The sequence below is a fragment of the Antennarius striatus genome, chromosome 13 (assembly GCF_040054535.1).
Source record: "Antennarius striatus isolate MH-2024 chromosome 13, ASM4005453v1, whole genome shotgun sequence".
Lineage (NCBI taxonomy): Eukaryota > Metazoa > Chordata > Actinopteri > Lophiiformes > Antennariidae > Antennarius > Antennarius striatus.
This window is the reverse complement of record NC_090788.1, coordinates 11,628,013-11,699,668: the sequence shown is the minus strand read 5'-3', so window position 1 is coordinate 11,699,668 and position 71,656 is coordinate 11,628,013. Positions and strand designations below refer to the sequence as shown.

Here is a 71,656-nt window from a genome sequence, read left to right as displayed (position 1 = left end):
GGTAGACTGAGGGGGCCTGGGACACACTGGGGATGCACTGTGGGATACTTTGTGGGGGTCCTTAGTGTCGGTTTACAGCTCGGTTTAAACTTCCTTTTTATATTAGGGTCCCCTGTTTTTTCTGCTGTATAACTGTCATTATGCTAAATTATGTAATTTATGCGACGTCTTTGTCGGTGCCAATTTCGTCACTTATGTGTATTTATTTGTATCTCTGTGAGCAGATGTCTCCCCGAATTTCTCTTGGGATTATTATATATCTAATCTACTGCCATCACCCACCTTAACTCCAGTCTTAAAGGGGTCCTATTATGAAAATCACACTTTTTCAGGTATCTACATAGACATAGTGGTCCTCCCTAACCCGACCAACTCCTAGAATCTGGTAAAAAAAAAAAGTTTCCTGCATCAATAGATATTGGAAGTTTTAGGAGTTCATCACCCAGACCGAATCAAAGTAATCGGATTTTGCTAGAATATTATTTGTTACGTCACAAATCTACTCTGTGATTGGACAGAGTGATAACGATATTGATTGGTTCACATACCGAAGGGTGTGTCCATCCCCAAGGGGTGAGTTCGTTCAGGCTATGGTAGCATTGTGCAGTAATATCCTAGCTCAGAGCTATACACAAAGTTCTCACAAAATGTTGAACTTAGTTAGCATTTGGCTAACTAGTTAGGTCCACTTCAGTCGTGTGTGTGTGTGTGCGTTTGTGTGTGTGCAATTCGTGATCAGGCTACGTAGCGATGTGTGGTAATGACCTGGCTCAGAGCTACACACTGAAAGTTCCTCGCAAACTGTGAATTCAGCTAGCATTTGGCTAACTAGTTAGCGCAGCTTCAGTCAGGTGTGTATTGTGTGTTTGTCCATCAGAGGCTATCCCCAGCATCACAGCGAACAAATAATCAGTTGCACATTGATTACTAATACAGAACAATTGTCTGGTTTTTGGTGAATGAAAGCAGCTTTAGCTCTTCTAAGTGATCGGAGAGCTGTGTGTATACACACACACACACACACACACACAAGAATACAAGAGAAAAACTTGGTGTTACTGGTAAAATCCCATGTTTTGTTAGTTTGCATTAGCTTAGCTCCCGCGTTCTCTACGATCTGTCATTGTCCATGAGATTTTTTGTAAAACCAGCTTTAACATCACTGCTTTGAAGCGGGATGTAATTATCTCACCGGCTGGTCTGATTTTTTACACAATGAGCCATGGGTCTTTGTTCAGCAAAGACTGGCAACGACTTTTCTCAGCAAAGACCTGCTTCCTCATGGAGAACATGTCCACGCTTAGCGCCGAAAAATCAACCTTTATATCATGAAAAACGAGTGGAAAACACAAGAAGAATTAGAGTGAAATACGTAGCAGCGAAGTTACTGAAACTTAAAGCTCTAGACAATGGCGAGCGATCGCCATTGTCTAGAGCTGTAATGCATCTGTAATGCAGGCACGTTCGAGTGGCGCAAGTAAACAAACGCATGTGGGAGGGCAGTTCTGATTGGGCGGGAGATAGGGAAGTGTAGAGGGGGGAGGGGTGGAGATAGGGAGTTGAGAGCTAAGCCCCATTAAAACAGGGTTAGGGAGCAGAGGAGAATTTATCAATATTCAATCAAAGATATTGAAGACCGTAGATCACTTTGGGGCAAGACATTTCAAATACAGTGTAGTTGGACATCTGGCAGCTGAGTGACATGAATTAAAAAAAACATAATATGGGACCTTTAAAATTTCAATTTGAGAAAAATCCAGTTCTCTGAATATATGTTCTGACTCTGAACTCTCAAACTCAATACACAATCAGACACATCACTTGAGAAATTAAGTATTTTCTGTGGAGCAGAAGTCCAATTGGAGCTTGTTGCTCATTTTTACAAATGGCACTAAGCTTCAGACCTGTATGGTTGGGTCTGTGTGTGAACAGGTGAACAAATCTACCTGATAACTTTTGTTCATGTCATATTGCTATCCATCATTCCATCATTGATGTCTCATGAAGTATAGGAGATTAATTCTCTTGAAGAGTTCCTTAAATCAGTTTTTAAATTTTTGCTTTTTTTTTTTTTTTGAGATAGTGTTGGGAAAGTTGTCTCTGCTTTTACAGGTGTGTCAGGAGCAGTATACTCTCCCAGTGACTGAAACAGCTCTGACCCCTGACCTTAACATTGACTTGTCCTCCTCTAGCTCCAGAGCCAGCAAAGCCTGTCTCTCCTCCAGCCATTGCTTCCACCCAACGTCCCTTGTCGACCACTACCACCAGCCTGAGCAGCCTTCTAGCAGCTCCACTGACCATAAGCTCAACTTCAACCATCCCCACCACCAGCCTGAGCAGCCTTCTGGCAGTTCCTCTGACCACGAGCTCCACTTCAAACATCCCAGTAATTAACCTGGACCCAGGCCCAGTCAGCAGTGCCAGTACAGTCCCAAAAGCCTCCAACCCACTACTGGATGCACTGAAAATGCAGAGCAGTATTTCTGCTAGCTTCAAATCCACTGCAAACACAACTGCAGGTATGACCATGTAACTGAGGGCGATACCAGACAGTTCAGAAGTTGTCTTGCCAGGATAAAAAAAACAAACAAACAGCAATGTTAATGGTATTTTTGTATTTTTAATGTGTAACTTAGGAAAAGAATAAACTACAGACATGGAACTTCTATTTTTTCTTTGTTGACATTTGAAAATGTAAGACTGGGGAATGTGTCATGACATCTGATGACTTTCCACTTTCTTCTCTGACATTTTTCTTCATCATTTACATCTGTCTGCAGTGTCAGCACCAACAACATCAGTTCAACCCAGTGGTTTGAACCTGAAGGTTCCAACCTCAGCGGCCCCTCTGATTCCTCATGCCACCCTGTCCCAATCCTCCTCTGCTGGTGTGGAGCAGCCCTCTGCCTTTACTCAGGTGCTGGGTCAGGTCTCTAAGGCTTCCAGCAGCATGACACCTGCAACAGGAGCAGGGCTGTTCGGACCAGCAAGCCAGAGCAGCACCCCCGCCCCCTCTTCAGTCTCCAATTCGGTCATTGCTGCTGTCTCAGACAGCAATTCAGGGTCAGTCAGTAACACCAATCCTCTGCTGGCTTCAGGATTCAAGCCCATCTTTGCCGTCGCCACCCCCTCCTCCACTTCAGCTGCGTCGACCCAAATAGAGGGCAAACCTGTCCAGAGTTTCAAACCCATTTTTGGCAGCCTTTCTGCAGGTGCTATCTTTGGACAGCCATCATCCCTCACAACCACCAACTCAACATCTACTGTCTTTGCTAGTACATCCTCTATGTTTGGTGGATCAACAAACAGCACCACAGTAACTGCATCTGTGTTTCCTGGCATGATGAATGCCCCCACTGGCATCACCTCCACCAGCTCCATCCCTGCCACACAGACCTCAGCCCAGCCAGTTGTGAAACCCCTTTTTGGAAACTGGTCATCCTCCACAGCGAGTACCAGTTCGTCTTCAGTGGCCCCTACTGCTACTACTGCAGCCTCCACCAACGGAAACTTCACATTTGGTGCCACACAGCCCGATCCACAAGCTGCCCACCAAAAAATATTTACATTTGGTCAAGCTTCACCTAGCATGAACACCACTACTGCTATATTTGGAGGCTTTGCCATGGATAGCAAAGTGTCTTCCATCCCCATCACCTCCTCCACCACCACCACCACTGCTGCTGCCAGCACCACCCAATCCACTTTCACCTTTGGAAAGTCATCATTTCAAGCACCAGTAGCGCAGTCAACCTTCGGGTCCTCAACAGCAGCACAGCCAAAACCATTCACTTTTGGAGGCAGTGCAGCATCTAACCCCACCCCCACCCTTGCCTCTAACCCCACCCCACCCCCCTTCCCTTTTGGGGCAGCTGCTGTCACCACAGCAACCACCTTTGGGAACCCAGTCAAACCAGTTTTTGGAGCCGGCTCCACCAGTTTTTCTTTTGGCGGCACAACAACTCCTGCAATGTCTTCAGCTGCACCGAGCTTTGGAGCAGCATCCCAGGCTCAGAGCTCCTCTTCAGCAACCTTCACATTTGGTGGTGCGGCTCAGCAGGCTCCGCCCTCTGGCCCAACTCAGTCAGCACCTAGTGGATTTAACTTCGGTGCTGGTATGCCCCAGTTTGGAACACCAGTCACCAATACGTCTGTCCCTCAGATGGGAAGCTTCAATTTTGGTGCTGCTGCTATTGACAAACCAGCTTTTGGTAAGGAATTAGGACAGTTTGACTGTTTTTCAGAATGAATGCAGCTAGAGGGGTTCTTCTGTGAGTTGACTGAAGGATTAACAGTTTTTATTTTCACAGTACAGTACTGTATTTAAACTTGATATTCAAACTTGAAAGACAGCAGTAGGACAAGAAGTCTTGGCTATTAAATTATTGAAAATCTGTATGATTACTGTCATTCAGTGTGGATTCAAAATTATTTTTCATTCATGATTTTACTGTTTTACTTAGAGTTAGCTCTAAACTCAATGATATCTGTGAAATCTTATCATACTAATCAGAAAAACATTCATGGGGATAATAGAAACCAGATAATATCCACATAGCTACATGAATCTGTAGTTATATCTTGGTATGGATGTCTTGCTGCTCCAACCTCTTGGACAAACTGACATTTTGATATTGCTCCAGCTACTCATTTTTCTGTCAGTGGGATTCTTTGTGGTGTATTCAACCTGTATGGATCCTTTTCGCAGGAACATCTACCCCATCCTTTGGCCAGAGTGCTCCTGCAGGTCCAATTCCCTTCGGAAGTCCTGGGACTCCAGTTCAAGGCTTCAATCCTGTTCCTTTTGGTAAGACAATAATGGTCTGTGCATCGTTTAGTTTGTAAAAAGCTTCACATGTCAAGCTAAAAGTGGTGACATTTGTTCATTCGAGTCAGATGAGGAGCTGCTGATCCCTACTCTTCTCTACTTATATGATTGGTCCCTGCAGCATTGAACTTGCAGTGGTATCTTTATTACAAAATTTTCTACTTACGAAATTTCTCAGCAGGAAAATATTGCCTCTACTTACGAAAGAAATTTCGACTTACGTAATGTAAAAACACAGTATCGGCTGATACTCGAATCTCCCACAGGTTCCTGAACACAACATTCTCATAGCTGCTCTGCCATTGGCTATTACCTATTACGTATCTTCCTGGCATCCCATTGGCTAAGAGGGATGCCACTCCACCTCTGTGTGGAGATAGATTGGTGCTTATGTAGTGTCTTCAGCATTCGGCACTCAACCTGTGAGGTAGTCTGATAGTTTTGAGCAAATATAATAACTTTTTCAGTACGTATTCGCTATGGACCCCAAGAAAGTGACGGAGAAAAGAGGAAAAGAAAAGACGAAGAAAAGTTTTTTTGTCCATACAAACAAAGCAAGAGATAATAGAAAAGCGTGAAAAAGGGATGCATACAATTTCCTCTGGGATTAATACAATGTCCTCTGGAATAATAAAGTATCTATCTATTTGGTTGATCTCGCCAAAGAATATGGCTGAAATACATCTATAATCGCCACGTTATTAAAACAAAAGGAAGTTTAAGGAGTTTAGGGCATTGCGTGGGTGGTCGGATAACTTCAAAAGGAGGACTGGAATTCACTGTGTTGTTCGGCATCGTGAGATAGGAGTGCATGAACCAAAGAGGGCAAAAAAACAATGAGGACAGGTAAAGGTAAAGGACCGTCATTATTATTCCTTATTCTTTGATCTTTTACATTATTCACAACTCTCATTTATTGTGCAATAATCTAATTGTAACATGTATTTGTTACATGTTTTGATGCTTTTTTTATGATTTATAAAACATGTCGGAATTTTTTTGGGGCTTGGAACGGATTAGGATATTTGCATGGAAAACGCGTCTACTTACATAATTTTCTACTTAAATAATTTCTTCCGGAACCAACTAATTTCGTAAGTAGAGGTACCACTGTATACAGTATTTTCTGCACTATAAGGTGCACTGGATTATAAGGCGCACCCTTAATGAATTGTTTATTTTATAAACTATTTCATATATAAGGTGCATCGGATTATAAGGCGCATATACTGTATTGGCCTGAATATAAGACGTTTTTTTTTTTACATTGAAATAAGACTGAAAAAGTCTGGGTCGTCTTACATTCGGGGTCTAGACATTATACTCATTCACAACGCTGGATGGCGCCAGATATCTTTAAAGCGAATGCTGAACTTAACTCCACAGGCCAAAGCAAACCCCTGTCACGAAGAAGAAAAATAAAAAATAGCAGTAAGAAAGAAAATAGAAGAAAATAAGAGAAGAGATAACAGAAAATGGAGAAACCTAGCGACAATCTGGAGAAAAGTGGGTCGAAGATCAGCCAGGTTAACCGGCAGCTGAGGAGAAGTTATGATATAAACTTCAAGATGATGGTGATAAATGAAGCAGAGTCTTCAAACAATTACAAAGCGGCTGTGAAATATGGTGTCACAGAGTGTAATGTACGGAGATGGAGAGCTAAAAAGATTGCCTAAAAATGCTCACAGTCAGAGAAAAGCTTTCTGTGGTCCTCAGAGCAGCCGCTTCCAAGAGCTCGACAGGAGGGTGTGCGTATCTGGACGAGAAACGAAAGGACGGGATGCCCATTAGATACTAAGATGTGATGGACAGTTTTTGCATGATTTGAATGAGGCAAAATAACATGCTTTGTCTCTCGAATATATTGTTAGAATCATTTGTTTCAGATGTACTGTAATTATTTTCTGTATAAAAATTAAATTTGGTGTTCAAAAATTCTTTTTTCAAACTTGAGTCTTGAAAAAGAGGGGTCGTCTTATAATCAGGGTCATCTTATATTTGGGCCAATACGGTAATAAAAAAATTAAAATAGATTTAAAAATCTAGTGGCTGTAGTTGCGATATCTGTCCACTAGCCAGAGCATTCATGACTGAGTACCTTTAGTCACCTATGAATGGCCCTATTGTTATTTCAATGAAGCCATTCTGAGCCTCATCAGAGAAACCTGATCGCTTGATCACTTTGCCATATTAGAAAGAAGTCAACACGCATATTCAAAACCCTGACATTAAAAACCGGTTAAATTCATTCCGAGTGGACCACTCAGTTCGAACTGAAGTTCAAAGCAGATATTTAAGCTCCGACATTCATCTTCGTTTATTAATTAAATATTTTTTCAATCAATCGGTAGTCCAGTCGGAGGTCAGGTGCAGCTATTTGCTGCTGCACTGTGTGTCCTAAATCATTTTAACCAGTTTTAATGTCAGGCTGCTAATTTACTAGAAAATGCTACACTGTCTTACTCATAGAACTGACTGTAGTTAACGGTGTCTCACCGCCGTGAAACTCTCCGCACGTCGCTGCCAGACAATACACAAGCCTAAATGCGCCCCCACGTGTTGTTTCAGGTATCAACTACATTTACAAATCAATTGCAGCACACCAGGCACCTTTGCCTAGCAGTGACTCTGTTCTTGAAATTTCAGAAAAGGCTGGAAGTTCAGCTTTGAGGGTCTTTCATTCACCTTTATGCCGGTTTCTCTGTGTGTTTCCGCAAACTAATAGAATGGACCGTCACTGGATTCCAGATTACAGCACAATAGCATTTTTTAGACCAATCAAGTTTAAAGTGGGTTCTTTCCAGCGCCACAGTAGTTGGAAAATACTGAGATCAGTCGGTCAGTCAAACTTTATTAATAGAGTTGTTGAAAATTCCCTTTTTTGCTACGTAATCGTAGCCGGTCACCGGTGCTGCTCTGCAGTCAGACAGCAGCTCAAAGAGAGCGGCACTTTGGCGACGCCCCTTGACTACCGTTGTTAGAGGGTGTAGTACCTTCTGAGGGTGCCTCAGACTGCATGACTGCCAGCCATACTGCCAGCTTTTTTTCAGCGATCTTGTTTTTAACCAATACTAATATTAATATATATACAAGGCTTATAAGGCGCACTACTTTTTATGAGTACATCAGAGGGACAGCACATGTTAGAGGTTTTGGAGATAAAGTCAGAGAGGCCAGACTGTGATGGTTTGGACATGTCCAGAGGAGAGATAGTGAAAATATTGGTAGAAGAATGCTGAGTTTTGAACTGCCAGGAAGACCAAAGAGGAAGACCAAAGAGGGAGATTTATTGATGTAGTGAAAGAGGACATGAAGGTAGTTGGTGTGAGAGAAGAGGATGCAGAAGACGGGATTAGATGGAGGCAATTAATTTGCTGTGGTGACCCCTGAAGGGAAAAGCCAAAAGGAAAAGAAGATCAGATTATAAAGTGCACTACGGGATTATGAGAAAATTATAGGCTTTTAGGTGCAGTTTATAGTGCGGAAAATACTGTACTTGTTGCTAGTGGGTGTAAATCAATTGCATGGTGTGAAGCAGCTTTAACTCTTTTTATGTTTGTATACTGAGGAACACATGAAATAATGACAGGCAACACATTGAAACCCAATCTTATTGATTTAAGTACAGTTGAAATATGGAGGAGAATGGCAAAACATTTACCTGGTTCCATTAGCTCAATGTCACACTCTTCTAGATGAGCAAAGACTGCTGTGGGGACAGTTTATCCACTTAGTTGTTTTTGTGTCATCCATTCTAACTACCATGGCAGTTTCATGAGTCATGCTGTTGAAACACTAATAGTGTATTCCTAAGATGTTAGAGAAACAATTTGATGACAGTCTGTTGAAATTATCATTTCATGTGTGTTTCATCATCAGGATCTCCAGCAACTCCTTCCTTCTCCATCGGAGCTGGATCAAAGCCTTCTGGAGCGCGTCAGAGACTGCAAGCACGGAGGCAACATAACAGGAAGAAGTAAAGAGCTGCACTGCTTTTCAGAGAATTTGGCCATTGCATCTGTGGCTAATTTGGCTCACATTTCTAAGCTCAGCATCCCCCAAACGAGCAGCAGTCATGCCCCTGCTTCCTTCCACTCTCCCAGTGGGTTGCGCTGGCCCGAAACAGTTGTTTGCAGAAGAGTTAGAAAGAGCACACCAACTTGCTTGTGTTCACATTGTCTGGATGACGGCGTGAGCCAGTGAGGGAATGTAGTGGTGAAGACAAGATCCATAACAGTGTACTATACTTGAAAGGGAGAAAGACAGTTTATTTGTTTTATTATAAACAAAAGCATATCCAAAGTTCTCTTTCCTTTACAGTGTGCGGACACTCCCATCGGTTGAACTTGAGGACAAAGTTGATTCCAGCAAATAAGGAGCTTTGGCTCAAACATTTATTTTTTTATGTAATATGCTCACTGGTTTGTATGTTGCTGAATATTTGATTAGATTATCTGAATGAGTTTGTATAGGGTGATTGCTTAAGATAAGGTACACAGTGCAGTGTAAATGTACAGTTGAGATGTTTTAAATTATTTTTTTAATTGGCTTTGTGACCCTATAAGTGGATGAAGCATTTCTGCACTTGATGAGTAAATGTCTTAATGTAGGAGGTGCAGACCCTTGTGTTCTTGTTTCATACACTTTGATGCAAGCATTCCCTGTGTCCTCCATTGGCCATCTTTTTTGTTGGCCAAAATTGATGTAATTGATGGATAGGATGAACACTTCTGACTTACGCTGGCAAACCAAAGCCAATACTTCATTCAGCACCTGTGAAAAGAATCATAGATCTTTATTTCATCTTTGAATTTTGAGATGTTTGTTGTGCCAGACTACCTCTTTATTCCAGGCACTGAATCCTTATTTCACTGAAGCATATTGATTAGAATTCACCTTTCAAGTACTGTTAATACATATGTACCTTTTAATAAATACTGGGTTTAAAATATTGGCAGAGCAACACAATTTTACCACTTCTGAAATATCTTGCTTAGAATAAATGACACCTCATTAAAGTCACATCAGATTTTTTCAAAATACCTGTACAACCTGTTTGAATACAGCTACAGAGATGCTCACATTGCAGGGATTTCAATCATCTAATGTCTTATTTTCACCAAAAGTTTGGAATTTTTGTCAAGCAAAAATGATGTTAAAATATGTGTGCATTCAAAGTTCTTTAAAGTGATGTCACGTGTGAAAGAAAACTGCTGTTTTTGATGGTAAACTTTGAATTAATAAAACAGAATTTTGGACAGTGACATCCAGCTAGAATATAAACACGATTAAGATAAGATAATCCTTTATTGTCCCACTGTGGGAAAATTTGTGCGATCGTGGTAGTGGGGGGAGGGGGGTCATGCATACAGTAGTACTTAAATAATACACATATGGTATACATATTAACCTATATCAACAATTTACAGTTTATATTTAAAATACAAACTATGCAAACTACAAAACTGCAGATTACATCGATCATCCGGATTTCGACTGTGGTGTTCGCTGAATGGTCTGCTGGAAGGATTGCTGGTTATACAGCCTGACGGCCGTGGGCAGGGCTGACCTGCGATAGCGTTCCTTCATGCATCTTGGGTGAAACAACCTATTGCTGAAGGAGCTCTCCAGTGATCTTAGTGTGCCCTGCAGGGGGTGGGAGTGGTTCTTCATCATCGATGACAGCTTGGCTGTCATCCTACACTCTACGACCACCTCCATTGAGTCCAGGGAGCATCCTAGGACAGAACCCGCCTTCCTAATCAGCCTGTCCAGTCTTTTCCTGTCAGCCACAGTGATGCTGCTTTTCCCGTCGGCCACAGTGATGCTGCTCCCAGCAGACCACCCCATGAAAAATGGCTGAGGTTACCACAGTCTCATACACGGCCTTCAGGAGTGGCCCCTGCACTCCAAAAGACCTCAGCCTCCTGAGCAGATAGTCTGCTCTGACCCTTTTTATACAGAGAGGGTTAGTACTCGAGTCCAGTTTATTGTTGAGGTGAACACCTGGGTACTTTTACGAGGACACCACCTCGATGTCAGTACCCTGGATCTTCGGTGTAACTGGGCAGAGTCGTCGCCTGCGGAAATCCACCACCAGTTTCTTGGTTTTAACCGCGTTGATCTGGAGGTGGTTCCGCTGGCACCAGTCCACAAAGTCTTGGGTCAGTTCTCTTTACTCTGTTGTCCCCATCAGTGATGAGGCCGATGATTGCAGAGTCGTCAGAACTTCTGCAGGTGATGGTGATTAGTTATACTTTTCACCCATGGAACCAAGTTGAGTTTAGCTGCCTCCTAGCTGCATAGCATGCAAATTTGATTGATATACATTTTATTTGAAAAGGATAAAAATGCTTTGCAATTAAATGAAAATGCAAATCAAATATATGGTTAAGAAAATTTAATTTGATTATTCATAAATCACCAGGCGTTTGATCAGCTGTCAGGGACATAATTAGTTATCAGCAAATTATTGTGGCCATCTACTGACTCCTGGTCCATGGTCTTTGCCCCTGGAGTGGTGTCTATTTAGTCTGACGGCCACTCAGGAAATCAGTATACAGTATGCCCATCTCACCACATAGGGTGACAAACTACTGCTGTACAGGATTGGACTACATGTGAATCGGTCTCCAAACTGACCTGTGAAGGAAAGGCTGGAAAACCTGGTCCTGGAGGACAGCTGACCTCGTGGCCTTTCGGCGTATTTGTTGATCTTGAACTAGGACAATTTCTTTTCGAAGTTAAATAAACAGGACAAAAACCAAGTAAAGTTGCAAAAACACAAAGTATTTACAGACATTTCTGGGCACAGAGACTAACCGGAAAGAAACTCCAAGCTGTGTGCAAAGAGCCATAATTTAAATACAATATACCCTTTCTAGTAGGTGTTCACACGGGATGATCTAACTCTCATCAGAAGATGCCATCACAAGATGTTCTCCATTTTCCCACATTGTGGCAATTATTTCATGTTCTGGGGAGGCTCATTCAACTATCTTGCAGCTGCAGGATCCACTCAAGGATATGCTGGCAGAATCGCACAATTCTTCAGTCAGAGGTCAAATTTAGGATGTTGTGAGTTATTGTGTTATCTGCCAGGTAAAGATGGTTTAACAGGCACACTGATTAAAAAGTGGTGATTTACAATAGTGAATTATAAGATGTGATTCAAAGTGTTAAAATGGTGCAGCTGTAATGCAAAGTGTCAAAAATGGTGCGTTAACATACAGTATACGTTCAGCATCACCTGTCAATCCCACCTGAGACAGCAATCACATAGCTGATCTTAAATACTTAGTACGTAGTCCAGGGCTTTGTCCAATAGACGTTAGAATAAACAGATTCCTGACCACCCACGGGTGAACCTTAATGTGAGCTATTCATTTTTAGAACACTTTTCAAAATGTTCAAATACTTGATAGGCTAAAAGTTGAAGACCCTAAGATAAAAAAAAGTGAATAAAATAAACATCTCAGACACCAGGTAATGTCACAAATCAGCACACAATGGTCAAACACGTAAGGCTGATAGGAAAACATTACAGTACTTTGAACATGGAGGGTCAATGCAGTCTCTCAAGAACTTGCATGAGCTCCGGGAAGAGGGGGCAACAATCTAATAAAATGAGTTCCGGCTTGATGTCGGAATTCTGACATTAAATTTAAAATTCTGCGTTTATTTTTAGAATGTATCTGCGAAACAAAATGTCGTTTTGCGGACTGTTGTAACCTCCTGACCTCTAGGAGGCGGTAATGAACGTAAAGAAGAAAACGTAAATGAAGACTAACGCATGCGCAGTACTCCGGCGGTGGGACCCAGTAGACATTATCGGTAGTAAAGACGTGGCAGAAGGCTTTCGGTATGGAGTTAGCTGCGTTGGTCGCGTTGAGCGTGTTACTGGGTGCACTGGTTATCTTGGTCGGGTTAGCGGTGGGCAGACGGAAAGAAGAACTGAGGGAGGAAGCGGAGCAGGAAGCGGAGTCTGCCGGTAAGAGCCACTCATTCCAGCGTCATGGTAGCTGTAGCCGCGAGTCACCGCTGCTCTGGGCTCAGACATGCCGCCGCTTCCTTCACGAGTTGGACCTGAACACTGACCCCTGAAGAGAGTCATAAACACAGCTTTGAGCGACTTCGACCAGACGTCAGTTTGAAAGACCCGTGGGAAGACTTTTTCATATTAACACATTAAAACACTTGGAACAGAAATTCATTTAAAAAAAACTATTTGTCACCAGGGGACAGTTGAGGGGGCCTAGAGCAGTAGTACTACAAGAAAAAGATTAGTTTATAAAATGCAAATGTGGTCGGTACAACCAAATCACACAAGAACTAATAAATGGATCAGTATAACTTTTTTAAGATTTCCACATTCCACTCAAAGGACTATTTTTTCACTTCTGTTGTCTCAGAATTATTCAAACCCCACAATGTCGTCTCTAAAAACAGCCTACATTTTAAACGAGATATTACAAAACAATGTCAAACGTTATTGACTGATGTTGGGGCCTGCATTTATATAAATGGCCCAGACTGACCCAGGAAGAGTTTGCATCAGCGCAGAACCCTTTAGATCAGGCCCAGAATGGTTTGGGACGTTGTTCTGTTCAGTGATGCTGTAGGGCTGCCCGCAGCCTGCAGATGTTCATATGGGTTCTGGGTGGATTGAGACTAAGAAAACAATTTTGGCCCATTTGAATTGTGCTTTTCTTTTAAAACAGTTAGTACATTGTACACTCTTTTTGCCAGTAAATCTGTATGGGTAGAATACTTTAACCTCCATTTTTTTCCCACTGATAAAGTAAATTGGAGAAAATATGTTTTGCACCAGTGAAACCAGAACTTACAGGGATGCTTTAATTTTGGCTGAACTCCAAATTTATGATTATAGATTTGTTGTCCTCATATCAGAGATACTGAATTACGTATCAGTTAATGTATACAATACATACATCAGTATGTGTTGTATACATAATAATGTATACAATATCTACATCTTTGAAAATTATATTAGTGGTGTAATGGTGAACAGTGCAGAATCCTGTTTAATGTTTTCGATAACTGTGTCTGTGCTGCGGTGTTATCATACATCACAGTGCTCTTCAGTGACCCCATGTGTTTGTCTTTGCTGAAGGCAGCGCTGTGAAAGGCCCCTCGGCCAAGAAACAGAAGCAGGAGAAGCAGCGTGGCCGGAAGGAGAAAGCTCCACAGCACAGTTTCAGCCATCCGCTGCTGGCAGCCTCACTGAAGGTAAACACACGTCATGAAATAACTGAAGGGCTCTGAATCCTTCTGAGAACATGAGAAACACCTCTCACCTGTACTACAGATGCAGCCTCCACATTATAACATGCAGTGTGTGATAATCATTGTAATTTCTATCGTCTAGACCAGGGGACACCGAATGGCGGACCGCGGTCCGGATCCGGATGGTTCTGTCCGGATCCGTGACCACTCCATGATAAATTCACAAGAGTAGATTTTCTTGGAGAATTTGTTCTCGCGGCTACAGACAACGGGTGCTGCTCCTCCAGCTAATACGGTAATAGTGTCACTCAGTTCAGCCAATCAGATCGTTTCTTTACCCTGCTCTGTCAGCGCACCTGGAAGTGAGACAGCTCGCTGCTGCTACCACTGTGAGTTTGCCGCTACAGGAGCACAGAGGAAGGGAGACAGTGAGGACAGCATAGCCCCACACAAAGCGAGGTTAATGAGGAAAACCGCTGGTTAACAATGAGTGGACGAAATTTATGTTTATTCCTCCGTTAGGCAGTTCAAAACCATTGTGCCTCATATGGTCTGAACACGTAGCATTAATTAAAAATGATAACGTGAAGCGCCACTATGATACAAAGCACAGAACTTTTGAGCAAACTTATTCCCTGAAGTCCGAGCTGAGGGCAAAATAACTGAGCAAAATGAAAAAGAATGTTCAATAAAGGCATGGTGGATTTTGAGACAACATAGAAAATCTTTTGTGATGGGACAGTTGTGAAGAAGTGCTTAAACGCTGTTGTTGACATTATGTGAGGGAAAACCAAAAGATGAGGTGTGAAAAAATCAAACAAATCCCGATGTGAACTTCAACAGCAACTATTGAATCAGATATATTTACAGCTTGATGCGGCTATTCAGAAAGCACCATGCATATCTGTGGCCATTGATGAGTCTACAGATGTTACTGGTAATGTCCAGCTTTTGTGTGTGTCAGGTCCCTTCACAAAGACAAGGACATCTTTGCTGGGTGTAACACCACTAACACACTCAAGAGGAGTGGACATGTATGCAGCAATTAAAGAGATGCTGACAAAGAGGGATGTAGATCTGAAGCGGGTGGTCTCTATCACCACGATGACAGAGACCACCACCCTCTCTTTTTCCACCAACTTGTCATGGTGGGAAAAGAGAGGGAGGCTGTGCCAAACAGTGGGAGCTTTCCAAAACAGTCAAGGTGTGTTCTGTGCACAAGTAAATTACTGGCAGGCCACATGCCCCTTTCTCTCATGAAGAAAGTTCTGTTTGCATTTTTCCCCTGAAAGAGCCACTTTTTATTTATGCTTTCTCAAAATGACAATGTTTTTTTACTTGAAGTTTAGGCCTTCAGTTCTTTGGGCTGGGATTTCTTTAATTTACGAGAAAAAGGATTATTCAGCTCGTAAAATCACGAGCTGAATAATCCTTATTTTAATTCTGAAGTTTGTGTGTTCTTCAATCTGACATAAAAAATTGGAAATTTATTTGCCCGGGTCTACTTTTATTTATGGTGAGGTGAAAGAGCCAGCTGTGCACTCAGTTCAACATATCTTGCATTGAAAATGGATAATTAATGATAATGTGGATATAGGGGCACAAACTGGACTTGGGTTTCGACCTTTCACGAAGAGGAAATTTTTATAACCGGACCACCGTGACTTTTAATTGAATACCCCTGGTCTAGACTCTAGAGTGATACCTAACTCTTGACTCTGCCATTGAGCATCTGTGTGTTCGTTTCCATGTGCTCTTCAGGGCCACAGTGGGAATGTGACGTGCCTTGATTTCAGTAGTAATGGGAAGTACTTGGCATCATGTGCTGATGACCGCACTGTCCGTCTCTGGAGCACCAAAGACTTCCTGGATCGAGAGCACAAATGTCTCAGGGCCAATGTGGAGCTGGACCACGCCACCCTCGTCCGTTTCAGCCCAGACTCCAGGTGCACCGTTCTGTCTGACTGTACTAGTACAGACCCTCGCTGACATGAAACTGTCGTCAGTCATAATAATCATAAGCATCAGATCAGACTAGTGTGTTAACGGTGGAAGACTCGGTGGAAGTCCATCGGCAGTCCCAGCTGTTATTTTCTTGTGTTGATCTTGAAATTGATTAATCTCTCCATTCTTTCACTGCTTCATTAATTGATTGATTGTTATGTAGCAGTACTCGTGTGATGAGTGATTTTTAATCTGGAATAAAGTCTGACAATATGTATTTGATCTGAGGTGTTAGTCAGCCAGCAGACTAATGTAACTATAAATGAAATTATAGACACACTAGAAGAAATCTTGCCAGGAAAGGAGAGTTCTGTAATGTTAGCCTGGTTGGCACCATTTTTTTGTATAGAGATTTTTAGCGGGTTTTTTTTACAGTTTAAGATTTTTTTTAGCTATACATTGCTTTAAAGATAATTAGCTGTCAAAATAAAACTTTATTGAGTTTTGGGGATTTTTTGGCTAATTCTTCCAACACTTCATCATTTAAGTATACAGCATGCATTCTTTGCACTGCAGAGCCTTTATCACCTGGCTGGCTAATGGAGATACCATTCGAATCTTCAAAATGATGAAGAAGGAGGACGGCATGTTAATTTTCAAAGCTGCCCCTGAGGACTTTCCACTGAAACATAAGGCCACCATCCTCAACATTGGCATTGCAGACACGGGTACCGAAAGCATGAAATATCTGTCATGTGTGAATTTTTTTTGTTTGTATTGATGGTGTCTATTAACCAGTCACACAAGGATACAAATGCTATTAGTAATTTAATAATCATCAGTAGCTAAACACCAGCTTTTGTGACCCTCAGTGTATTTGTGTGGGTGCATTTTCAGAACATTTCAGTATGTTTAGAATTTCTTAAACCTGTTTGATGCCAGTCTGAAAGGCTGCCGATGTGGAGAGGAGCTGATTTTGTTTCCTGTTTATAGGGAAGTTCATCATGAGTGCCTCCAGCGACACCAGCATCTATATCTGGGACCTGAAAGGAGAGGTGCTGGCCTCTATTAACACTAACCAGATTACCAATTCATATGCTGCCATCTCTCCATGTGGCAGGTCAGTGCCTCCTCTTTATCACTAGAAACCTTCCACTTCAATGGTGAAACAGGGAAACTTACTCTTAACGTGATAATGGTAGTAATAGTTGTTCTAGTAGTAGAACAACTACTAGAACAACTAGTAGCTCCTCCTGCTAATCCAAAATCAAATTACTGTTCTAGACTCACCGAACAGCTACTTATCTACATGAGAATGGCACTGAGTCCATTCCAACCAAGATTTAAATGACTGGCAGGCCATTCTCATTCCCCTTCGCTCATGAACAAAGTTCTGCTTGCATTTTTCCCCTTGTTTATGCTTTCTGAAGATGTTGGTATCAGTGAGAGCAGATGGACAGGTTCCGGCAGACTAAAAACATGTACAGGAGAGACAATACTTTATTCTGGCAGGAATTACAACCAACACCATGAAGGAGTAGCCATCGTATTGGGAAAGGCAATATAGAAATGCCTGATGAAGTGGAAACCTGTCAATAGCAGGCTGATGAAAGTCAGGATGAGAGGGAAATGCATCAACACCACTATCATCCAGTGTTATGCCCCCAGTAATGACAGTGATGAAGAAGCAAAAGATGTTGTCTATGGACGACTACAAGCTGAGTTAGAAAGATCACCTCGGCATGATATGATAATTGTAATGGGCGACCTGAACGCAAAGGTTGGGAACGAGAACACCAACTACGACAAAGCAATGGGGAGAGACGGTTGTGGAACCATGAATGAGAATGGAAAATGGCTGCTGGAACTTTGTACCACCTATGACCTTGTCAATGGAGGAACTCTCTTCCCACACCATGACATACACAAACTGACAGGGTGTTCCCCCAATAATCGACCACTTGACGCTCACTCCTAGATGTCAGAGTAAGGAGAGCATCTGATGTCTACAGCAACCACCATCCGGTGATGGCAGTACTAAAACTCAAGCTCAGGAGAAAGGGACGAAGAGAAGTAGGGCGTCAGATTTTCGATGTAGGGAGACTGAATACCCCCAAAGTCAAGAATGCCTTTGTCCTAAAGTTGAACAAGTTCCAAATACTGACAAACACTGAAGACGTCCACACACAACCGGAGGAAAAGGAAGTCAATGACGTAGGAACATATCAAAAAAATATACTCTGAAAGAAGTAAAACCTGTCTAGTAACAAAAAATAAATTACAGCTGACACCTGGCAGGCCATTGAACACAGGAGAGGCCTTAAGAAGTTATTAGAAAGCAAGTCTGAGAGGCTACAGGAAAGATACAAAGTGCAGTACAGAGTAGCAGACCAACAAGCAAAGACGATGGTTATAGCTAACAAGAGGGCTTACATGGAAAACCTTATAAAACAGGCAGAAGATGCAACCAGAAAAGGGGAACAGGGAACCTTATCCAGGATTAGTAACTCAATATGTGGAAAGTATAGTAGGAATACTAGTGTGCCAGTCACAGACAAACAGGGACGACTCCTTACTTCCGAAGCAGAAATAGAAAAACGCTGGGCGGAACACGTCAATGAAATCCTCAACAGACCACCGTCAACACTAGAGGCTGATATACAGGAAGCAGATTCTGATCTTGATGTAGATATTGAACCACCAAGGATTGAAGGATAGAGCATATAACTTTATTTATCCCTTAAGGGGGTTCCGTCAGGGAACCTCCTTAAGGAGGTTGCATTTGAATATCAGATGCAACGGACAAAGAACTGAGAGAGGAACAAGCAGGGTTCCGAAAGGGTAGAGGATGTGTTGACCATATACAGTATTTTTGCTATGTAACATCATAGAGCAGTATACAGAGTGGCAGAGGCAACTGTATATAAAATTTGTGGATTTCGTGAAGGCCTTTGACAGTATTCATAGGGACGGCTTTTGGAGAATACCATGTGTGTACAGGATCCCCAGTCAAATTGTCCATATCATAAAAGGTTTCTATTCCAACTTGAAATGTCAAATTGGAAGCAATTAGCATAGTTTTGCAGTTAAAACAGGGGTTGTGACAACAGGGTTGTGTCATGGCAGCACTACTGTTGAACTTAGTCATAGAGTGGGTGATGAGAAGAACCACCGAAGATAAACCAAGGGGCATCAGATGGAATCTCTTCTCGCAATTGGAAGACCTTGACTTTGCTGATGACTTGGCATTGCTCTCTCATACACACCAACATTTTCAAGAGAAAACCTGTTGTCAGAACAACTTTGCGAAACAAGTAGGTCTGAAAATAAAGCTGATGATGCTGAATATCCAAACCCCCTCACCAATTCAATTAGATGATATAAACATACCCGCAACCAATTTTTTCACCTACTTAGGCAGTGTTGTCAGCCATGATGGTGGCGCAGACAGTGAAATCACAAGCCAACTCGGCAAGGCCAGAAACACCCTTCATAGACTTAACATCGACTGGAAGTCGGCCCAGTACAGCATTAACACCAAGCTGAGATTGTACCAGAGTTGTGTCCTGTCTACCCTGCTATATGGTTCTGAGTGTTAGCAGATGACTGAATCTGATCTCCAGAGACTCAACATTTCACACCAAAAGCCTACGGAGAATACAGCGGATATTCTGGCCCAATATCATCTCTAATCAACAGCTTTTTAGTATGTGCAAACAAGACGACGTGGCAGACGTCCTAATGAGAGGCGGGGGAAATGGATTGGATATGTAATCCGTAGAGAGCAGGACATCACCCAAACTGCTCTTCACTGGACACCAGAAGGCAGGCGCAAAAGAGGCCGACCCAAGAACACCTGGCAGAGGGCAGTGGAGGAAGAGCTGAAGACCGTACATCAAACATGGGGTTCCATAAAAAAATCTGGCCCAGAACAGAAAGGATTGGAGATCCTTAGTTGCTGCCCTCGCCTCTACTCGCTGTCCGCACCTGAAAAGGAGGCCATGGAGACCTACATCAGTGATGCCCTGGCTGCCGGAATCATTCGACCCTCCTCATCACCTGCTGGCGCAGGTTTTTTCATCGTCGACAAGAAGGATGGGTCTCTGAGGCTGTGCATCGACTATCGAGGTCTGAACGACTTCACGGTTGGCATATAAGGCACTGACCTTTCTGAAGATGTTAATGTTTTTTTTAACTTGAAGTGTAGGCCTTCAGTTCTTTAGGCTGGGACCTCTTTAATTTACGAGAAAAAGGGGTTATTCAGCTCTGTTTGCACTTTGCGACTCGGGTTTGGACCTTCTACTAAGAGTAAATTTTAATAACCGGACCTCTCTGACTTTTAGTTGAATACCCCTGTTCTAGCAGCTTCATTCTGTCTCACTGATTCTTACCTTTATTTTAGAATTTAGTATTTTCAGTTTCTTTTAAATGAAAAGTGCATTAAAATTATCTTAAATTATTACTACCACCAATATGGTAGTAGTATTAGCTCTACTACCATGTTCCACTACTAGAACTATTACTAGAACAACTACTAGCTACTGCCTAAGGCCAAAGCTGTTGAACCTTTTAGTTAAGATTAGCAACTGAATTATTCTTTCCCTCCAGCTTTAAATTGATCCCACTGAGATGTGATGTAATGTCAACCAAAAAGGCAGCCATATTCATCCTGTACTCATCTTCAAAAAAGAGTGAAAACTGTGTTACTCTGACTTTCACTCTGCTTAAAAGCTGGTACTTCTATTCAAATAGACAAGAACCACTTCAGTGCATTGCTTTTACTCAGCCACCTCAGGTTGTTGTGCGGAAGCAGGCTTTTGCCTTAACAGGAATGCTGAAGGGATGAGGATGTCCTAAGGAAGTTAAGTCTCATCGGTGTACTCATTACTTCAACATTTTCGCATAGAGTGGCACAGTACAGTCTGATGGATGAGACGGGGTAAGGAATGGTGCCTGGGTTGTAATTTCATCCAGGGCACAGCCACTCTCTTTTCCCACCATATCCTGTGGTGACAGAGACCACCCGCTTCAGATCTACGTCCCTCTTTGTCAGCATCTCTTTTAATTGCTGCATACATGTCCACTCCTCTTGAGTGTGTTAGTGGTGTTACACCCAGCAAAGAGCTCCTTACCTTTGTGAAGGAACCTGACATACACAAAAGCTGGGCATTACTAGTAACATCTGTAGACTCATCAATGGCCAAAGATATGCATGGTGCACTCTGAATAACTGCATCAAGCTGTTAACATTTCTGATTTTCTGGTTGCTGTTAATGTTGATATCGGGATTTGTTTTTTTCACACATCTCATCTTTCTGTTTCCCTTCAAATAATGTCTCAACAACAGTGTTAAAGCACTCCTTCACAACTATCCTATCACTAAAAGATTTTTTATGTTGCACCAAAATCCACTACGCCTTTAGTGAACATTTGATGGCATTTCGCTCGGTTATTTTGCCCTCAGCTCGGATTTCAGGGAATAACTTTGCTCAAAAGTTCTGTGCTTTGTTTCGTAGAGGCGCGTCACGTTATCATTTTTAGTTAATGCTACGTGTTCGGATTAAATGAGACGCAATGGTTTTGAACTGCCTGACGGAGGAATAAACACAAATTTCGTCCGCTCATTGTTAACCAGCGGTTTTCCTTTTTAACCTCCCTTTGTTTGGAGAAAGCTATACTGTCCTTACGGTTTCCCTTTCTATGTGCTTCGCTGTAGCGGTAAACTCACAGTGGTAGCGGCACTTCCAAGTGCGCTGACATAGCAGGTAAACAAACGACCTGATTGGCTTAACTGAGTGGAGCTATTACCATATTTGGAGGAACAGCGGCCGCCATCTGTAGCCACGACCATCAGAAAAAATTCTCCTTGAAAATCTACTCTTGTGAATTTATCATGGAGTGGTCATGGGTCCAGACAGAACCATCATGCGGTCTGGATCTGGACCGCGGTCCACCATTTGGTGACCCCTGTGCTAGTACATAGGGGAGAGCTGGGAAAATGTTGTTTCAACAGGAATGTCTTAAAGCCTTTCTGGAAAGCATCTGGCATCAGCGGAGCCCTCAGGTGGGGATGAAGTGTCATGTGCTACAAGAGCCAGCATTGATGGTTGTATCACATTATAATCTTTATGTGTGATACTTAAGCAACTGTTTTCTCCTGGAGTTGAACTCAGTCAGTGCCTTGCCATCATGAAACAGCTGGAATCCAGAACCCTGTGACGTCCACTTTGGGTGTGGTAATTAAGGGCTACACCTGTCAGTAGTGCTAGGTGCAATGACAGTCAAAGAAACTTCTTCCACTTCTTTATTTGGCTCTTGGTGTTGTCTTCAGTGGAATGCCTGATGAATATCTGTGACTGAATTCTTAAAGACAGAGTTCACACCTCTGCCCAAGCTAGACAATGTACTTGGATTAAATTTTTCTATATTCCCATTATTAACCTCACCAACTGAAGTTATCCATCTCATGGCTGGCTGATTGTGGCGGCAGTCTAACTGACATCTGTCTGTCTGTCCACAGGTTTGTGGCTTCATGTGGATTCACCCCAGATGTGAAAATATGGGAGGTCTGCTTTGGGAAAGGAGGAGAATTCAAAGATGTGGCACGAGCTTTTGATTTGAAGGGCCACTCTGCAGGAGTTCATGCGTTTGCCTTTTCCAATGACTCTCACAGGTAAGTAAAACTTTTCCTATTAAAGCAGGAAGACTGATGTGTGACACGTCTCACTGACATTAGAGCATTTTAATTTGCTTTCTTCTTAAACGTAAAGTAGAAACAATGCAAAAAAACACTAGCGACAGCAGCTGATATCCTCATAATAATTTGCATCTTTGTCATTTAATCATTGTCTTCCGTTATTCATTAGAATGGTGACGGTCTCCAAAGACGGTACATGGAAGCTATGGAATACTAATGTGGAGTATAAAAAGCAGCAGGATCCCTACCTCCTGAGGACTGTTCCTTGTGCGTCGTCTGAAGGTAGCCGGGTGGCCTTGTCTCCAGACGGCAGGGTTGTGGCTATCAGTGATGGCTCTAACGTGACAATGTACAACGCATCAAATGGCGAGCTGGAGGAGGAACTGCACAGTGTCTACAGTGGTCAGATCACTGATCTTAGATTCGACATTAACGGGCGGTTCTTAGTGTGCAGCGGCGACAAGGCCATCCGAGTGTTTCATAATACACCGGGCTACCGTGCGGCCATCAGAGACATGGAGGACATGCTGAAGAAGGCACAGAACGAAGGAATGAAGCAGAGACTGAAGCAGCAGATCACAGAGGCTCAGGCAGCCCTGGACACTGTGGTGGGCTCTTCTGTAGAGAGAAGAACTTCATGAAACAAGCTCTGATCACAGACTGCTCTTGTTTTTAAAGCTCTCCCTGTGCCTGTCAATCTGGATCAAAGAACATGCATGCACGTTTAATAAATAATCTTTTTATGCAAAGATGAAATGGTTTGAGATGTTTTTCTTTCTGTATGGATGTCTGCTGATATTTCATGATTTCAGCTGCGGTGGTTTTCTAGTGGGCGCCTGCAGCTTCTGCTTGAGCTTCATTGTGTCATACACAATGCCCATTGGCTTATGAGAGCTTGCAAAGAGACTTCCACAATACAATTCTATGTGATATTACCTGTTATTCTCCCATACCAGATGTTTTTCACTGCATCCTAGTTTTGTTATTCTGATTCTGTCACATATTAATATACCCTGAATAGCATCTGCTTCACATTAACACTACCAGCAAGTGAAATCAGCATGGTTATAATAGTATGATTACGAAAATTTGGCACGGAAGAATTTTAAGAACTACAGTACGTTTCTTACTAAAGACAAGCCTGTGTATTTGTTTCATGATCTGCTTTATAATAAAGGCAGTGCCAAAGGAAAGTTATTGAAGCAGAAAAAGTTGAGTTAGAAGACCAAATATACTTAACAGAATAAGTTCATAAAATGACGCAGCAGTGAATTTAAACTTTAGTGTCATTCTGTCACTGATGTATATGTGGCGGTGGATACCAAGTGTATTATTTCTATTCCATACTCAAATCAATAATATATGAGAGGGCTGCTATGAAACATTTTTAATTTATCAGATCAATATTTTTATTTTTATCTGGCTTTGTACCAAATTACACAGCTAAATATGAACACCTTAATTCACCCCTGTGGACCCACCACCCACAGGGCAGACCGATGGGTTCGGGTGTGCTGCCATATGGGTGGCAGTGACGACAGGGGGTCACGACGGACCAGACCCGGGCGGCAGAAGTTGGCTTTGGGGACGTGGAATGTCACCACTGGCGGGGAGGGAGCCGGAGCTTGTGTTGGAGGTGGAGTGTTACCAGTTGGATCTGGTGGGGCTTACCTCCACGCATAGCCTCGGTTCTGGATCCAAACTCCTGGATAGGGGTTGGACCTTGTTTTACTCAGGAGTGGCGTGAGGCGCAGGGCAGGTGTGGGGATACTCACAAGCCCCCGGCTGGGCGCCGCTGTGTTGGAGTTTACCCCGGTGGATAAGAGGGTCACTTCCCTACGCCTTAAGTCTGGTGGGGGGGAAACTCTGACTTATTTGTGCATATGCACCAAATATCAGTTCAGAGTATTCGGCCTTCTTGGGGTCCCTAAATGGGGTCGTTGAACGGATCCCTGCAGGGGACTCCATTGTTCTCCTGGGGGACTTCAATGCACACATCGGCAATGATGGAGACACTTGGAGGGGCGTGATTGGGAGGAATGGCCTCCCTGATCTATACCCGAGTGGTGTTATGTTGTTGGACTTCTGTGCTAGTCACGGATTGTTCATAACTAACACCATGTTCCAACACAAGGATGCTCACAAGTGTACCTGGTACCAGAGCACCCTGGGTCGGAGGTCAATGATTGATCTTGTAATTATATCATCTGACCTTCGACCGTGTGTTTTGGACACTCGAGTGAAGAGAGAGGCAGAGCTGTCAACTGATCACCACCTGGTGGTGAGTTGGGTCCGTTAGCGGAGGAAACCTTTGGATAGACCTGGTAAGCCCAAACGAGTAGTGCGGGTGAACTGGGAACGTCTGGAGTAGGACTCGGCACGTGAGGCCTTCAATTCACACCTCCGAAGGAGCTTCTCATGCATCCCTGTGGAGGCTGGGGGCATTGAACCTGAATGGTCGATGTTCAAAGCTTCCATTGCTGAAGCTGCAGCTGAGAGCTGTGGTCTCAAGGTCTTGGGTGCCTCAAGGGGCGGTAACCCTCGAACACCGTGGTGGATCCCGGTGGTCAGGGAAGCTGTCCGACTGAAGAAGGAGGCCTTCAGGGGCATGTTGTCCCTGGGGACTCCTGAAACAGTTGCAGGGTACCGACAGGCCAAAAGGACTGCAGCCTCGGCTGTGATGGAGGCAAAACAGGGTGAGGGCGGATTTCGGAGAGGCCATGGAGAAGGACTATCGGACGGCACCAAAGTTGTTCTGGAGGACTGTCCGACACCTCAGGAGGGGGAAACGGGGGACCATCCAAGCTGTATACAGCAAAGATGGGACACTGTTGACTTCGACTGAGGAGGTTGTCGATCGGTGGAAGGAACACTTTGAGGAACTCCTGAATCCAACTACTCCAACCGACCCGTCCTCTGTTGCAGAGGCAGAGCTGGAGGATGATGGGGGATCAGAGTCAATCTCTCGGGGCGAAGTATCCGAGGTAGTTAAACAACTTCACGGTGGCAAATGAGATTGATGAGATTCGCCCGGAAATGCTGAAGGCTCTGGGTGTTGAGGGGCTGTCGTGAATGACACGCCTCTTTAACATTGCGTGGAAGTCTGGGACAGTGTCGAAAGAGTGGCAGACTGGGGTGGTGGTTCCTCTTTTTAAAAAGGGGGACCAGAGAGTGTGTGCCAACTACAAGGGCATCACACTCCTCAGCCTCCCTGGGAAAGTTTACTCCAAGGTGCTGGAAAGGAGGGTCCGGCCGATTGTCGAGCCTCAGATTGAGGAGGAACAATGTGGGTTCCGTCCTGGTCGTGGAACAACGGACCAGCTTTTTACTCTCACAGGGATCCTAGAGGGGGCTTGGGAGTATGCCCATCCAGTCTACATGTGTTTTGTAGACTTGGAGAAGGCGTATGATCGAGTCCCCAGGGATATACTGTGGGAAGTACTGCGGGAGTATGGGGTGAGGGGGCCTCTCCTCAGGGCCATCCAATCCCTGTACACCCAAAGTTAGAGCTGCGTTCGGGTTCTCGGTAGTAAGTCGAACTTGTTCCGAGTAGCTGTTGGTCTTTGCCAGGGCTGTGCTTTATCACCAATTCTGTTTGTGATTTTCATGGACAGGATATCGAGGCGTAGTCGTGGTGAGGAGGCTTTACAGTTTGGTGGCCTGAGGATTGCATCGCTGCTTTTTGCAGATGATGTGGTCCTGTTTGTGTCATCAGCCTGTGACCTGCAGCGCTCACTGGTCCAGTTTGCAGCTGAGTGTGAAGCGGCGGGGATGAGGATTAGCACCTCCAAATCTGGGGCCATGGTCCTCAGCAGGAAACCGGTGGACTGCCTTCTCCAAGTGGGGAATGAGGTCCTTCCACAAGTGAAGGAGTTTAAGTATCTTGGGGTCCTGTTCACGAGTGAGGGAACAATGGAGTGTGAGATTGGACGGAGAATTGAGGCAGCAGGAGCAGTATTGCAGTCGCTTTACCGCACTGTTGTCACAAAGAGGGAGCTAAACATCTCCATCTACCGTTCAATCTTCGTTCCTACCCTCACCTATGGTCATGAGCGATGGGTCATGACCGAAAGAACGAGATCGTGGATACAAGCGGCTGAAATGGGCTTTCTCAGACGGATAGCTGCTGTCTCCCTTAGAGGTAAGGTGAGAAACACTGCTATTCGCGAGGGGCTCAGAGTAGAGTCGCTGCTCCTTCGCGTGGAAAGGAGTCAGTTGAGGTAGTTTGGGCATCTGGTGCGGATGCCTCCGGGATGCCTCCCTAGGGAGGTGTTTCTGGCACGTCCAGCTGGGAGGAGACCTCGGGGCAGACCCAGGACCAGGTGGAGGGATTACATCTCAACACTGGCCTGGGAACGCCTTGGGATCCCCCAGTCAGAGCTGGTGGATGTGGCCGGGGAAAGGGAAGTTTGTGGCTCCCTGTTGAAGCTGCTGCCCCCGCGACCCGGATAAGCGGTGGAAGATGGATGGATGGATGTCCCTTTAATTGTACCAGAATGATCAGGATCTGTACATTATTTCCTGGGAGACTGAAGACAGTGAAAATGTTGTAACTCACGAATGTGAGTTTGTGAGTTAGAGTTACGGATCAATAAAGTATAATAAAGCTTAAATAAAAACAAGAATTAATTACATGCCGCCTCAAAGCGGTGATATATTGTAATTGTCAGTGTTTGTGTGTTAGTCCGTCCGTCTGTTTGTCCGTTAGTCCACCAACTATCCTCGCAATCGTGCAGATAGAAAGATGAAACAAAAAGCACATTACTCAGGCGGCAAAGGGGATGAAAATGAGATGATGACTTAGAAGCAGTCTTTTCAAAGCTACTTTATTCCGTGGGTTCTTGTTATTGAGGTAAAGTAGGAGATTTAGCCGATCGTCATAAATTTAAAAAGTTTATTCCTGACAAGTCTAAGACAGATATCTGGACTCTCTCCGTCTCCCTGACTGCTGGTACCTACACGGGTCTTACATCAGATGCCGCTGAAGAGCAAATTCTATTTTGGCCCGGTCAAATTTAAATAATTCAGATTAGGAATATGCATAAGGGGATGTGGTGTCTTCTGGTCCAATCAGATCGTGACAGGTTTTCGGACATATATTCTCGGCGTAGTTTCCGTTCTCAGCTTGAAACAAACATACCTGCATCCTGATCACCCCATGAGCGTGAAAACTTCCATAAATGGAACTGTTACCTTTGGTGTGTGTGTGTGTGTATATGTGTGTGTGTGTGTGTGTGTGTGTGTGTGTGTGTGTGTGTGTGTGTGTGTGTGTGTGTGTGTGTGTGTGTGTGTGTGTGTGTGTGTGTCAGATTAGATGAGTTCAAGTGTGTGGAAATTTACTGAGACAGAGTAATGGAAATTTTTTTTGCATGATTAAAACTAAATACTTATGCCGCTAGCAAAATAATGAATAGCATAGATAGATAGATAGATAGATAGATAGATAGATAGATAGATAGATAGATAGATAGATAGAAATATAGAAATATAAACAGTATAAAATTAAAAATATAACAGTATTACCTTAAAATATAAACAGTATAAAATTGAAATAGAGGCGGCACGGTGGCGCAGTGGTTAGTGCTGCTGCCTCACACCACGGCGGACTCGGGTTCGAGTCCCGCTCTGCGAAGTTCGCATGCTCTCCCCGTGTCTGGGTGGGTTCTCTACGGGTTCTCTGGCTTCCTCCCACCCCCAGAAGCATGCGCTTCAGGTTGATTGGCCGGTCCCAAATTGACCATGGGAGTGAGTGAGTGTGTGTGACTGATTGTTTGTTTGTTTCTATGTGGCTCTGCGGTACACTGGCGTCGTGCCCGGAGTGTCCCCCGCCTCACGCCCTGAGACTGCCAGGATAGGCACTGGCTACCCCGCGACCTGCGTTAGCGGATTAAGCAGGTTGGAAAATGAATGAATGAATGAATGAAAATTGAAATATAAACAGTATAAAATTAAATTAAATCCATTCAAAAATTTAAGGATCAATTTAACCAAGGTAAAATTTAGGTAAAATTTTGAATTCAGGGATGTTGCGGGATGTTGCAGTCTGCGACTGCATTGGTTCTTGTTTAATTTGATTCTTTCAGGAATTCTTTGTACCGATAGAGGGCATTAGCGCACCTCTTCTTCTTCTTCTTGATTTCCGGCAGTGCAGACGCTGTACTGTGTATTACTGCCCTCCACTGGTCATTAGCGCACCTTGTTACGCACATTTGACTAAAAATCACCATAGAATCAGGAAAAAGCGTAAGTGGTGACCCGGAAGTATTCCCTGCGTTTTTAAAAAGTTGCGTTTTCAAAAAAATCCGTCATCATGTGGACGGGGCCTTAGAGACAAATGTTGAATGCATGATAACCTCAAGGTCCATAAACTACATCTTCAAAGGCTGGGACCTGAGGTTATTTAGCAAGTGCTGATTGTATCCTGTGAGCATACCTCATTTACAGCTGAACAAAAGAACAAAGTGAGTGTGTGTGGGGTAAATCCTGTGGAAGGGGTTCACCAAATGTTCTTCTAACCCTAAAGGTTAGGCCCCGTCCACACGATGACAGATTTTTTTGAAAACGCAACTTTTTAAAAACGCATCGAAAACTATTCGCGTCCACATGACAGCGTTTTCAAAAAAATCTCTGTCCACACGTAAATGCACCAGTGCGTTTTCGAAGACGGCTATAAGCATGCCAAACCATGTGTTAGCAGTATTGAGTCCAATTTTATCCAATAGGAATCCTCCATGTTTTGTTGTCACAATACACGGGCCCATAAATATGACTTCACAGAGGTTTTCGTCGAAGGCAAGAAGTCAGCGTTTTTAAAAGTTGCGGATACACCGTCCACACGACAACGCAGACTCAGCATTTTTTTTTAAATCCACCTAGGCCAGCGTTTTCGAAAAGTTGCATTTTCGTTCCAGATATCTGCGTTGTTGTGTGTACGGAAGGTGTAAACGCTACAAAAAAGTTGCGTTTTAAAAAATCCGTCATCATTTGGACGGGGCCTTAGATCTTGATAGTGTTTGCAGTATTCCCTATGCAATATACCTGAGCAATAAACCAGAACAACAACCCTGATGAACAAACCTAAGGGTGAGAAGATGATCAAAGGGTTTAAATGCTTTTCCCATGTAAAGACCTGAACAATGAAACTAATGTTCCTTCAGTACCCTATGTGGATCAGGTACAGGTACAACTGGAGTTAGCGTTACAACATTTATAGTTCTCAAATCATATGCCATTCGATAACTTATTCCGTCTGCTTTTTGAACTGGCCTCAATGGGGTTGACCAAGGCGAGTCTGATTCTTCCAGAACACCAGCATCCTACAGCCCACATAGTGTACTCTTAATTCCCTTGTTTGCTGCTTCTGGCCATGGATTCTGTTTTCTGCAAACAATTTGTGCATCAAAAATGTTTAGTACAACATCAGGGTTATCTTTACAATGCCATACATCAAATGGACCTGTAGACCGTATCCCTTTGGGGATAGAATCTAACATTACCTGGCTATCCTCATTATCTGTTAAGTCTCTGCCATGTTCACATGAAATGAGGTGATGTTGCAGTGAAATTCTGTATGATTAGTTGATGGTGAGAATTGAATTTGTGGAATTTGTGAATCCTGCCTATCAGTAAGGCTTACTAAGCTTTTGACCATGGGTCCCGGTTCCCTTGGCTCATGTCCTGAAGAGACAGCCAATGAAATCTGGGGAACTGATGTTCTTCCCATTTCAAACAACGTGTTCTGTTCTGGTGTCAAAATGGTGTGTGCCGCAACGCCTTCAGTTGAGATGTAAATGTGCTCGGAGTGTAACTGCCAATTATCGTCTATGTGTGATCTGAACCTATCTTCATATGTTTTATCATGGTCCCTATCATAAAACAGTGTGCAATGTAGGAGGCAGGTGGGGTGCACAGGACTGAATCCAAGGTTTCCACATGGCATACACGGAACACACACAGGGGTCAGCGGAGGGTGTCTCTGGTTGAACCTCTGCCCAGTAGATGTCAGCAGTGGGTGAGGTTGGAACTGGTCGCATCAGCCATTGTCCACTGTGTCCAGCTTCACTGCAAAAAACTTGAGTACCATCTGGGAACTGTACAGTCAAACCTTGTGGTCCGCACAAAATGGTAGCATTTGTGGCAATTAGCAAGTCTGCCTATCAGGTTAACAGGCGTTTTTGGTGATGCAATGAACCTGTGTCTTAAACAATGTCCCAGTAACACAGTAGGTAATGGTTTGGTGAAAGGCAGAACCTGTGGTGAGAAGCCCATCAATGACATGCTGTCTGATGTTAACATTGACTGTGGTACAGATGTATTGAAAGTGGAATATGTGGCTCCAGTGTCTACCAGGCCGCTGACAGCCTTACCGCACACAATCATAGGAAGCATTGGTTCCGATGTTTCGTTGCTCTGGCGCTGCTCAGGCATCTCTAGGCTGTCCAGTAGGGGTCCTCATGTGTCACAGGTCCCCCTGTGTCACTGTTTTCCCACTGTAGTATTGACCATGCTGCTGTGGTCCATGCAGTGCCCTCGGCTGCTGGTTGTTTGGTGCCCATGGATAGATGCCCCCTCTGCCACGTCCTGGAGCAGGTGGAAATTCTCTGTGTCAAGGTAAACCAAACCCTTGTGGTCTTAGTTGGGCCTGTGGGCAACTGCGACTCCAATGATTAAGATCACCACAGATGAAACATCCAGGCTGATTACCTGAGTATGATCCACTGTCACCATAGCTTTCACCTCTTCCTCATCCTCCTCGGACCCCAGACCAGCCGCCACGACCCTGCCACACAGCACTGCCAGCGGGGTTAGAGTTCTTCTCAAACTTTTTGTCATTTACCTTAGCCCTAGCCTCAGCTAAGTTTAACTTAAGTAATTGTGTCTCTTCAACCTTGAGAAAAGTAGGTCAAGGTCAAATTTCAACTTTTGTACACTCAGGAACTGGATAAGATAGAAAGATGAGGGAGAAGGCCAGTGTGAGTAAGACCATAGATCAAAGATACTGCTTTGATCTATGAAAGTAGGTCAGAGCACTAGCTTTGATCTTTGACCATGCAAGTAGGTCAGGGTAAAATTTTGAATTCAGGGGTGTTGTGGCATGTTGCAGTCTGTGACTGCATTGGTTCTTGTTTAATTTGATTCTTTCAAGAAGTGAATTCTTTGTACCGATAGAGGGCATTAGCGCACCTCTTCTTCTTCTTCTTCAGGTTGGATGTCTGCAGTGGAGCCACACCTGGGTTGTCTGCAGCGCTTTATAGAACCGGGACCATGACCCTCCAGCAGCTGGTGGACAACGCCGGGCCAGCGTTGGCGGATGCCCAGGCTGTGAGCTCCCTGTTGAACATTCAGTCCACCAGGGTGGCTCAGAGGGTGCTACAACTGTGGAGGCAAAGACTTTCCGGGAAGGAGAGAAGCCTCCTCCTGGACTATAGTACAGGGACTGTGCCGGACAGTGCCACTGCCAGTGAACAGCACGATTTGTACCCTGAAAAAATGCTTAAATTGTTTTTACAACAAACCAAAGGCATGAAAGGTCTGAATCTGGAACAGTTTTTTCCTGATAAATTAATTTTTTATAATTTGGCAAAACAACTTGTTAAAAGGGCGGCACGGTGGCGCAGTGGTTAGCGCTGCCACCTCACAACACGGCGGACCCGGATTCGAGTCCCACTCTGTGCGGATTTCGCATGCTCTCCCCGTGTCTGCGTGGGTTCTCTCCGGGTTCTCCGGCTTCCTCCCACCTCCAAAAGCATGCGCTTCAGGTTGATTGGCCAGTCCCAAATTGAGCGTAGGAGTGAGTGTGTGTGTGAATAATTGTTTGTCTCTATGTGGCTCTGCGGTAGACAGGCGTCGTGCCTGGAGTGTCCCCCGCCTCATCCTGGCAATCTGAGACTGCCGGGATAGGCACCGACTCCCCTGTGACCTGCCTTAACGGATTAAGCGGGTTAGAAAATGACTGACTGAACTTATTAAAAACGGAGCCACATCAGAACTCAGTGACCAAGAGATATACCGACTCAAAAAGAAAATGAGTAAATTCCGTAAACAACTGAGGTTTCAAGTTTGATGGGGCTGTCTAAGTCATGGGCCCTATTTAAAAGCAGCCCAGGAAAAAGCTCTGACCCTCTGTTCTGGTTACTGAAGGAACCACTAGTGCATGGAGCCAGGCTGGATGTCTGCAGTGGAGCCACACCTGGGCTGTCTGCAGCACTTTGCAGAACCAGGACCATGACCCTCCAGCAGCTGGTGGACAACGCCGGGCCAGCGTTGGCGGATGCCCAGGCTGTGAGCTCCCTGCTGAACATCCAGTCCACCAGGGTGGCTCAGAGAGTGCTACAACTGTGGAGGCAAAGACTTTCCGGGAAGGACAGAAACTTCCTCCTGGACTATAGTACAGGGACTGTGCCAGACAGCAAAGATCCTTTCCCTGAGGTCCACATCAGTCCCCTGTTTGGAGAACTGGAGGGTCCTCTCCTCGGAGATGAACGACAGATCAGCCTGCACAAGGCCAACAAAAAAATACTGTACAAGCAATGTGTAAAAGTGATCAACAAGAAAAACCTGTGTAACAGAGCACCTACTACCTGGGCCAACAGGATGACGGGAAATGGACCTGACCCACAGTGGAGACTTCTGTACAAACCTCCCCTCAAGAAAAACACAGCCGACCTCCAGTGGAGGATTTTACATGGTGCCGTCGGTTCCAATGCTTTTATCTCTGTTTTTAACCCTGCGGTGTCCAGCCAGTGTCCCTTCTGTCCCCTTCGTGAAACAGTCTTTCATGCTTTCAGTGAGTGTGGGAGACTTGCAGTGCTCTTCACTCTTCTAACGAATGTTTTTAACTTGTTCAATGAAAACTTTAGTATCAGGAAATTCATCTACGGTGCTGGGTACAATAGATCGAATCAGAGAAAGTGGCAGCTTTTAAATTTTATTCCTGGGGAGGCAAAACTTGCAATTTATGTGACCAGGAAGAGGAAAATTGAAAACAATACCGTTCAAGAAGCAGCTACTGTTTTTTGCTGTAACATCAGATGTCGCTTAAAACTAGAATTTGGTTTCTATAAAATGACAAAAGAGGTGGGACTGCATCAGGGATCAGCTCTGAGCCCCTTCTTGTTCGCTATGGTGATGGACAGGCTGACAGACGAGGTTAGACAGGAATCTCCATGGACTATGATGTTTGCAGATGACATTGTGATCTGCAGTGAGAGCAGGGAACAGGTGGAGGAGAAGCTAGAGAGGTGGAGGTTTGTCCTGGACAGGAGAGGAATGAAGGTTAGCCGCAGTAAGACAGAGTACATGTGTGTGAATGAGAGGTACCCAAGTGGAAGAGTGAGGTTACAGGGAGAAGGGATCAAGAAGGTGGAGGATTTTAAGTACTTAGGGTCAACAGCCCAGAGTAATGGAGAGTGTGGAAAAGAGGTGAAGAAGCGTGTACAGGCAGGATGGAACGGGTGGAGGAAAGTGTCAGGTGTGATGTGTGATAGAAGAGTTTCAGCTAAAATGAAAGGAAAGGTGTACAAAACTGTGGTGAGACCAACGATGTTGTTTGGTCTAGAGACAGTGTCACTGAAGAAAAGACAGGAGACAGAGCTGGAGGTAGCAGAGATGAAGATGCTGAGGTTCTCTCTGGGAGTGACCAGGAAGGATAGGATCAGGAATGAGTACATCAGAGGGACAGCACATGTTAGAGGTTTTGGAGATAAAGTCAGAGAGGCCAGACTGAGATGGTTTGGACATGTCCAGAGGAGAGATAGTGAATATATTGGTAGAAGGATGCTGAGTTTTGAACTGCCAGGCAGGAGGCCTAGAGGAAGACCAAAGAGGAGGTTTATGGATGTAATAAGGGAAGACATGAAGGTAGTTGGTGTGAGAAAAGAGGATGCAAAGGACAGGGCTAGATGGAGGCAATTGATTCGCTGTGGCGACCCTTGAAGGGAAAAGCCGAAAGGAAAAGAAGAAGATAAAATCACAAAAGACCTAAACAACTTTAGGAACATGTGATGTCACAAAAATGTCCTATGCACTTTAGTTGATGATCAACTCACTTTTGCAAACTTCCTGATATAATGCACTAATTTTTAAATTGTATTTCCTGTCATTTATTGGTTTTTAGTGTTTTTGAAGCACTTTAGTTCTTTCATCTAATGAAAAATTGTAAAATGTTCTGAATGTGATTCATGTTTTTTGCAAAACAATCTTCTTCTGAAGCACTTTAGTGTTTTCATTTTAATGTAAAATTGTAAAACGTTTGAATGTGATTAAAGTGTTTTTGCAAAAAAAAAACAAAAAAAAACCTTTCTTCTTCTTGATTTCTGGCAGTGTAGACGCTGTACTCCGTATTACTGCCATCCACTGGTCATTATCGCACCTCGTTACGTACCGTTTACTAAAAATCACCGTAGAATCACTAAAAAGCGGAAGTGGTGACCCGGAAGTATTCCCCACGTTGCAACGCACGTTTTCCTGCTGCTACCGCTTGTACCGAGGCTGCGTGAGCGCATGTCTACAGAAATGGTAGAGCTCTCGATTCAAAGAGCGGAGCTGGTCCGCCGTGCGGGGGTTCTTCAACAGAACCGAGTCTTCCTTGACTTTTTCTGGGACTTGGCCAAACCGGACCAGGAGGTTCGACTGAAGGCGGTGGAGGACCTCATCCAGTATCTGAAAACCAACAACAAGGTGAGGCAGACGGAGACCGCTGTCACCGAACCCAACGTGGTTCCACGTTGTAGTCCAGCAGGACGCCGGCAATACTGTAGTTGTGGTTAGTGTTAATCACAGTTTTAAAGTGTCCATAACGTGAGTACAAAGCTTGTCTCCACGATAATAAAAGGAAACTACAAGTATTGTATCTACATAAAAACGTAAAAGTTCATTAAAAGATTTGGCACTTGACGTCAAGTACTTACACAGCAACACTTTTAAATGGTTGTCCTTGATTTTACTGTAATCCATAAATGCATCATATTTTAAAAGCTTGTTTGAGAAATGAAAAATACAGAATGGTGAACAATTTCTTACATTGCCTGTAGGTTACATAAGAGTTGTTCTTGTAGAGTAATGTGACAAAAAGAAAAAAGGTTCAGTACATGTAGTAGCATCTGTGTGTCGTATCTCCACTGCAGGCTGATGAGTTGGAATACACCTTCAAAAGGCTGGTGGATGGGTTAGCTCACTCACGGGACACTGCCAGACCTGGATTCAGCCTGGCATTGGGACAGGTGAGTGTGGAACTCCAGACTGTCATGGAAACCAAATTCAGTTTAAACTAATCCAACTATAATTACTTATTTCATTCAGTCTTCTAATTGGCCTGTTTCACAAATATACACATGACGAATGTGTTACATCATTAGAGGGAAAGTTACCTAAATGTAAATTAGTATAAAGAAGCTCAAGTCAAAGCTTTTTTCGGATCTGTCAGCCACTTCCAAGTTACCTGACTAAGCGATTTGTTGTTATGATTTTTCACGCATTAACCAGATAGATTGTGTTAACTACTGAGCTTCATGTGAGACTGTTCACTGATGAGTTTCCTGAAGAACCATCCATAAGACAACGGATATGGATGTTTCCCGAAACTGGGAAATCAAGTTTGAGTCAGAGTTGCTTGCTTGACCTGGTGTGGTAATTAAGTTGTATTTCAAGAATAATTTTTCTAGGATGAGTTTACTTTTTGGTGTATACAAGCTTGAGCATGATACAATTTATTTGTTTTTTAGGTCTTAAGTGCTTTTGAAGACGTCTCATTGCAGGATATACTCAACAGAATTAAGGAAAAACACAATTTACAGACAACCAAAAAGGTGAATGCTGTTTTTTTCTTATTTGTGTTGGCTTCAGCAGTTTTATGAATGGGCTTCGTGAGTGTCTCATGGTCTTCTCTTGGTTTCCAGAAACTGGTCAGAAATGCTTTGTTTGGAAATTTGTTTGGGGTCCTCGCCCTTCAGCAGTCCAGTCGCATCTCAAAGGTACGTAACCTCAACATAATACTTTGTATTAAAAGGAATAGGTGAACTTTTAGCAATCTGTGTGTGTGTGTGTGTGTGTGTGTGTGTCCGTGTGTGCGTGTGTGCGTGCTGACTTGTGAAGGCATATAAACTTGATGCAGCATATAGGTCATGTTCATACTTGTGTCTGCAATTTAAGAACTTTGCTTTTCAAGCTAAATTCTTGCTCAACATCATGTCTTAACCTTTCCAGTAGATCGAAAGAGTGAAGCTCTTGTAGGTTTTTGCACCTTTGGTTGTTGTTTTGTGTGAGTGTGGCAATGGGGTTGTGGTCTGTGAGCACTGTTTCTTGTGTCTGAAGGAGCCACAGGTGGTGTTGGGATGTGTGCAGCTCCTCCAGAGCCTCACCCAGCACAGACAGCACCTGAAGGACCTGCCCACCAAGACCATGACGGACATCCTGCATGAGGTAGCAACTGCTTCTCAGTCACACCTTTACCTATGCAGACTCATTTTATTTTTGCATGTCAAAAGTCACATCCATCCTTCATTTGTCTAACGTCCATGTCCCGTCTATCAGATCCCTGAGGAAGTGTTTGAGGAGGTCCTGCTCAGTGCCCTGCAGACTGACCTGGCAGCAGCCTTCAGGACTCCAGAGCAGCTTCAGCTGTTGCTTGTGGCACTGCATCGTTTTCCACAGTCCCTCAAACCCAAGAAACTGAAAAAGCTCCTGGGCTCCTCAACCATCATTAATGCCGACAACATCCCCAAGTAAAAACACTGTAATTGTCTTTATGTCATTTTGAAAATTTTAAGTATTATATTCACCTCCCCTCTTCTCCCATTTGCCAAATGGAAGGTTGACAGAGGTATTGAAGACAGCAGCCCGGTCTGTGAAGAAGGAGCACGTCCTCCCAGGGGTGGCCCTGGACCTCCTGAAGCTGTCTTTGAAGGAAGGCAGCTTCCAGCTCTTCTGGAACAAGGGCATTATCGACAGCATGTTAAAGGAGCACCTTGGGCCAACGCAGTGAGTTAGTATTTGATGAGTGTGGCAAGGAGGTCGAGTAAACTTCCTTCTGTGAAAATGTTCAGCCTATCTTTGCTGTTTGTGTCCAGTTACATGAGCTTCCGTTTGCTGGGCAGCGCCCTGCCTCTCCTCTCTGTGGCCCAGCTGAAGGAGGTGTTGTCTGGACAGGTGATGATGCTCTATGGGGAACATGTGGTATCTGCTCAGGTGAGCAATCCTGGCTTAGTTGACTCTAAACATCACATAACCCTCTTCTGTAAAACAGAATGAGCATATCCTTTGTCAGGTAGCTTTAGGTACCTGGTGTAGCTAAAGGCGACTAAGATCATCCCATTGGACAGAATGACAACAGAACCTCATGATTCTATTTTTTTGCCCACTTCTCATCAGGGGCTCTGTACACCAGTCCCCTTAATAACCTAAATTCCCCAATAATAGCCTCAGCATCAGACGATTGGCCTTCATTTGACTTTTATTCAAAATAATTTCTGAATTCCCAGGTTCCCCAGATCATTTAAATTCAAAATCTGCATTTAGTTCACAAATGTATGATAATTTCTATTTCCACAGCACCAGTTCTAACGGTACAGCAAGACTCACATCAGGAGTTCCACTTGGGATTTTTCTTCTGATCTATGTTAAAAGGACTTTTTTCACAGATGGCCCTGCAGCATTCTCTGACTATAACTTCTGACTGTTGCAGTTAATGCGATCCATTCTTGTCTTTTCTAGAAACCAGACCGCTATAAGCTGGCCCCAGAGATGGACACCTATGTATCAGACTTCCTGCAAGGCTGCCCGGACCCAGAAAAACAGCTATCGGTGATGGTTGGCTTCTCCTCCCTGACCAACCAGGGCTACCCTGTGGTGCCATCAGTGTGGAGGGTGGTGCAGCACCTTCAGCCTGCAGCTCTCCAACAGTACGTAGTGTGGTTGAAGACGATGTTCTTGCGACCTGAGTTGGACAAGCTGCTGGACTTCAACACCCGCAAGCAGAGGGACAATCAAGAAAGACACGAGCAGTGAGTGTTGTAGACTGTTTATCTGTCTCAGCTCTCTGGGCTTTTTTTCTAATCTTAACGGCTCAGAACAGGAAGACACAGACATGAAAACTTGGATTATGTGTCTGTCCACTGTCTTTCCTTAGGAAGGAGGACTCCATATTTCGCCTGAGGAAGTGGATTGTTGCTCGCCTCTCCTCTCTCATCGATAACCACCAAGTGAAGAGGCGGGAGGATCTCGTCATGGAAGTAGCCAGGTGAGACGTACCCCCAGTTGACCGATGTCAAGGTATCAGTGTTTGATGGAGGGAAAACCAACATCCAGTGTCATGATTCTGTTTCAGGTTTGTCTTTTTCCATGCTTTCTTCACTGCCAAGAAAGCCTCTGCAGACATCCCAGAGACAACAGAGAAGCTTTCCGTCCCGCTGGATGACCGAACCAGAGCAGTGCTTGTCAATTCTTTCTTTGGGTGAGTTGAATCTTCTGTTCTTCTACAGTTGCCTCCTAAATATCAGCACTGATGGTATGTTTCTCTCAGCAGTGAGTTAGTATTTGATGAATGTGGCGGAGAGGTCCACATCAAAATAGTTAATAAATAGTTAGGATGACATTAGGGGCTAGTCTGAGTGCGTTGTCAGGGTTATGACCCTTTACAGATTATAAAGGTCTGTCCACTGATAGATTGAATGGAGTTCAACTTCTGAAAACAAGTGAATGTCACACTTCTGCCTTCTAAAATTCTGTGTCTGGTCAGTTTGCTTTTACAACACACACACAGTACACCAGGGTAAAAGTCTGCTTTACGTTTAAACTCTGATTTTCGATCTTTTCACTGCTACACTCCTCCAGACTCCTCTTGTCCATGCATCATTTGCGTTTGACTGATGAATCGGCTGAAGATGGAGCTTCAAACCAAAAGCGGGTTTTTGGTGTAACAGCTGATGGCACCATGTGGATCTACCACCTGGTCCAGTATGCCCAAGTCCTGCTTAACCATCCAAAACAGGCCCAGAGCAGCCAGCCCTTCACCCCGGAGCAGGGACAGGCCTGGGACAGGTAAGACAACTAAGTTTCCTCTGAAGCAGCAGGACCAGCTTTGTTCTTTTTTTCATGTAATGTTATTTTAACTATTACAAGGAGCATTTTTGTTTTTGTTGACCTTAATTGTGATCTGCAGTAAGAGCAGGAAACAGGTGGAGGAGAAGCTCGAGAGGTGGAGGTTTGTCCTGGAAAGGAGAGGAATGAAGGTTAGCCGCAGTAAGACAGAGTACATGTGTGTGAATGAGAGGGACCCAAGTGGAAGAGTGAGGTTACAGGGAGAAGAGATCAAGAAGGATGAGGATTTTAAGTACTTAGGGTCAACAGTCCAGCTGTGGCGAAGGTAAAAGCTGAAAGGAAAAGAAGAATTCTTATTATAAAATAACACAGAGCTTAACAAATTACTGCTTACATTTTTTGTTAATTTAAAAAAACCAGTTAATGTCAATTAGGTAACTGACCACAGGGTGTCTCTTCCTTCTAAACAAGGAAATTTGTGTGATCGTATGTGTTTCTTCAGCATGATGGAATCGGTGGCAAGCCTGAAGAAGAAAGCTAAGAAAAAACTGTCTGAGGAGAACACAGCGTTCCAGCAGCTGTTTCTATTGGTTGGCTTGCATCTTTTCAAGGTGCAGCACACTGCGACAGAAGTAGCTCTTGTTTTTTCTGTTTTTTGCTGTTATTGCTGTTGAATCTCTAGTCGCAAATACAATCTTCTGACACAAAAACAAAGTTGATTACAGTAATTGATGGTGAACACTGTTGTAATCATATTTCTTCTGAAGGCCCCTGAAGAGCTGCTGGACATCATGAAAGATTTGCAGAGCTGTGTGGACAGAGCTCACGAGAAGGGCAAGAAGAAAAAGAAGACAAGAGGTGAGGCAGTCTCCATCTGGCTTTTATGTTTGTGCCACCGTACAAAACAAAGTGGGTCTGCAGAAGGGAGGATCTTAGATATAGTATTTTCCTAAACATTGTAGTCCTGCATAACTTGACCAATATTTTACACCTGCTAGGTGATGAGCACATCTGTCAGCTGTTAACTAGACATATAATATGTTTAGGAAAACCAACTTTGTTTACTAAGATCATGAAATGTGGCCTGTATTTAGTATGGCCTGTATTTTTTGCTGCATATTCATACCAGTCCAAAAAAGATCACTCATTTTCATTAAATTTTCAATGACAAACTTAAAAACAACAAAGTGTTTCACTAATGCTGGGGAAGTTGCTGCTGGTGGACACCAAACACTTTTGTTTCTTGTTAAACCTTGATCAAGTCATCATGTGCCAGGCGTGTGTGTATTTGAAATGGGCCTTTTCTTTGCTGCAGCCACAGAGAAGCAGGAGGAGGAGGGGCCTCATTGGGTGGAGGTGATGGTTGACATCTTGTTGTCCCTGCTGTCCCAGCCAAGCAGGCATATTCGACAAGTCTGCAAAACTGTCTTCTCCTCCATCTGCCCCCACGTTACTGCGCCGGCCCTTTCTGCCATCTTAGATGTAAAGTAACTTCATCTTATGTCATCTTCACTCGTAGTTAAAGTCATTCAGGTGCTGTTAGTTGTACAGGAAACACTGAATTTGAAGGTGATTAAAAGAGTGTAGTTTGTGCTCTTTGCAGGTCCTTGACCCAGCAAAGGATGATGAAGAAGATGGTGCAGTGGTCGTCACGGACGACTACAAAAACCAGGAGAAAACAAGTGACGATGATAACGAGGAGTTGGAGGTCAGTTTGTCTCTGACTTATTGTGAACTCATGCAGATTATTTGTGTTTCTGTCTGTGTCTGTTTGTCTGTCTGTGTTTCTTGTCTGTTTGATTGACTGATTGTTTGCTTACCGATCCTACTTTAGAAATAAGCGTCTTTACTCCCAGTCATACTGAAATCCTAAAACAATTGGTTATGGTTTTGCCAGGATGATGAGTCTGACCAGGAGGAGGAGGATGATGATGATGATGATGATGATGAAGAAGAAGCTATGGAGGAGGAAGAGGAAGACCTAGAAGAGGAGGCAGTGGACCAAAATTTCCGTTTGGAGATGATGAAGGTCCTGCAGCGGCAGAATGCTCTGGTGGGATTTCAAGATATCTGCACATCCTGATTACAGTTGTTTGTGTGATGACTCAAGTATGTGAAAATGCTAAGATGTTAAAGCCTCAGTGAACATTGTTCCTGCTATATTAGCACTGTTATTAGCCTTACATTAGCAGTATGATAGCCTGCGGATATCTGCACCAATGTACAAGTATAGCTGTGTGCCAAATCAAAACCCTTGTTTATACATGAGTAATAGCCCACACACACATACCGGGCCTGGTGGTGACCTTCTCTGGCAGAGACCTGACAAGGGTTTCTTTTCCATTTTGGGTGGGTGAATCGCGCCGGTGAACAGTCAGAAGTGATTCTTGAATGAATAAGAAACTATTTTTAGGTTTTTATTAGAGTTGCTATTTGCTTATACTCACAGTATGAATCATGAGATAATTGGTCACAAAATTTTTTATTAAAGTTAAGAGCAATATTTATTATTTTGAAAGCAAACTTAATTTTCTGCTGCCTGCTGTCATTGATGTGCTTTCTCAGCCACGGAAGCAGCCTCTAATGAAGAAGATGAGCTCACAGAACAGACTAATCATAGTTTGGTCAGGTTATTATGCTGCAGGGCTTTTTTAAGTCAGCTAGACTAATTTGTTACTGTTGGAGTTTATTGTGAGCACATGATAAATTAAGTTGCCAACATTCATGTAATGAATAAACAGGATAATTATCTGGTCCAGATAATCTGGTGGTTTGTGTCAGGTTTTGGTTCACAGCTGTATTCAGGAGTAGACCCCATGCAGGACTGCTTTGTGTTGATGTCCTCTGTTGGGCTGTACTTTAATCAGGCCACAGAAGAGGATGGCAGCAGTGATGAAGACCTGGATGATGAAGCCATGATGGAGCTGGATAAGAGCTTGGCAGCGCTGTTCTCAGAGCAGAAGAAAAAGAACGAGGCCAAGAAAGAAGAAAAGACAAAGATACAGAAAGAAAAGATGCTGGTTCGCGACTTTAAGATCAAGGTACCTCTTGTAAAGATTTTGAATACTTCTTAAGATCAGGATTGTCTCGCTCACTAATTCAGCCTGTCCTTTTGTTGTAGGTACTGGACCTGGTGGAGGTGTTTGTGAACAGGCAGGCTGGTAGTCCTCTTGTGCTGGGTTTTGTGGAGCCTCTGCTCGCCATCATCGACAGAGGAATGCGCTCCGACAGCAACCAGCAAGAGCAGGATTTTCTCCGCCGAACTGCAGATATCTTCAGGTGATGAACCAACCTGTGGGCCCAGGCGACACACTGCATGAATGTCTGCCTGCGATTCAATTTCTGATCTGTTGATTTGATTCCAAACTTTGCCCAACTTTGTCACATCTTTCTCATATATTTGTTGCTTTATATATGGTACATAACAAAATAAAACCTGGTGTTCAGTCACCGTTAGATTATGTTTTAGTGGGAAATGTTGAGACTTTTGAGTGATTTCTCGACAGATCAGTGATGTTGTGTTGGTGATGACATCATTTTCATCTGAACTACAGAAAATGACAGCAAGTTGCTGCAAACATTGCATCACAGGAAGCTGCTGTGGCTCAGCTGATGGGGGTCAGTGGTTGTATCCCTACATATCAAAGGGTCAGTTGATGTTTGGGTGAAGGATGCTCACCACAGCTGTACAAATGTGTGACAGTGGGTGAAACCTGCTTTTGTTGTTTAGCTCTTTTAGTCATCACATGTCAAACTACGACTGTGAAGATGATCTGAATGGATTGTAATTGACTTTATGGCCGATTTGGGCTGTACATACATTTTTATACCCAGCAATCTTTGTTACCTAAGTAAAAATAAGGAACTCAAACATAGGTTGTTTTAAAGATGTAACTTGTAGCTTTGCGAAGGAGGTGACCATACAGATGTTTGTGACTAAAGCCAAGGTGGTTTAACCTTTAAATGAGATCCTGAGTAGACCCAACTGATTACTGAGATTTTGAGCTTTATTATTGATTTCAAGACTCATAAACAAACTCCTTCACCTCTGGCCTCAGCTGAAAGAGCCAACTATTTGTGTAGATATATTTAGTATTGGTGAAATTACTTCTTGTATTTGACAGAAGCAGACATTTTTCTTTGCATTGTCGTGTGGACGCTGTAACCGAAACTTTTTCTATCCGGGGGCGTATACCTGCGACAAAAACCACTGTGACATTAGTGTGTGTGACTCATGTCTACATGTACACACAGAATGGACGGAGTTAAAACCGGCTATTTTCTGACGTATAACAGCTCCATCTCGAAGACGCGTTGATAAACATGCTTGACAGTTGGATATTTGTTGTTCTGTTTCTTTGAGTCAAAGTTTATATATTCATTCATTCACGTTCCTCACCAAAGACGCCAACGCCAGTTCTGGGTCCGAACGGGATGCTGGTGATGGGTGCGCTTGGTTTATAATACCAATACATTTGTTTTCATATGTATAGTATGAAGTCTAATATTATTGTTTTATCGTGCAATTCCCACAGGTTCATGCTTTTTATCCATATCTTTGTTATGAAATCTGAAATGTAATATTTAGTGGAAGAGGCTCCAGAGACTGCTTCCTGCTGAAGGGCTGTATGAATAAATGATTAATGTGAGTGAAAGAGGGTAAAGCTAAGAATGCATGTCAGGAAAACGCCGTTTGCCATTGGGCAGCATAGTTTTACATTTACACAATATTGTGTTTTTCCCTCTGTGAGCTGTAAACATTTTATTATTCTTTTTTACCACACCTTATACAAATGCATTCTCATTTACCCAGCTAAGCCGTTGTTGCGTCTCATTTTTCTCAATTTAGAAATGTGATGTGAGGCCAACCCGTGTCCCACAGCCACGAGGTTGAATAGACCTTAAATTGAAGAACCTCAAACATTTGCATCCCAGTCTTTTGTCTTAGCAACAAATGAGGCAACCAGACGCAAATCCTCCATCAGCATCAGCTGCTGTAAGACTTGCTTTACAGCCTCTGGGTTTGATGCTGTTGTGTTTATTTATTCATAGTTTGAGTGAACACTCATGTTTCCCGTTTGTGTTTTTTTCAGGAACCAGCTGTGCCGGTCCAAAGTCTACTGCAGGACCGTTGATGACCAACAGTGGGAGCTCCACGACCTACTGGACAAGCTGATGACTAAAAGCCAGAAGCTGTCTGACTCCTCCGTCTGCCTTTACTACTTCAGGTACAGGTTCACCTCCCGCACAGCCCAAACTATTTGTGAGTACATCGTTATAAAAGTAATCATTAGATCCCACAAGTGGAAAACAGATCAATGATACAAAAAAACATGTTTTATATTAAAACAGAACAATTAAAGCTACTGATTTATTAAATAGGTTTAAAAAGATGACAATCAAAAGATTGAAACATTTGATTGAAACTATTTCACCATTAAAATCCCTTCACACAGGCATACAATCTGGCATCGATGTTAGTGTGTTCAGAGCTCTCAGGTGTTAAACACAGTCTTCATTGGATTATTTCACCATTATTTTGATCCACTTTTTCTCAAACATCTGTAGATGGATGACATGAAGCAATGACGCCCAGCACATTGTGTCCAAACATTGTGTCTCTGGTGTTGTTTTTTGATAATGTGTTTGCTGATGTTGACCTTTTAGTGCATCTCTCTATGTGGTGAAAGTTCTGCGAGGTCCTCCACCTGCTCCACCTGAGACCAAAGAGAAGCGGCCCACAAACAGAGCTTCAGCAACTGAAGTACGTTTACACAGAACTGATACACACGTGGACAAAATTGTTGGTACTTTTCTGTTAATGATAGAAAAATTCATAATGGTTATTGAAAACACTTGAAACTTACAAAAGTCAGTCAGTCATCTTCAGATTACCACCGCTATATCCGCCGCAGCGGGTCACGGGGAGCCGGAGCCTATCTCGGCGGCATAGGGCGTGAGGCGGGGGACACTCCGGGCACGACGCCAGTGCACCGCGGAGCCACACACAAAGACAGACAACCATGCACACACACACACACTCATTCCTACGGGCAATTTGGAACGGCCAATCAACCTGAAGCACATGCTTTTGGAGGTGGGAGGAAGCCGGAGAACCCGGAGAGAACCCACGCAGACACGGGGAGAGCATGCGACCTCCGCACAGAGCAGGACTCGAACCCGGTTCCGCCGTGTTATGAGGCAGCAGCGCTAACCACTGCGCCACCGTGCCGCCCACTTACAAAAGTAACAATGAATAAAAATATATTGAAATTTAAACAATAAAACTCAGTCATCAGTTTTTAATTGTTGTTCAACATAATTAAAAAAAAAAAAAGAACTACTGAAACAGGCCTGGACAAAAATGATGGTACCTCTGTAAAAGATTGGAAAAATATTGACCAGAGGGACATGAATCACTCAGGTGTGTCCTGTAATTGGCATCACAGGTTTGCTGAATCTCATAAGTAGTCAGCCTATTTAAAGGATGATGAATAGTCACTGTGCTGTTTGGTGACATGGTGTGTACCGCACTGAACATGGACAGCAGAAAGCAAAGGAGAAAGTTGTCTCAGGAGGTTGGAAAGAAAATTATAGACCAGCATGTTAAAGTCTATAAGTCAATCTCTAAGCAGCTTGATGTCCCTGTGACAACAGTGGCACATATTATTCAAAAGTTTAAGACCCATGGGACTCTAGCCAATCTTCCTGGATGTGGCCGCAAGAGGAAAATTGACAATAAATTGAAGACACCGATAGTTCGAAAGGTATCCAAAGAGGCCAGAACAACCTCCAAAGAAATTAAAGATGAACTCCAAGGCCAAGGTACATCAGTTTCAGATTGCACTATTCATCGTTGTTTGAGCCAAAGTGGACTCCGTGGGAGACAACCAAGGAAGACACCACTGTTGAAAGCAAATCATAACAAGGCACATGTTTTGTGAAATATTTTCATGCAGGTCCGCGGAGATGGGTACACTGGAAACTCACACAATTGATCAACGAGACTCCTATGATGCTAGAATATAATGTGTGATTTATTCCACGCAGAGCATAGAAATACAAACAATAAGTACAAACAAACAAAGTCAAAAGACCTCTATGATGCTAGACTAAATGTGTTGTTTAGTCCCCGCAGCGCATAGCAATGCAAACAAACATTTCTATGATGCTAGAATAAACTTGTAGTTTCATTCCCCACAGAGCATAGCAATAAACAAACAAATAGTTGGTTGAGCTAAGGCAATATATGGTGGCATTCCAAATATGCTTTGCCTCTTACCTTGACACAGAGAAGGAGAGCCCACAACCCAGGCAGAGTAGCATCAATCAGACTGGGTGTCCGTACGTGACCCGCAGCTGACTGGAGTATGAAACTCCTCACCTTTTATATCTTTTAAGAAGCAAGGCCTGCATGCAAGCAGGAATGGGCAGTTCCAGCTCGCAGGCAGCCCTCCCTTTGGTGGTACCCCCAGCTGAGGAAAAACATCACTACCCCGAGAATGCAGTGTAGGAGGCTTTCACGCACGCTGTAAAACATCTTTATTACACCAAAACTAAGACATCTTTATTACACATTGGAATGCACAGGTCTCCATCTCCTCTCCTTAGAGAGGGGTACTGGGTCTACAGCATCTGGTTTAATGGGCTGTGACCTGCTGTGACCTATCTGTGTCCGAACAAACTAAGATGTGACTTAGCCCAGCAGTTGCATGGAGAGGTTTCGCCTTCTATGAGCCCAGATCTAAAGAGCTGAAACATGCCAGCTGGAGATGACACCCTCCAAACCTGAGTCAAATGGAGGAGTATGCATTACGAGGAGTGGGCCAAAATACCTGTTGAGAGGTGCAGAGGTCTCATTGATGGCTACAGGAATCATTTAATGGCAGTGATTGCCTAAAAAGGTTGTGCAACAAAATATTAAGTTATGGGTACCTTCAGTTTTGTTCAAGCCTGTTTCATTAGTTTATTTTTTTTAGATAATTGTGTTGAACGACAATTCCAAAGTAATGTCTGATTTGATTGTTTAATTTTCAATAATTTTGTATTTATTGTTACTTTGGAAAGTTTTTTTTTTAGTCAGTTAATATTTTTCTTTCCAGACATGTTATTATAGCAGACTTCACTTTCATCAGTTTTGGAACATCATCAACAACATCTGAAAAGAAAAAAAAGGGTTGACGGGTAGAAGCCATTGGCTTGTAAAATTCCCATCCCCTGAATCAACAACATCTCTCTAACATTACTTCTTCTTCTTCTGTCGTATGTCATTAGACCTCCAGCTCCGTTGCAGCAAGCCAGTCCAGTGTGTCACTGTCTAAGTCTATTAAGCCACGGTCTCCATTTGGTGGCCGGTATATGGGGCAGCTGGTAGTCATGTGCTCCACAGTCTGTGGTGTAACCCCACATTTGCAGTGAGCACTCTGTGAGACCCCACTTCTGCATTGCTGCATCAAAGCGTCCCACACCGGTCCTCAAGTGATTGAGGGTTGTCCACTCCTTACGAGGGAGATGCTGGCCAGGAACATCTGTTGGGTCCTCAATGAATAGGTGAAGCCGTGATGGTATGGCTGCCTTCCACTGGTCCCTCCATTTTGCCTTCACCCAGGAAGCCTTGGAGGTGTCTGCTGGTGTTGTTTGGAGCAGCTCCTGGGCATGTGTGGCAAAAGGGCGCCGGGACTTGAGGCGTAACCGCTGTGGTGCCTTCGTGACAACCTTGTGGAGGAGGTGGGATTCACACCGCTGAGCCTTCCGAGCGAGGGCAAGCATGGCTTCTTCTCGTCTGACCTCTGCAGGAGCGATACTGGCGAGGACAGGCAGTTGGTTGGTTGGGGTGGCTCGTATGCATCCGCAGACAATCCGTAGGGCAGTGTTAAGGACAGCATCCAGCTTCTTAACATGAGGCCTGCGGCTCCAGACTGGGGCACAGTACTCGGCGAAGGGAAACACCAGGGCCTCAGTGGAGATACGCATTGTCTTGGTGGTGGCTCCCCACGTGGTACCTGCTAGGCGCTGTATCAGTGCGGCACGAGCGGTGGTCTTGCCTTTGACACTGTCCAGATGTTGTTTAAAAGACGGGGTCTGGTCCAGCTTCACTCCGAGGTATGTTGGGGAGGATTTGGACTGCCGCGGGAAATTGTCAACCATGATGTTGATATTGCGGTTGGCTTCCTTGTTGTACAGGTGGAACATTGTTGACAGTCTTTTCAACACTGAGCTTGAGGTGCCAGTCCTTCAAGTATGAGGACAGGATGTTCACATCCTCAGAAAGGCCCTCCTCTGCTGCTTCCCCAGATGGCTTTCTGAGCAAGATGGCCAGGTCATCTGCGTAGCCATACTTCCGTGATGTTGTTTCGGGTAGGTCGTAGATGTTGAACAGAAGTGGTGCCAGTACTGAACCCTGCGGTACACCGTTCCTGAGCTGTCTCACCCTACTGCTTTGGCCATTACTGGTGTGGAGCCAAAAGCTGCTGTTGCTCAGCATGTTCATGATGAAGCTCACCATGTGCTTATCTGGGATGCTCTCCAGAAGCTTCATGTGGAGCCCGCACAGCCAGACAATGTCGTATGCATCTGTGAGGTCCAGGAAGACAGCACCGGCCTTCTCTCCTGCCTGGAGAGAGCTTTCCTCTATGTCGTGGCAAAGAAGGGTCACCTAGTCTGTTGTCGACCTGCCGCTTCAGAAGCCAGCTTGTTCTATAGGCAGCTGGGGGTGGATGACTGGGGTGAGGCGTGCCAGGATGAGGGTTTCCAGGAGTTTAAAGGGAACAAACAGGAGGGAGATGGGCCGGTATCCCTTAGGGTCATTGCTTGGCTTGTTTGGCTTTGGCAGGACGATCACCTTGGCACGGTGCCAGATCTTTGGCAGCTGTGAGTACTGGAGGCCTGCAGAAAGGAAGGAACGGAGCCAGTCATTTGCCTTCTTGCCTTGATGTTTTAAGTACTCCGGGTGGACGCCGTCTAAGCCTGGTGCCTTGCCAGTCTTTAGGCATTGTATGGTCAGATCCATCTCATGAGCCATGAGGTTGGTCGACGGGTTGTTGTTGCATCCTGGGGCCCGGAGCAGCTCGTGGACTCTTGCTGATGTTTTTCTAGTGACGTCCTTGTCTGCATTGGGGAAGCGGCCATTACTCGGCAGGAGCGATGCAATGGAATCTGCGGTGATGGGGCATTGTGCTGGAGTTGCTGACCTTCCTGTCAGTTTGTTCAGAGTCTGCCACCCCTGTCGGCTTGAGTACGTGAAGTTGATTGATTCCACTGTTTCAATCCAGCATTGCCTACGCATCTCGTTCAACCTGCAGAATAGGTCATCTGGTGCTTTGTCCCTGCCTGCAGTGGTTTGTGCTTCTGAATGGGCACGAAGAAGGTGTTCACATTCCTCGTCCCAGCAGGGAATGTGCGCTTTGCGTACACCGCGGGGGATGTTTTTCTTGGCGGCTGCCAGCAGCATATTACAGTAAGAGCAGTAGACGTCGTTCAGGTTGTTTGGGTGCGGGTGTGGTAGATCAGGAGCTGCCATGTTCAGTTTTTTAGTGAAGCCTGGGAGACACACCCAGACCTGATACACTCAGGCAGAGGGCGTGGCCTGCAGCTCAGCTCAACAGAAGCTTTCAGTTTGTGCATTAAAAACACATGTTTGTGATTAATTTTCGGGAGTAAATTTCCCACACATTCAGTAAATTCTTCTATTTTGGAATCAGGTGCTCTTTAGACACAACTAACAACAATATGTTTGCGTTTTTTTAACAAAACACTTCCACAGATACACATTCCATTATATTGTCAACAGATATTGACATATTTTTTAGAGTCCTAAACTTGATGTTGTTTTCAATAAACAGGGCAACCCCCGTCCCCCCCTTTATTTTTCCTGTTCACACAAGTCATGTTGTATCCCTCCAAATAGAAAATCATGCCTTTGTTTTCATTAATCCAAGTTTCTGTCACAGCGATGATTTTAAATGGATTTTCAAACTGGTTTATGTAATCCTTAATCCAAAATTGGTGCATAGACTCCTACTGTTGAAATAAATTAGTGAAAGCTTACCATCCGGTTTAAATTTTTTGTTGTATTGGTCCTGGGTGTGTTATCCATTCTTTCTCATCATGTAGAAACTGTTATCCGGGTCAGTAATTCTTTAGGTCAGACAGAGTATAATCCACAAAGTGATCGGTTTTCAATTCCAAACTATCTTGATCAGCAGTTCTCTGTATTAGATCTTTCATTTCTTCAGACAATGCAGAGATGGCTGTTCTCTGCTCTGTTGAAGTTAGAGTTTTTATTTTTGGTCATACCTTATTGGTCGAATTTCCCCAATTCTTCCACATTTTTGATCACCATTGTTTTCATCTACTCCGGATAAAGCCTTTTTTTTTAAATTAGATCCTGCGGTTGTTTGTCCAGGTGTTGTCGATCAGCCCAGTCTTCTTCAGCTGAAGAGGTCCTTTAGAGATATCAGCATTCTTTCTGGTGAGATTCTCATTGATGTATACATCTTTCCCTTTCAGTTTAGGGCCTTGTTTCAGAAGAGCAATTTTGTAATTGCGATTGCAGAATTTTATCAACACTGCAGGTGGTCTCTTACCTCCGGATGGTAGTGGGTGACATGTCTCAATTTGGTCCGGCTCGATATTAATCTCCAGATCCCTCAGTTGAGAAATAACCTGTTGTTCCACTGACTCACAATCAGTGCTGTGTTCAGTTTCTTGTCCTCTGGCCACAGCATGAGCGTAATTTCTTGGCTCAAGTTTGATGCCGGTGATGATGCCGGTTTGATGCCGGTGATGATCACATCATTTATTCGAATGCTTTGTAAGAGTCAGTGAGAGTTAATCCAAGTATAAATAGAAGAGAGATAGCGAGAGATAGCAACGAGAGACATGAGAAAAGATGTCTCCTCTCATTGAAACCCGGAAGTCAAGTTTCAAGTGATTTTGGTGACCATCGTGGGTTTTTCTGTCATTAACATAGGGGTACCAACAATTTTGTCCACGTGTGTATGTGATCTAGGAGATCACTGTCAGGTGCCTAACGACACGTGTGTGAGGCGCTGTTACACACACACACACCATTTATCCAACGTCAACCCCAGACAAACCAGACAGAGCAAAGACTGATCATAAATATTTACAGTAGAATTATTTTACACTGCATTTATTTTACTCTGTCAACTAAAGCCCAGCTCTGCACTGGATACATCCCAGTTCAGTCCTTGTGTTTTACTGGGTCAAGAAGTAGGTCAGTCCTGAATAACTTGGTCCCGTTTTAGCCAGTATCGCTCATTAACAGATTGTTTTGTGAAATTTTAAGCCTTATTTGTAGACCTAAGGTCCGAAGTAAGTCAGCACACTCACAAATGGTTAATGTTTATTATAACAAAAGATCCACAAAGCAAGCAAATATAATCAACAGTGATGAAAACGCTAGATACAGGTTGTCACTCCCGCAATCCCCACATTAACATCAGTTCAAAGAATGCAAACAAGTCATCAGCTATATCACTCTTACCGTTGACAATAGGCGGAGAGCCAACACCTCAGTCAGAGCAGCAGATGAAGAACAAAGGACCAGGCGTCTGTACCAAGACCCGTGGCAGACTCTAACTGGCAGAGAAAAATCTCTCTTCTTTATAGTGGAATATCACGTGCAAATGAGGAGGGCCACCTGCAGGCAACATCCACCCCTGGTCAAGGCTAGCAGTCTCCCCTTATCTAGGCTGTCAAAGCAAAATACGAGCATTAGCTAAAATAATGGGTCTCACAAGTTGACATGTTTTGCAATAACAAGGCCATATATTTTATGGGAATGTGCAGATAAGGATATTTTATGAGAATGTGCAACAGTAATGAGTTTGAGCTCATTTAGGAGTTCATTCGTAGAACACTTGAGTTCATTCATGGGACACATAAGACACACTTGAGTTCATTCATGGGACACATAAGACATACACTTTCCTCCACACAGATTCATTATTTATTGATAACTGATTTATTGTTTAAGAATTTTATGTCCACTTTCCAGACATATTTGATTCCTGCTCCTTAAAATTATTATGGTGGGTTTTTAATCTTTAGGTGAAATATACTTACATTTGACTCTTCCGAAGATTGCTAATAAACCTTGTTCTGATGTTGTATTAATTAAATTATGAAGAAAGAAACACAAGAGACATTAGGTCTATTTCACAACTGACATTTAAACATGGCATAGTGGTAAAAATACCAGACTAATGGTAACATCAGGATCTTCTCTGACTGTGTTCTGTGCACACTGACCAAGATCCTCACAGTGTAACGCCACCCCATCCAGTATGTGTTTTTAAATGGCATGCAGGTGCAGTGCAAGGAAAAAAGGCACTCAGTACAGCAGCAGCATTTGGTGTCACGTCTGGGTGTACATCCAGCAGTAATCTGTGAATAGCCATCGATTTCCTTCATCACATGGAGGTTGGCCTTGAGGAGCTCCCAGAACTTGCCCCGTGTGTCTGACATGAAGTGCTTTTTTTGTTTGGCTTAGCTACTGCCAGCTACTTTCTTTTAAGCTTTTCAATTTTTGGAACACACAAATAGGAAGTTGTTAGAAGTACCATCCCGTCCTCCTGCCTTGCTGTATTGATACTGATGTTGTTTCAGCCCTTTTGCTCACTCTGCTGCCTGCTCAGAGTTCCTCCTTCCAAAAAAAAAAAAAAAAAAGGTTAAACTGGCAGTGTGCTCCTGTGATTTTTGGACCTTGCCAGTCTACTTGTGTTTAAATGCTGTAAGGAAGAGCGCCTGATCCCCGGTGTTGTCTGATGATGCCTATGCTCACAGTTGAAGTTCATGGGCAACGTAGATATGGATCGGGTCACCGCCATCTTCAGAGGGGCTCTGAGCTCTTTCATGAGCAGGAGGAAGAGCCCCCTGACCACTCAGATGTTCACAGACCTGTTCAACAGATTCCCAGTGAGTACTTCTACACATCCCTAATGTGAGCCTGGAGCTACACCCCTGTTAAATCTGACTAATGCAACGTTTGTGTTATTTTCAGATTCTGTGTGTGAACCTGTTGGATGAAGCATTGCAGTACATCGCATCTGGGGTCAGACCACACCAACAGGTAGAGGTGTACTCCTCTTTTTTATTTATTTTTTTCTACAGCACCAGTTTATGTAAGAGAACTCCTGTCTGACAAGAGGACTACAAAAGAAGGAAAAGAAGCTCCAAAAGAATCTGCCGCTGATGCAGTGTGACCACCTCCACTGAAGCAATACCATAAAAAAGATGCAACACTGCTTTCGACTCAGACGTCTCTTTCCTCAGACAACATTAAGGACAGAGTAGATTAAACAGTGATATCACCAGTCTGTCTGTCTGAGGATGCTGTTCCTTAAGCTAGCAATGTTTCAGTGTGAATAAGAACAGGTGTAGCTAATATTATGCTGAGCTTTTGGATATAGCAAGAATATTTTTTTAGTTGGTTCAATTCAGTGATGGTTTTTTTATTAGTTATTTTTAGAAAAAAGAGTGAGGGGGAAGGCATAGGAAGATATTAAAGCTAGTTTAGCTTGAGGAGACTAGCTTTAATAGAATATATAATTTATTACCTGTAATAGAGTGTATACTGTATTATTGTGTAGTATATTTAAAATGGAGGTAGTATATACAGTAGAATATAATTCTACCAAAGCTGATATGCTTTAAATTCTATTAAATTCTTTTCCCTTCCTCCTCCTTTGCTAAATGTCATTACCAGAGTTCTCTGCCTTTAGTTCATGTACATGTTGGATTTTATTTGTGTGTGTGTGTGTGTGTGTGTGTGTGTGTGTGTGTGTGTGTGTGTGTGTGTGTGTGTGTGTGTGTAGGGCCAAGCTTGTGTGCTGGTGTTGCGGGCAATGCAAAACAGGGATGTTCAGAGGTTGCTGAGCGGCCCTCCATGGATCAGCCTCTGTGTGAAGGTCACTGATCAGCTGGTCGCGGTAGGTCATCACGGCTCTACATCACTGTCACAGCGAAGGGTTAAACCTGAGCTGCAGGTGAACAGAGGAAGTTGGTGTATGTAATATTCCAGAAGGTTATAGCAGTACATTGTGTTGAACGAGACGAGACCAGCACATAGACACTCAGTAGTAACAAGAGGAGAACAGATTTAATAGGAGATGATGGATATCATACCTAAACAGATGCAAGACAGTAAATATTTGACTGGCATTAATTAAAACGTAACAGAAGCAGTGCTGCTGCATGTCTGGATGTGTGACCAGCATCTGTTGTCTAACACATGTAATAATATCTACTTGCTAATGTCCACAATCACAAATGTTTTCGCCCTATAGTGTGTGTGTACATTACAGGTGTGATTGTTCAGCACTGTATCATGAGGTCATCGGTTCACTGGTTTTTAACTGTAACTGTGATTACGTTAATCCACCAGTTTCTTTGAGGCTTGTGCACATTTTAATTAAATTGCCCCAGAGGCTCATGAAATTGCATTGTGCTGTGATAAACTATTATTAGAGCTTAGCTGCACTTTCTGTCCTCTATGTGTCTTCAGGACAGCCAAGGGTAAAGACATGCATACTGTTAATTACATGTTTGTGTAATTCTTCACCAAATTGCCTCACCTCTGCGTTGCCCCCATCCTTTCTCCCTCTGAGACAAATACAGAACTGCCAAACAACATAACTCCTCTGTAGGCTTTTTCTTTAAACTGTATTTGCCAAAAAAACAAAACTGGCATTAATAAGATCAGTGCTGGTTTTTTTTAGCTGCTCTCCTTCATCAAGCATTTGTGGGACCTCAGAAAACCAGTTTTGTGGTAGTAGAAATGATGGTGGAAAATTTACTGAGGGTTTTTGTCTTTTCAAATATTTGCTGAATCACTTAATTTATCTGCTGAATAACTGAAAATGTGTTAGGCACCAGTTGACTTTAGAGGACAAACAGACCGTCTTGTATTGTAAAGAATTCAGAAACCATGAGGGCTTTAGATTTGATTGGTAAAATCTGTTTTTTTATAAGCTTGGGAGCTTTTTGCCTCACAGGAGCTTTGGTGTAACAAAGCAACTGGATACAGGGATTAGTTAACAACCTGTTGTCTAAATATATTCATTTAAGACAATTGAGACCACCACTTTATTGTCTCACTTTTAACGCGTCTAATGTCTATAAATGTGTTCTTAATGTTATATAATGAATTTAATGTGGGAAGAAGCATTTATCATCACACCTGTTACCAACTATAACTCCTCCTGGTGTACAAAATGATAAAAATTACCATATGGTAAAACAGTAAATAAAACCATTTTTTGTATCATTAATGTATTTGGTTGTACATTAAGATCATAATATTTGCTCCATGCTACACCAGATGTTCGTCTACTGCTTTTACAGAACTCCATGTAGACAAATAGCATGTCTGTTTCACAGCTGCCTTTTTCGTCAGTCTCCTGTAGGATGACAACCACGACGCCATTGTTTCCATTAGAAACCCAAGCAATCTGCTTGGTGTCTGTGAAGATAGTCTCACTCCATTTTCTTCTTCTCTTCAGAGTCTTCAGGTCAGTGACACTGAGGCCAATGTGATGAAAGAGAAGGTGGTGAAAACCCTGGAGCTCTGTCAGTTCCTGGTCAAGCATGTTCACCAGCAGGTCAGTGGATGGTTGAGTGTGAGGGTGAAGAATTGAATGGAAAAGTCTGTCTGGTTTTAGTTCAGAAGTTAATTCCTGCTTCCCTTTACATTGAGTAGAAGCTGACTGTGGACCTGGAGCCCCTTCAGGAGGTCCTGCAGTCTCTGACCAGAGCTGTCACCTTTAGGAAGACCGGCCAGCTGGAGGACACCTACTGGGCTGTGATGAAACTTTTTGGAGTCATGTAAGTTGGAGTGGAATCCACACACAGGATTTTGGTTTGAGTTCATGTATTTTTACACTGATTTTCTGGAAACAGATACAGTGGTACCTCTACTTACGAAATTAATTGGTTACGGAAGAAATTACGTGAGTAGAAAATTACGAAAGTAGAGGCGCGTTTTGCATGCAAATGCCCTAATCCGTTCCAAGCCCCCAAAAATTCCGACATAAATGTTTTCTAAAGCATAAAAATGCATCAAAACATGTAACAAATACAAGTTACGATTAGATTATTACACAATCAATGAAATTTGTGCATAATGTAAAAATTAAAACAAAGAATAAAAATGATGGTCATTTACGTTTTAACTGCTGTCCTCATTGTTTTTTGCCCTCTTTGGTTCATGCGCTCTTGCCTAACGATGCCGAACAACAGAGTGAATTCCAGTCCTCCTTTTGAACTTCTCCAACCACCCATGTGATGCCTTAAACTTCCTTTTGTTTTAATAATGCGGCGATTGTAGATGCAATACTGCCATATTCTTCGGCGAGATCAACCAAATGCATCCCTTTTTCAAGCTTTTCTATTATCTCATGCTTTGTATGGACAAAAAAACTGTTCTTCATCTTTTCTTTTTCTCTTTTTCCGTCACTTTCTTGGGGTCCATAGCGAATACTCTAAAAGTTGATATATATTACGTGAAACTATCAGAACATGTTATGGGTCGAGAGCCGAATCACGAGGACCCTGCATAAACACAGATCTAGCTCCACACAGAGGTCCCTCTTAGCCAATGGGATGCCAGGAAGATACTAGGTAATAGCCAATGGCAGAGCAGCTATGAGAATGTTGCGTTCAGGAACCTGTGGGAGCTGCCAGTATCGGCCCATACTCTATTTTTACCTTTCGTAAACTGAAATTTCTTTCGTAACGAGAGGTAATATTTTCCTGCTTAGAAATTTCGTAAGTAGAAATTTCATAAGTAGAGACATTCGTAAGTAGAGGTACCACTGTATTCTCTCTATGACCAGATTGTGAGTTTCGCAGTTTGCGATCATGAAAGTATATCTTGTCTCAACTCATCTTGTCTCATGGTTATTTTACTCCTTATTGTGCTGATCTTGGGCTTTCATCTTCAAATTTACAGGAAACCCAAAGTTGAAAAGATAAAGCCTGACAAAAACAATGAGCATAAGCAAGTTCCCAAAAAGAAGAAAGGTTTCCTACCAGAAACAAAAAAGCGTAAAAAGCGCATGAAGCCTGTTGTAGAACCAGCAGGAGACAAAGTAACCTCCATGAACAAACCAGCTGCAGGCAAAAAGAAACGATCAGCTGATGGTGCAACAGCTTCACAAGCCAACCCCGCCAAGAAGAGCAAGACTCAGTCAGAAAGCAACCCAATCAAGAAGAAGAAGAAGCACCTCAAACAAAAAGAGAAAAGAGAGAAAAAGTAAAGTGGACACTAGAGCTAATGAAATGTTAATTTTTTGTGAAGAGTCTGTGTTTCATTGTCTGTGCTTATGTTTCAATATCATATGTTATACATATTGAACATCAAGTTTAGGAAGAGAATGTGTTATTTTTCTAATGTGTGACTGACCATAAACAATAACAACAATCAATGTATCCTCCTGGAACTTCATCACTACCTCAATTTTAGAGCAATTAATAGCTTTATTAATTTAACAGGGACAAATGAGTTTGATGTATAACTAACTGGATGAGGTGAATGTTATCACATCAGAGCTCACAGTCAAGTCCGCAGCTCCACCTAATCATACACCAGACAGGAGCGAAGACACAGCTGTGGACTCCACACATAAAAGTACCATCACAACCAGGATTTAAAAAGCCACTCTCAATATTGTAGTCTAAAAATTCTCAAAAAATCTCCAAACTCCCATGATCAACTCCAAAGATAATCTCACTCGTTATTGGATCCACCTTAAATCTACTCTGAAATTTAACTGGTCCTGTCCTGTCACATCATTTCTACCAAGTGTCTTGAAATCCATTCAGCAAGGTTTTGTGTAACCCTGCTAATAGATAAACTGATGTCGACCAAAACATTACTTGAGTTAGGGTAATAATTACATGACATTCTTGTTCGGGAAAAAGTCTCTTACCTTTCCACAGTATTTGAAGGTGGAAAGCTCTAAACTAAGGTGAGCAATCGCACAGAGCCTTAATTCAGCTGTGATAAAACTGATGCAGTGTTCCACAAATGGATTACTAAACAGGGCATGAAGCTACACAGCCATGAAGCTGCTGAACTGTCTGCCAGGCTCCAGCCTCATCCATCATCTATCTAATCTTAAAACCTCTCCCTCTACCCTGCATCCAACAAACATGATGCAAACCTAAGCAGGTCGAAGACATATAGCGTTTAATATTAGAACGTCTTGAACCACGACAAACAGGTGACGGGGAGCCAGAGGGGAGTTAGTTTACTGTCCACATCCTAAAAGTTTGAAAATGGAGGAAAACTGGTCGTTCTTGTTTGGTCCAATACACTTTCTGTGTCTTCAAGCGATACTAAAAATATATCTTCATTATGTCTTACCTTGTTATATAAGTAAAGAGGGTCATTGTTGTAAAACAATTATCACCTAACTGGAACTCGCCACAAAGCATTTTAGCTAAAAGTCTACCCAAAAAAGAAAATCAGTCATTTTCGACTGAGCCACCAAACATTTGTGGAGCTTCACAGTGAAACAACGGAAGAAGCTTGAGACTATCAAGGGCTAGAAGACTTTGGACTAGAAAGTGAACAATAGAGTACAGAGACACACAGCAGAGAGTTGGATCGTGTTATTGGGACTGTGAGGACTTTTATTTTTGTTCTGTTAGACTGCTCCAGCACTGAATTGCTGTGAAATCCCAGACATATCTGTAGTGAAAGGAAAAATCTCAACATAAGGGGCAGATCTCCATGCCATTTACAAGGTTCATCCCTGCTTGAAAGTCCTGTTACCTGGGAGTTCTCCCTCCACCTTGGAGGTGGAGAGAGATACTACCCCTAGCAAAAAGTATGAAATCACAAGTCTGGACAACCACTCAGACATTTTATTATGTAGAACAAACTCAGACAAAAAGCATGAAAAAATAATAAAGTTTTTCAAAAGTGCAACTCTTTGGCATTCAGAAACACTAAAAGAATGAAGAAAAAACATTATGGTCTGTAAATCTTCCTGTAAGGGACCAAGCAGTAAGGCAGCAAGAAACAGGAGATTTTTGATCCCAAAACGGGCTTTTTCTTTTAATTATCCCAAAAAACAAAACATCTCACGAAACAGTTTGACCAAATGAAACAGTAAGAAGTCAACTAAATATAACCAAACTCCAACAGAACTCAGAACTGAAGCAAATAAATGGACATAACATAACTGACCTCCCAAACAAACAGATGAACTTAATTACTAGTTAAGCCAAACTAAGAGGGGGAAATTAACAGAGGGGGAAATAAAATGGCCACTCCATACATAACTGGACAAAAACTCAATGTAAATCCCCAGATAACCCCATGACACAGAAGGCTATGGTATAGTCCAATAAGGCTGGCAGCAGCCTATCTGAGCCCTCGGCCACGCCTTTGCTGCGCCAGGAAATAGAACTACAGGTAACTCAAAAGAAAAGAAACAAATGTTAATACAAACATAATCTGAACTGTCATTGTCCAGGTGTCTTCTTCTTCTTCTTTTCCTTTCGGCTTTTCCCTTCTGGGGTCGCCACAGCGAATCAATTTCCTCCATCTAGCCCTGTCCTTTGAATCCTCTTCTCTCACACCAACTACCTTCATGTCTTCCCTCATTACATCCATAAACCTCCTCTTTGGTCTTCCTCTAGGCCTCTTGCCTGGCAGTTCAAAACTCAGCATCCTTCTACCAATATATTCACTATCTCTCCTCTGGACATGTCCAAACCATCTCAGTCTGGCCTCTCTGACTTTATCTCCAAAACCTCTAACATTCGCTGTCCCTCTGATGTACTAATTCCTGATCCTATCCTTCCTGGTCACTCCCAGAGAGAACCTCAGCATCTTCATCTCTGCTACCTCCAGCTCTGTCTCCTGTCTTTTCGTCAGTGACACTGTCTCTAGACCAAACATCGCTGGTCTCACCAGTTTTGTACACCTTTCCTTTCATTTTAGCTGAAACTCTTCTATCACACATCACACCTGACACTTTCCTCCACCCGTTCCATCCTGCCTGGACACGCTTCTTCACCTCTTTTCCACACTCTCCATTGCTCTGGACTGTTGACCCTAAGCACTTAAAATCCTCCACCTTCTTGATCTCTTCTCCCTGTAGCCTCACTCTTCCACTTGGGTCCCTCTCATTCACACACATGTACTCTGTCTTACTGCGGCTAACCTTCATTCCTCTCCTTTCCAGGACAAACCTCCACCTCTCTAGCTTCTCCTCCACCTGTTCCCTGCTCTCACTACAGATCACAATGTCATCTGCAAACATCATAGTCCATGGAGATTCCTGTCTAACTTCGTCTGTCAGCCTGCCAATCACCATAGCGAACAAGAAGGGGCTCAGAGCTGATCCCTGATGCAGTCCCACCTCCACCTTGAACTCCTCTGTCACACCTACAGCACACCTCACCACTGTCTTACAGTCCTCATACATGTCCTGCACTGCTCTAACATACTTCTCTGCCACTCCACACTTCCTCATACAATACCACAGTTCCTCTCTGGGCACCCTGTCATAAGCTTTCTCCAGATCTACAAAAACACAATGCAGCTCCCTCTGGCCTTCTCTGTACTTCTCTATCAACATCCTCAAAGCTAATACTGCATCTTTTTTTGGCATGAAACCATACTGCTGCACACAAATGTTCACTTCTGCCCTTAGTCTAGCTTCCACTACTCTCTCCCATAACTTCATTGTATGTCATTGTCCAGGTGTAATACTGGAAAATATGAACTGAAATAGTATATAAAATTATATAATATTGAGGCTTGTGACTGCAAAATAAAAATGTACTAGTGGTGAGGTGTGGCTGTGTGGTCACCATGTGTGGCTGGCCATCAGTTACTTTTAGAGCAAGTGCAGGGAAATAAATATGGAATCACTCAATTCTGAGGAAAAAAATGTGGAGTCATGAAAAAGAGACAGAAATAACAATCAAAACACATCACTAGTATTTAATTACACCACCTCTGGCTTTATGACAGCTTGCAGTCTCTGAGGCATGGACTTGATGAGTGACAAACAGTATTCTTCATCAATCTGGTGCCAATTCTCTTTGATTGCAGTTGCCAGATCATCCTTGCAGGTCAGAGCCTTGCTATGGACCATTTTTTAAAATTTCCACCACAGGTTTTCAATTGGGTTGAGATCTGGGCCATTTGCAGGCCATGACATTGACTGGATGCGTCTTTCTCCAAGGAATGCTTTTACAGTTTTTGCTCTGTGGCATGATACATTGTCATCTTGGAAATGATTTCATCACCCCCAAACATTTTTCAATTGAAGGGATAAGAAAGCTGTCCAAAATGTCAATGTAAGCCTGTGTATTTATTGAAGATTTAACCACAACCATCTCCCAGGTGCCTTTGCCTGACATGCAGCCCCATATCATCAAGGACTGTGGGAATTTTGATGTTTTCTTTAGGCAGTCCTCAATGTAAATCTCACTGGAACGGCACCAAACAAAAGTTCCAGCATCATCACCCTGTCCAATGCAGATTCGTGACTGAAGATAACCTTCATCCAGTCATCCACATTCCATGATTGCCTCTCCTTAGCCCATTGCAGTCTTGTTCTTTTCTGTTTAAGTGTCAATAATGGTTTCTTGTTAGCTTTACTGTATGAAAATCTCATTTCCTTTAGGCAACTTTGCACAGTTCTGTCACATACTTCCTCCCATTTCTTCTTCATTTGTCTTGTTGTGCATTTTGTTTTCAAGACATATGACCTTTAGTTGTTTGTCTTGACGCTTAGATGTCTTCCTTGGACTACCAGTACGGTTGACTTTCACAACCTTCCCATGCTGTTTGTACTTGGTCCAGATCCTTGATACAACTGACTGTGAACAGCCCACATCTTGGCAACCATACGTGTAGTCAACTTCTTCAAGAAGTTTGTTAGTCCTGTGTTTGGTCTCAAGAGACATCTCTCTTGTTGGAGCCATGATTCTTGCCAATCCACTTGATCCAGCAGCCCTCTAAGGTGTGATAACTGTACTGTTTTTAACTGCTGACTAACGCGCAAATGTAACCTTAGGCACGTGCCCAATTAATTAAAGGAAATTGACTGGGTGTGTCCTTATTTTCTACTCAAAATGGAGTGATTCCATATTTATTTCCCTGCACTTGCTCTATAAAGTAACATTTACTGACCACCACAATGTTTTTTCTTCATTTTTTAGTGTTTCTGAATGCCAAGGAGTTGCACTTTTGAAAAACTTCATTATTTTTTCATGCTTTTTATCAGAGTTTGTTCTTTATAACAAAATGTCTGAGTGAGTGCTCGTCCAAGACTGGTGATTCCATACTTTTTGCAAGGGGTTGTACATCATGGAGCTTCTTTACATTTAATAGCACTGCAGACCACTCCCCACCTGTCACCTGTTGAAGTTCACTGATGACCTCATTGCAGATGGGGATGACAGCAAGCACAGAGAACTGATGGATCCCTCTATGAAAGTGTTGAGCATCCAGCCAATTGACTTTGAGATTGTAACATTTTACAAGTCCCTGGATGTTCACCTGAACAATAAACTGGGCTGAACAGACAACACAACCACACTTTACAGGAAAGGCTATAGTAGCCTAACTACTTTTGGAGTGCATGATGGTGAGTGTCTCCCACCTCATGCAAGATGCTATCAGAGCGTTGGAGATATTCTTCACTGTCAGGCTGCTCCATCTGAATTGTGTAAGAGGTATAGGGTTCGGGTGAGTGCTACAACCTCCTGCAACCATCTCTATAGACCTGCTCCCAACAGATCACACACATCCAAACAGGCAATAACTGCAATCATCATTTGCAACTACTGTCAAGCATCAGTACAGACTCAAATGTATGTCACAGTACTTCAGTCAGTAAATTCATCCTAATGTGCAAAACAAATATTTCAATTAAGTATATTAACATTCCTCTATAGCACTTGTCACACTCAAGGCCCAGGGGCCAAATGTGGCCCGCGAGAGCATAGAAGGTCAGAGTGTCTAAAAATAAACAGGTAAAAAGTGTGCTTTGACCAAAAACTACACTTCCCACAAATTCAGTAATTAAGCCCATTTTAACTCTGACAAAAATGTTTTGAACAAAGTTAATGTCCTAACTTGTGTTTGATGTTATTTTTCTTTATTTGCTTGGTTAGTTTGAACCTTGATTGAAGGAGTTCTGTGGGTTTCCTCACCTGACAAATATAACAGAGCAACAAGCAAATATGTTTTTTTCTGTGCAACTGTAATGTTTGTAGCTTAAATAAGTAATAAATTCACAGTTATTTAACATAAAAGAGTTACGTTTAGTAATTACATTGACTTACATTTAGTTACATTCATAAAATACATCGGGCCCTTTGAAAACAGCCATCATGCTGATGTAGCCCTTGGTGAAATGAGTTTGACACCCCTAATCTATAGTAACGGTATTCCATTTGTGAAATTTAATCTGTCATTTTTTAATCATTGTTAATATTGTTCTTATTTTTTTCATATTTAATATTTTGTCTAGATTTTTACCTCTTAATGTTATTGCCTTTTTTACCTGTTTTTTCATTATCCACTCATTACTGTAACATTGCATACGTCCTTGTTGTGGGACTAATGAAGGATTATCGTTTTTATTTTAAACACCACTTAAGTCCCCAAAATCGAACTGATACACTTGAATGAACAATATTTCAGTTTAATATGTTTATTTCTTTAATCACATTTTTGCAGATGTTTCAGCAAGTACCAAAGGAGAGCACAAACACAAACAGTAACATCCCTAGGACCACACTAAGTGAGGAATGAAAATAGAAAATAGAAGCTTAAAGTTAACGCTGATCTGTCATGCCTAGGGTGAAGAATAGAAACATGAGGTCCTGATATTGTACTTCTGGAGCAACAGCACATATCTGCTGCAATAAATCCTATAAACAGAAAGCGGTGGTGACAAATTATCCACCTTGTACCATTACAGCAAGGGTGAGAAGAATATCAGTGGTGTCCTTTCCTCCTGACAGTAAACTGTCACTTGTCATGACATATAGGGAACCAATCTGCTAATGTGACTCACTGGAATAATAAGAGAGAGCTGTGAAGTTGAGGGAAAAGATGTTCTATATGCAGGCATGACTGTTTCCTCTAACCTTCACATTGTTAATTCCTGTACAGCAATGCTATAAAACATGCTATTTAATTTCAGACTATGATATAACGGAATTAGTAATGATTAATATTCAAAATTTTTGTACTTGTTCTATTTTTACTCTGTGGCTTCTTATGCTTCACCGTAGGCATTTTGGCAGGTTGTGGGCAGTGTGTTAATTTTATATGACAATCTCAAACCCACTAATTAGCAAAACCAACTGTTTAATTGCCAGGTTGTGTAGGAAGTTGAATTCTACAACACACCCTTGGAGGAAGCCCCCATCCACATTCCTATCTCAATCTGCTCCTTCAGTGATAATTCAAGGGTCCATACGCAGTATTGACTATTCTTCTTTTCTGTATACAAAACCATACTGCGTGTACTCTGTGTATTCTTCCTGGCAAAGGAAGAAGAAAATGTTTGTGTGTGATTCATAAAGAAAATGCAAAAGTAGGAGATGATCAACACTCTTTCAAGTGTCAACAAGCTCATCTTCCTTCTGTATGTAATAGGATGAAGACTTCCTCTAGGGGGCTGGACTTTAGACGGGGCCAGGAGCATTATCAATAAAAGTAAAAAGGCAGTTAAGTAACTTCTAAACAGCTTTTATTATTAACATAAAGTGTAAATGTGTCTTTCTATTAGATTATGTAATTCTAATGAAACGCTTCTAAGTTTTACTAATTGCTGACCATTTGCCAGAAGCAATTCATCCATTATACACAACTATTACAATGATACTACAATTTACAGCTTCAGAGGACCTAGTTCATTTACCGAAAAACCCTCAAAAATGTATCTGCAGTGCTGATGAACAGGTCCCTGAGGACAACAAAACCCTGAAAACCATCCTCATTAATTCTATATAAGGCTGTACATAGTAACTAGGCTATTCCCAGAGCAAACCTGGATCTCACAAATCTCTTCCTCTATTTTAAAAATAATTCTCCTGTGCTACAATAGCTGACCACAGTCAGATTTCTCTACCTCTGATTCAAGACCCATTATCTCTAGGATTGTATACCACTAATTCATTAATTCATAACTACAGTTTTCCTTCTACCAATAGGTACTAATCTTAATTCATTCCCAAACACTGACCTTTGAGGTTTGAGCAGTTGTCCACCAAGCAAAGAGAAGGTGGATCCAATCCCTATCCCCTGTAGTTCACAGCCAAGTTTCCTTGAACTTATCCCACTGTAAGATATGCCCAGTGGATCATAAGGGACAGGTCAAATTCAGAGAAAGAATTTCCTACCATACACACTAAAATATATCTAATCTTACCTACTGACCTCATTTATATCAAGAAATTGACCTCTGTTAGTTGATATCCACTACCTGTCACCATACATTCGACCATCTAACCCTTTCTCAGCCACTTAGTCCATTTTTAGCCACAAACCACTCATTCTGATTGCACCCATTCCTAGTGACTCACTACCACTGACCTTCAATTCTTCCCACAAGTCCTATCCACTCACCTCCATCCATACCCTATCCATTGACCTCTATCCATCCTTAACTGACCTCCATCTCTACTTAGCCATTGACATTTATCAATATGGAGGCTATGGCTCATGAGGTAGAGTGGGTTGTCCAGTGATCACAGGGTTAACCCTAACCCTGCCTTTAAGTCCTTGGGCAAGACACTTCACCATGCTTATAGATTGCATCTGCATTTCCATCAGAGTAGCTGTGGTAATAGATGTAGTTTACCACCAGTAAGTGGAATAAATAATAGATTCAATGTAAGTACTTTGAGTCCCTAAAACTAAATCAATCCATTATTAATATTATTATAATACATAGCCATTGACTTTCATCTAGTCCTTGCATCTTACAATGTCCATCAACACCGACTTACCACACACTAAACTACTGTACATGCATTTCTAGCCATTGACTTTCAATTCGTTCCTAGCTGTCAAAGTTAAATTGAAAGTCAGCTTTATTGTCAAGTGTACCATATATGCACGACATATAGCACATATGAAATTGCAGTCCTCTCTGACCCACGGTAAACAGGCAGTACAACAGGCAGTGCAACAGACAATACAACAGGTAGTACAACACAGGCAGTACAACACAGGCAGGACAACACAGGCAGGACAACACAGGCAGTACAACAGGCAGTACAACACAGACATCAGACAGTACAGCACAAAGTATGAGACGAAACACAAAGGGATGGTAAACATCTCTATACACTCTTTAATCCCGTAGGGGAAATGACGTGTGCATAGTCCCTGAGTTGACGGGGGGGGGGGGTAGTCTGGGGCTGGGGGAAGGGCAGGTCAGGGTTCAAGTTTGTGGCAGGGGGCAGAGCAGGGAGGGAGTTGAGCCTCCTGACCGCCTGGTGAAAGAAACTGTCTTTGAGCCTGCTGGTTTTGGCCCACAGACTCTGCAGTCTCCTACCTGATGGCAGCAGGCTGAAAAGGCTGTGAGAGGGGTGGGTGGGATCACCTGCAATGCTGATGGCTTTGCGGTGAGGAGGGTGTGATAAATGTCTGTGAGGGAAGGGAGAGAGACACCAGTCATCTTTTCAGTTGCTCTCACGATGCGCTGCAGGGTCTTGCGGCAGGAAACGGTGCAGGTGCCTGTGTGGTACACACAGTGATGCAGCTGGTCAGGATGCTCTCGATGGTGTTTCTGTAGAAGTTGAGCATGATGGGGGGTGGGGCTCTTGCTCTTCTCAGTTTGCGGAGGAAGTATAGCTGCTGTTGGGCTTTTTTGGCCAGTGATGCGGTGTTGCAGCCCCAGGACAGGTCCTCGGAGATGTGTACACCCAGGAACTTGGTGCTGCTGACCCTTTCCACTGCAGCACCGTCGATGGTTAGTGGAGCATGCTGGGTACGTGCTCTTCTCAGGTCCACAACAATCTCCTTTGTCTTCTCCATATTCAGCTGGAGATTGTTGTCCTTGCACCACATAGCCAGGCGGCTCACCTCATTTCTGACCTCCATGGACATTTACCCACTGACCTCCGTCTTTCCCTAGATATTAGTGAGTACCACTGACCCCAATCCCCATCTCCTATCATCCATTCCTTGCCACTAACACCTGCTAATTCATCCACATCTAAATGCCAATAAATAGCCAGTTGCCATCAACACTCACATTCATTGAGCGATAACTGCCATCAAGCATCGTCCTTCATTCTAACTGCACAGCAAATAGTGTTTTACCTTCTCAATAAAGATAACCTAACTCCACTTCTAAGCATATGGAAATTGTTTCACAGCATATTTAAATGAGCAGATCAGTGTTTCCACAGAACGGCTGGAGGGTAAGAGAATCGTAATAAGATCCAATGTGACCACGTGTTGTACGTGGCCTCAGTTGCTTAAAATTACATCATACGCAACCACTGTTGTAGTGGAGTCTTTTGTAGACTTAAGTTAATTTTTTTGGCATGGACTGATATCACAAATTCCACTGCCTCAGAAGGATTTCAGTAAAGATTCTGGAGTCTGTACAGTGATTTATTATGAATCCAAACAGGAGGGATAACTCAGAGTGGACAGGCAAAAAGCAGATGTTACATTTACAGAACAGTCCAATGAAATCCTAAAATATACAATGACTGAATGAATGAATGTCTAGTATATACATTAATTCATTCATCTTCTGTACTGCTTTATCTGCCGTAGCGGGTCACGGAGAGCTGAAGCCTATCCCAGCTATCTTAGGCTTTGAGAAGGGGCAAACTCTGGGCGCAACACCAGTGCACCGCGAAGCCACACAGAAAGACAGACAACCATGCATGCTCACACTCACACACTATGGGCAATTTGGAACGGCCAATTAACCTGGAGTGCATGTTTTTGGAGGTGGGAGGAAGCCACAGAACCCGGAGAGAACCCACGCAGACACAGGGAGTACATGCAAGCTCTGCACAGAGCAGGACTCAAACCTGGAACCTTGCTGGTGACAGTGTTACCCACTGCGCCACAGAGCCGCCCCTTGTCTAGTATATACATATAATAAAAATATTTTAAGCTTAAAGATGTTTTTGGTCTTAATATATGAATTGTTCTAAACATATGGTTGAATGTAGAATGCTTTAGTCATCTTTCATTGGCTCAGTTCTAATTTCCCTACAAAAATAAATGGTTTCATTCTGTTGCACTTATGCCAATGAGATAAAATGGACTGGTGCATCGTCCAGGGCTGGAGCCTTGCCAGACTGCTTAACATTCCCAAGTCTTTCTTGCTGGGGACAATTAGGAACATGGTGTCCTGAAACCTGGCCAACAAACTGATGCTAATTCACTTCCACTGACCTCCAATAAGACAGGTTGTGGAGCCATTAGGGGAGATGCTGAGATTAAGAAAAGTGCTTCTAAGGATAAACTTCATGTCAATAAATAACACTGACAGACTGACATGGTCTCTGCATTGCATAGTGCTTCACTCCATAGATAGTGGATCAGATTCGGTAGATCATATGGTCCTCTATGGCTTAGAAAGTGAGATCATTAGCTATAGGGGCCTAATGTAGCAGAAAATGCTAATTCTTTGGATATCACTTAAGGAGCTCATTTGTTTTTATCCAAGGGAATCAGTGACAATGAAAATTCATCCCAACACTTCCATATATCCAATGTCATCTGTATGATATTGTGTTGGGTGAACAGTGAAGTTTTGGGTTTGTTATTGCCAATAGCCTGTATTTAAGGTTAGTGAGACATTCAAAGGATTGACGTAAAGTATTTATTTATAAACTTTGAATATTACATATTCCCTTTGCTAAGGCAGATTATATTAACCGCAGAAAGATGATGTTACTGTAAAACATTCCAGCTCTCATAATGGTATACATTTACAGTGACTTTATAAATAAATGACACATCATTTATATCAGGGTCAATGTGATACAATACTAAGGATCAAAAAATACTGAGTTGAACTGAAACCCTCTGTTGGAAGAATTTTCACTTTATAACACGTTAGAGAATACATTGTAAATACACTGAAATTAAAGTACGGTATTAGCACTAACATTTACTATTTGACACATTAAAGAAATAATTTTATGTGCATAACTACAGCAAAAAGTCTTGCATCCTTTCGGGCTAACAAGAGCTACCTATAAATGTCTGACAGACATTGGAGGACAGTACTTTATGCAAATATTTTAAGTCACTTAATTTAAGGAAAAAATACTATGCATACAAATAAGCCATTTCTACAGCCTATATGCAGCTTTGCGCTACCTAACAGCACCACAACATCCATTATAGACTAACTACATATTGGTAGTGTGTCAGAGGACATGCCAGGGAAGATCAACGAGCCATTATGGGCTATGTTGCCACCAACTTTTAATAATTTAACACAACCATGTGTCACATCCCATAATGGATTTAAATTTTAAACATCTTGGAAGTTTCAACGTTTTAGGCTGGGGAAGAGGAAAGAGGTCCAGAAGTCAAAGCAGGGATATTCTTTATACAGTTCCATGAGATATACCAGGTGACTAAATACTAGTGTAATCAGGAAGGTGTGTTGCCACATAGCTGTCCTAGACACCGCATGTGCTGTGCGACCTCTAGGCCTACCGTGATGCTGTGTGACCCCTTGGCCTAGCTTTTCTGCTCAGTATTCTGCGTTTTGTTTCTAAGTCTACCAGCAGCAGAGTTGAGTGTGGGAGTTTTTTTTTGTGTGCCTTATTGCTTTTCCCGTTTATTCCGCAGTCTCGTTCCCTGAAGTTAGACCAAGTTAACAGTCAAGAGTCTCTGTCTCGTGCAGCCCCTGGCCAGCTTCCACCGTTTCCACGCGTTGACACGTCACCCTTTCGTCACATTTCACTGGTCGAACGATGACGGACGGTCTCGCGGGCTCTCCGCTCGCCTCTGCGCGCGCCGGGCTGTGACTGTCGCGTTCGTATTCCTCCTGCGCGCGCTGGATCTTCTTGTTCCTAAGCTTCCTCTTGTGAAAGTGGAACGTTGCCAGGGAAACGACGACGATACCCACGAGCACGACCACCAGCACGAGGAGCGCGAGGGTGGAGGAGAAAGGCGGAAAGATGCTGAGAGGCTCCGCGCAGGTGCCGTTGTTGTTGGCCTGGTGAACCCCGTGACAGCTGCGCAGCGGAACCGACAGTCTCGAGGCTTCCTCGGAGGTTCTGTCTGCCATGCGGTCCATCTTTCCCGGCCACTCTCGTCTCTCTGACCAAGGTATCCTTTGTGCTCTCCGGGCTCAGCGTGGTGATACCGGCCCGCACATGTGGTTACCTGTGAGAGAATGCATGGGAAATGCGCTCATCCATAAGACACCCCCCCCCCCAACTGACACTCATGCACGGGTCCAGGCCAGGTTAATGAGACCAATCTGGTGCGATTATCATAGATGCGTTTTCAATGTAGATTACTATTTTAAAAGAAGTCATGCAAACCTGAAGCCTAACTGACAACACGCTGATGACTTATTTGGCTGTTGTAAAATGGGACTGAAAATGTGGGCAATGGATAATCTATTGTAATATGTAGGCCTCCAAGATTCAGCCCAAAAGAGGACATCCTTTCTCGCACTCCATACAGCTGTGTTTTGAAGCATGGACATGAGAAAAATGTCTAAATTTGTCTAAATCTCCATCCTGCATACAGTTAAATTAAAAAAAAAAAATCCTTACCTGATGAAATGGTCAGTTCGGGGAGCAGTCAGTAATTGCCGAGCCGATAATTACAAATGTGAAAACAGGATCACGGTGACGCATTTCATACAACGTGATGCTGCTGCCGAATAACGCTT

General features: G+C 43.1%; 3 protein-coding genes across 3 annotated transcripts in view; all 3 read left to right on the top strand.

Moving 5' to 3' along the window:
- pom121 (POM121 transmembrane nucleoporin) overlaps positions 1-10,105 on the top strand; it is a 20,848-nt gene extending 10,743 nt beyond the window's left edge. Inside the window, exons 10-13 of the mRNA XM_068331784.1 lie at positions 2,193-2,519; positions 2,781-4,211; positions 4,709-4,807; positions 8,708-10,105. Coding sequence (XP_068187885.1) covers positions 2,193-2,519; positions 2,781-4,211; positions 4,709-4,807; positions 8,708-8,808 — 1,958 coding nt within the window. The 3' untranslated portion in view covers positions 8,809-10,105. The remainder of the gene's footprint in view (positions 1-2,192; positions 2,520-2,780; positions 4,212-4,708; positions 4,808-8,707) is intronic.
- Positions 10,106-12,644: 2,539 nt separating this feature from the next.
- tbl2 (transducin beta like 2) lies at positions 12,645-23,471 on the top strand. The gene is made up of 7 exons (XM_068332025.1): positions 12,645-12,818; positions 13,962-14,077; positions 15,836-16,020; positions 16,595-16,746; positions 17,012-17,138; positions 22,539-22,691; positions 22,885-23,471. Exons 1-7 carry the CDS (start codon positions 12,692-12,694, stop codon positions 23,354-23,356), a joined length of 1,332 nt encoding a protein of 443 aa, XP_068188126.1. The 5' UTR covers positions 12,645-12,691; the 3' UTR covers positions 23,357-23,471.
- An 11,705-nt stretch (positions 23,472-35,176) lies between these two features.
- On the top strand, positions 35,177-58,198 carry mybbp1a (MYB binding protein (P160) 1a). The gene is made up of 27 exons (XM_068331620.1): positions 35,177-35,393; positions 35,840-35,935; positions 36,437-36,520; positions 36,611-36,685; positions 37,026-37,133; positions 37,245-37,435; positions 37,524-37,691; positions 37,781-37,898; positions 38,424-38,713; positions 38,839-38,949; positions 39,037-39,162; positions 39,543-39,749; positions 40,252-40,360; positions 40,517-40,607; positions 41,065-41,231; positions 41,353-41,457; positions 41,647-41,802; positions 42,617-42,790; positions 42,871-43,028; positions 44,843-44,977; positions 45,417-45,513; positions 53,559-53,690; positions 53,776-53,844; positions 54,590-54,703; positions 56,276-56,374; positions 56,473-56,597; positions 57,724-58,198. The coding sequence occupies exons 1-27, from the start codon at positions 35,217-35,219 to the stop codon at positions 58,028-58,030; spliced, it is 3,789 nt and encodes a 1,262-aa protein (XP_068187721.1). The 5' UTR covers positions 35,177-35,216; the 3' UTR covers positions 58,031-58,198.
- The last annotated feature ends 13,458 nt before the right edge of the window (positions 58,199-71,656 follow it).

What these genes read in the sequence shown, in the direction of transcription:
- tbl2 (XM_068332025.1), top strand. Translation starts at nt 12,692, where the DNA reads ATGGAGTTAGCTGCGTTGGTCGCGTTGAGCGTGTTACTGGGTGCACTG. An exon ending in TGCTGGCAGCCTCACTGAAG is followed by an intron (nt 14,078 to 15,835) that starts GTAAACACACGT and finishes TGTGCTCTTCAG; the next exon opens with GGCCACAGTGGGAATGTGAC. An exon ending in GCCATCTCTCCATGTGGCAG is followed by an intron (nt 17,139 to 22,538) that starts GTCAGTGCCTCC and finishes GTCTGTCCACAG; the next exon opens with GTTTGTGGCTTCATGTGGAT.
- mybbp1a (XM_068331620.1), top strand. Translation starts at nt 35,217, where the DNA reads ATGTCTACAGAAATGGTAGAGCTCTCGATTCAAAGAGCGGAGCTGGTC. An exon ending in GAGCACCTTGGGCCAACGCA is followed by an intron (nt 37,692 to 37,780) that starts GTGAGTTAGTAT and finishes GTTTGTGTCCAG; the next exon opens with TTACATGAGCTTCCGTTTGC. An exon ending in ACCTGTTCAACAGATTCCCA is followed by an intron (nt 53,691 to 53,775) that starts GTGAGTACTTCT and finishes TGTTATTTTCAG; the next exon opens with ATTCTGTGTGTGAACCTGTT.